This window comes from Camelus dromedarius, chromosome 28, assembly GCF_036321535.1.
Source record: "Camelus dromedarius isolate mCamDro1 chromosome 28, mCamDro1.pat, whole genome shotgun sequence".
Taxonomy (NCBI): domain Eukaryota; kingdom Metazoa; phylum Chordata; class Mammalia; order Artiodactyla; family Camelidae; genus Camelus; species Camelus dromedarius.
The window spans coordinates 18,572,927-18,630,238 of NC_087463.1; the positions used below are offsets into that span (position 1 = coordinate 18,572,927).

Sequence of the window (57,312 nt, forward strand, 5' to 3'; positions counted from 1 at the left end):
ATTTACTATGATTTCTGGCAATCAACATGAAGTCTTGAAAATTATTTGAAAATTATTTGGAGAGAGAGAATCTAGCACACAATTTCTTCCTCAAATTAAGGAAATTCTTTTAAGCAATTTTATTTACTCTTAAATTGCAGGTGATTAAAAGTGAGGACCCTAGCCACTTGAGTGGACAGTCTGATGTTGTAATATTTGTTTTATTGTAACAGGACTTTTATTCTATTTCAGCTTAGAAATCTGGGGTGACTGGAGAAATAGTAGGCCCCAGGAATGTGTCAGCTTAGGATGTGAAAACAGAATGATCAAAGACCACTAAGGACAGAAATGCCACATCAAGGAGAAGTGGGAATGTGCCCTGGCTGTGAATAGGAGAGCACAGAAACACTGTGCTACAGAGCATCAATGTTAAAAAAAAGAGTGTATCGTAAAATTGTCGCCAGAAGAGATAGTTTTAGACTGTTCGTAACAAGGATGCTGGGCCAAAGGAGCTTTTTATTTTTGTTCTAAGTTATTTGATAGTCACATCCAAGGCTGAAGAAAGGAAGCTTCGAATTTAAAAAAATCAATGAATATAAAAATCATAATATTCACAGAAAATGTACTCGGAACTCACTTTCTTTCCTCGTTCTCCAGGCTGCACTCCGTTTCACAATGGCCTCCCTTGCTGCAGCAAATGGAGAATTTTGCTTCAACCTGTTCCGAGAGATGGGTAACAGTCAAGGAAGCGGCAACGTGTTCTTTTCCTCTCTGAGCCTCTTCACCGCCCTGGCCCTGGTTCGTCTGGGCGCGAGAGGAGACTGTGCTGCTCAGGTCGACAAGGTCAGTCTTGGATGTGCCACCAATCACGGCTTTTGTAATGAATCTTAGGGCAAATTGTTTCTCCCAAGAGAATGTTTTCCTGCAGTGGTCCCTAGTAAAGAAGACGCCTCGGTGAGCCCTCCCGCGATGGGAAACACTGACAGCTCGCGGCATTTCTCTTTAAGCTGGAATATTTCCAGAACTGCAGCTTTGATCCTTTTCCTTAGTCCTGTGGTTCTCAAAGTATGTTTCTGATGCCAGCATCACCTGGAAACCTTGGCAGAAATGCAAACGCTTGGGCCCCACCCCAGATCTACAGGATCAGAAATTGCTGGGGAGGGGACCCAGCAAGCTGAGTTTTAAGGAACTCTCCGGGTGCGCGCTGAGGTTTGAGGACCACTGCCTGAGAAAATGTAGATGGGGAGGAAGAGCTAGAAAGAGTCATCAATGAAGTCACTAGCGACCTGGGCACAAATGACATCACAGCACATTCCAGATAACAGAGCCCACCAGAATGCTCACCGCATTGTCAAAACCACCACCCTTCCCAGCACCTTTACAAAGTGCTTACTAACGCACCCTTGTGTACAGCCCTGAGCTAGGCTGTGCAGGGAAGTTTACGTTCCTTCTCTCCAAAATTTGCCATCGAAATTCGGGAGCTCAGTAGTAGGTGAGATGCCAGGTCCAGGCTATGTCCAACCCTGATGTCATCCCTCTCTGCCCACCGATTCCTCCATTATTTTGGTGCCAGAGGGAGCGAGTCCCCGTTGTAACCTTTCACACTTAAGTACTTGCTGAAGATTATTGTGCAGATAGTTTAGGCTAGAGGAGTTTGTTTCGCTCCCTGGGTAGCTCAGTGAGTCTTTGTTGCTAGGAAACAAGGACAGAGCTGAAGAATGCCATTTTCCAACAGCTGGAGTGGTTTACAACCCAGCCCACTGAACACCTCCCTCTAATGAAATGATAACAGCCAACTGCTGAGAACTTCACCAGTGTCAGGCTCTGGGATAAACGCTACCAATATCTTGTCTGATGCTCACAGTAACACTGGAGTAGGCATCATTCTCCTGATTTGATAGAGGGGTTGCCACACCATCTCTGTGCTAGTAAATGGCAGAGCTGACATGCAAACTCAGGATGACATGATTCTAAGGCAGGCTTTCTCAACCTCAACCCTCCTGACATTTTGGGTCAGATAATTCTTTGCTGTGAGGGGCTGTTCTGTACATTGTAGGAGGTTTAGCAGCGTCCCTGGCCTCACCCCACCGGACAGCATTACACACCTCTTCCCAGTCAAGGAAATAAAAAAATCTCCAGACACTGCCAGATAGCCCCCAAGAGGAAGGCCCATTTGCCCTAAAGCCACCAAAATGAAAGCCAGCTCAAAGCACACTATTGTAAAGCTTCAATTATTTTAAAGTTAATGTTCTGATAAATATATGTAAAGCCTTTGGAAAAGATAATCTAGCAACTAATAAAAATATTTCCATTCATTAATAAAAATACATAATGTTGTAGAACCAAACGAGACAACTTGGCATCAGTGCTATAGAAGTGAGTAGATTCGGATTTGGACCTTGGGAAAATTAGTTCACCTCTGTGGACCCCTCAGGGTCCTTGTCTGTAAACTACAGAGGTTGATTTGATGGTATCTAATTTTAAAAAAAATAGCTTAACAGTTGTTCCTATTCAGTATGTCAGGCCGTGATGTGTGTGCTCCACACCTGTGATTAAAGCCCAGCTCTTACCCAGCAGAAGACACGGCTCGGGATCTGTGTGCAACTTCAGGTCCCGGCCACTCTCGGTGCTACTCCCTGGTGCGTCCCCTCGGTCTTCCTGCCCATGGATGCCTGGTGGGCCAGGGATCAACAGTTTCTGGGAGGCGGGTCCCAGGGAATTCAAAGCGGTGCTCTTTTATAGTCACTGCCCCAATCAACGACTTTCACGAGTTACTTTTGTAACTCTTGCTATTTATGACCTCCTATAAGACCACGTAGGAGAAAAAAAAATGACAACTATAGTCACAAAAATATTCATGTAATTCATTTGTACAAATATAAGTCCTCTGAAAAATACCTTCTTGGAAATTAATTTTCAGCCTCCGCCCTGCTCCCCACCCCTCACCCCCCATATCCCGGTTAGCTTCTCATCGTGGTACCTGACACTTGACATCATGCATTTGTATTAGGTAAATCCAAACCCATGGTATTTTATGTTTCTGGTGCATCCATATATACTTAAATACCAATCTATCCAATGATGCCCTTGGATATTTTTTAAAAAAGAAAACTACAAGAAACTATTAAAGTTAATCTGACAGAAACTTTGGCCAAAAAGAAGGGAAGATTCCCTTCTGCTTGCTAGGCATCACGCTAATTACTAGGTTGTTTTTATGAGGTAGTGAGTAAAAGGTTTACAACTCAGAGGAGCAGACACCAGTCAAAATGTTTTTTCAACAAAGCTGTTAATATTTTACACACGATAACGTTACGTAACAATCAGTAGGACTTTCAATGTTTTCTCAGCCTTCTCTTGGTTACATCTTTCTCCCTGAATTTTTTCTAAGATTTTAGAACTGGACCCTCTCACCCATAATCCCTCTTTTTAGGAAGGAAAGATACAAAGGCATTGCCCAAATTCAAGGTCAGAGGACAAAAGCTGGCTAGTGCTTCTCTCTCTCCATCTCATGTTGAGGTGATCCACAGTAAGGACTTTCATTTGCAACTTTTCCTTTTTCATTTTGGGGATACCGAGAGGTAAACTTCATCTACTTTCTAACATAAATGTTACAACGCAGTTAAGAATGAAAAAGTGACACTGACACAGTCCAAGTAAAACAGATGCGTGCTATTATTTGCTCCCCTGATAGTAACAAAATAAACACTTTCATGGAAACAGAAGGTCCTTGTTGAACCTTCCTCTCTTAGGGATAAGTTAGCGATGTCGATGTTCACTAACGGAAGAATCATAGTTACGGTGAAATTGGCCACAGAGCCGGGAGGCAGAATCACGGGATTCCAGTTTATACTTTCCCCAAAGGACAGTCTTGTTCTAACCAAGTCAACAGGGCAGCTGGACACGTGACTCCTGCCCTGGGTGCTAACAAGCACACGCACAAACACGACTGCTAATGAAGGCGTCTCGAATCCTTACTTTTCCCATCTGGTCCCTTCTTGCTCAGCACCACCTGCTAACTGCTTCCCTTGTTCTCTGTGTGCAGATGCTTCGTTTTAATACCTTCTCCGGACGTGGGAATTCTTCTAATACTCAGGTAAAGATGATATGTTCTTTTAGGAAAAGAGATCGTGAGACTAGACGTAGAAAAATTACTGCCTTTCTGACATACTTAGTTATGCTCTCCATCCTTTAAAGCAAAGGAACATGTCTCATTCAGATTTGCATCGTGCGACTATTTCAAACACAATTTTTGATAACTTACTTGTAAATTATTAACTTAACCAATATTCTACTCGTGTGTTAGCCAGAGTTTGGGAAGATGGACTGGGAAGTAAACGTTTGTTTTTGTTCTTTGATATTCACAGCCAACTTACAGAGCTAAAATGAATTATTTAGTGTACACATTAGCCAAATTAATTATCTTTTGTTAATAGCTTATTCTAAGATTAATAATTTATTTTAGTAACTTTTTTAATTAACGTCAATCACAGATAATATTTTGAGAAAGGGCAAGAAATTGTAGATGTGTGTGGCATTGTTTGCTGCTTTAATACATCCTTATCTTTCAATTCTTTTATGGTATAAAATACTTGTTTTATTTCATGTGTAAAAAGAGTATGCATACCTTTGCAGTCCGAGAATACATTTTTATGAATCTTTTTAATAATAGCCAGGAATCCGATCCCAACTGAAAAGAGTTCTCTCTGATATAAACTCATCCCACAAGGATTACGAACTCAGCATTGTCAATGGACTTTTTGCAGAAAAGATGTTTGATATTCGAAAGGTAAGTGCAGCCTCCTGTGTTAGAGGGTTATTTCCATTATGAACCTGAGTCTTGTTCAATCCATCATCTGAATAAAGGCTTGCACCTTTCCACTGAGCCATACAAAGGTGATTTTAAGTGTCATCACCTTGTTTCCAAAATACAACTTGGCTTTACCTGAGTGATCCACATATGCAGGGTCACCAGACTGACAGACTCCAAAACAGCAGAAGGGTTGCCCATTGGCAGTGGCGTGGAGCTGGGACTGGGGTGGGAGGAGCAGACAGCTCATTTAGAGTTGTCCACGGGCAGCAGAGAAAAGTCTATCCATTTTCCTTCTGCGTTTTGCATCCCCAGAGCTGAGTTCACCTCCTTTTTCTCAGCCATGCCTTTCCATCTCTCCTTCCAGCGGTTAATTACTTATCTTTTCAGTAAGATCGCTTACAAAAAGAGTTCCTGGTAAGAGACATTACCCAGATAAGGCCAGCCTTTGGTAGAGCTGCCACTGAGACTTGACACAGGAGAGGAATGGGCTCACTTGAGGTCAGCAGATTGATTTTTAGTATTACCATATGGAGTTTGTATTACCAATTCATTCAACATAGTACCTGCTCACTCCAAGACCAGTGAGATGCAGGATGCACTCTGCGTGCTGCTATGCTCAACCCAGCCTCTAGAACCATCACTGCTGTGGCAGCCGGAAGCTGTGGAGCACTATTCAAGCAGACACAGTGGCCACAATTCTCTGGGGAAGTCTGTTCCCCCCTTTAATTCTTCACTCCTCACCTGAATATTAAACTCCACCTCTGTGACATCTCTGGGCTAATCTCCACTTGCATCTTTCCAGCTGTCTGTGTTCCACCCAATCATTGTTTCCTCTGTCTGTCACCCACTCAAATTCTTTGCCCCTTTCCAGCACCACTCCCAAATCCTTTGGCAGCCTGTCAATTATGAAGCATTAGGACACATTGCTTTTTAATCTTCCCAAAAGTATCTTACACAAGCTTTACAGGGGCCACCCTGATGTTCTATCCTTCAGGATAAACGATAATGATGCTCTAACAAGTCCTTCTATCTCTTTCTACGCTGACTGCACCTCTGTGAAATGCACATTCAACTGTATTACCTCCCTGCTTGAATCCCTTCAGTGACTCTCTCTGGAATAAAATGAAAGCTCCGTAGCAAGGGGAACAAGACCCTCATGCTCTTGTCTCATGTCCTTCCATTTGCCCTTTCATCAGTCACTGCAGTCATCACAGATTCCTGTCGGTTTTCTGGATGTGCCCACATCTTCTTACTCCTGTGAAACGAGCTCTGTTTGCAGTGCTCACCTTTCCCCACTTGCCCTGGCCAACTTCCCTTCTTCTTTCAAGACTCATTTTAAGCTCATTCTCCTCTGAGAAGATTCTCTGAAAGTTACGGGCCTCTGGGTGTACTGTGGATTATAATTGACTTTTCCCTTAGACTGTGAACTAGAGGTCACAGACAGGAACAGAACGAGTAAAATGTATTCGAATTGGGAACAAAGTAATAAAGCTATTATTGCTCACAGATAACAATTGTTTATGTAGAAATTCTAAAAGATTTTTATAAATAATCAGACTATAGTGAATTTAGCAAGGTTAACATATAAAACTCATTTACATTTCTATATGTTATCCATAATTAAAAAATAAAATTTAAAAGGATACCATCTACAGTGGCATTATAAAACATCAAATATCTAGGAATAAATCTAATGAAAGACGTTTACAAAACAAAAAAAGTTGCTAAGAGAAATTAAAGAGGACTTTTAAAAACAGATGATTTTAAAAAGTTGTTTATGGAGAGAACATTCAATATTATAAAAATGTCTATTGTTCCCATATTTATTTATAGATTCACAGTATTTGATTTTTGGAGAAATTGACAAGTTGATTTAAAAATTTACATAGAAATGCAAAGAACCAAGAAAAGTCAAGACGATCTTGAAAAAAAGAGAAAAAAATGGAGGACTTACATCACTGGAAATCAGCACTTAAAAACTACAATAATTAAGATTTGTTGGTATTTGTGGAAAGAGATAATAGACCAGTGGAATGCAGCAGACAGTCCTGAAACACGTAGGGACACACGGACACTTGACTTATGATAAAGGTGACTCTACAGAGGAGTAAGGGTCAGTGTTTATAATAAATGGCAGTGGTTCAACTTGCTATCCCTAGAGAAAAATGTATTTTGACGTTCATCTGTATACAATAAAATCAGTTCCGGGTAGATCATAGGTATAAATGCCAATGGCGGAACGATAAAGCTTTTAGAAGAGGAATATAGATTTTTATCCTCATTATCTTGGATAAGCAAATATTTATTAATTTTTGTTTTAGGATACATAAAGCTCTTGTCATCTAGGATAAAGTAGACAGCATTAGGGCATTAGAATTAAGAATTTCTTTTCATTAAAAAATATCATAAAGAGAGTGAAAAGGCGAGCCATGGAGGCAGAACATACTTGCAATAAACCTGAACAATAAAGCACCAATATCCAAAATCAAAAACTCCTGTGAATCAAGAAAAACACAAAAACTGGCACTTTACAAAGGAACATACTTAAATGGCCAATACACATATGAGGAGACAGTCAATATCAATAGCTTTATTCTTTGTCATTTAAGTTTTATGCCTCCTTTTAAGGACTTAAGCAACAGTATTTGAGGGGGATCGGGAAGACACATTAGCTGGACTGAAAAGAAAGGTACATAGATTATACCCCAAGCCTTCTTTGTAGAACTAATCTCATCCTGCAGGCAGATGATGGGTAACTAGCCAATCCTCATGAATATTTTGAAAAATTCTGTAAAATTCACCAGAATACCCTCTGTCAGTATATACAGTTTGTGAGGAATATTTTCCCCCCAATTATGAAAATCTTTCCGTCAAAATGTGCATATGTGTGCTTGCTGTGTTACTGCTACACTGGATTGCTGTAATTACTTTTTATTAAAGACAATAAGTATTTCTTGAGCACCCATGATGTGCAAGGCAATGTGCTAGGTGCGAGGAACGCGATAATCAGCAAGGCATCTATGGTTCTGACTTCACAGAATCTACCGTCTTGTTAAGGGCTCAGAAAATCTCAGATACAAGCAAGATGCACTATGATAACAGCTGGTAAGAAAATGAAGGTAAAGGGACTGTGAGCGGACACAGGAGGGGCCTAAGGAAGACGTCTATCAGGAAGAGGCATCTATACTTGGAAATAGAAAATGAGTAAGACGTTATAGCTCGATGGGAGAGTGTGTGCTTAGCCTGCACAAGGTGCTGGGTTCAATCCTCAGTATCTCCATCAAAAAAAACCCCAAAACCCTAATTACCCCCACACACAAATAAAAGAAGAAATGAAATAAATACATACACAAAGTAATTTTAAAAGATGTAACTATGAGAGCCATGGGACATTCCCAGTAGAAGGGATGCTGTTCAAAGGCCTCGAGAGAGAGAGGACACCTGCACTTCTGCGATGCTTCGAGTGTTTGGATCTGGCTAGAGAGCAGAGTATGAAGGGGAAAGTGGCTAGAAGTGAGGTGAGTGAGGTGCAGACCATCAGAGCCTTGCAGGCCAGGTCCAGGACTTCATCTTAAGCACAAGAAGTAGCCTTGAAGGGTTTTCAGGAGGAAGAGGATGACACAAGCAAGGGAGATGAGTTAGGGGGCTATGGAAGCACGGACGGCGAGAAAGCAGTGGTCAAGTCAAGGGGTGGGCATTAGCCGCAGTCTCTACTGATGCCCCCAGTCCCTCTCAGGTGCCCTTAAGTTAAAGAGTGTGCTTGCTATGCAGATAGAATTTCAAGTTCTCCAGTTCCCCTTCTAGCCATATTTCCTCATCTTTGAGGCAGGAAGTAGTCCTTGAGTAAGGCAGAGGAAATGAGGAGACACATTCGAAAATATATTTCTTAATGTGCTTACTTGGTGATGATTTGAAAATACAAGAACTGCATATTACTTATAGAACTGTGTGTCATTTCTATTTATAGGACTACATTGAGTGTGCTGAGAAACTATATAATGCCAAAGTGGAAAGAGTTGACTTTACAAATGATATAGAAGACACCAGACATAAAATTAATAAATGGATTGAAAACGAGACACACGGTGAGTGCCATGCCCTGTTTTTCAACAAGATCTGTCAGTTATATCTGAATACTGAGAACTCTCAACTTTGAAGTTGGGAGTCTTTTGTATCCATAAAGGAACTGCTCTCTTAATGAAAAGTAATCTTTGCTATTATTTTTAATTGCTTTAGTATTTGCACTGTGGTTTTGAGCAATCTTAATGATGTGAATGCTTTATATATTTTTTAGAAATCTTGTCTATTACATTATCTCATTTTATTAGGAAACAAATTTTATTAGTGAGACAAAGTGATTTTATTATGGCCATTTCATAAATTAGTGACAAGCTGAGTTAATTCATCGTTAACCTCAATGTCTTATACTTGGTTAGTGAACAGAGAGATTGGTTTATAGGATATTATTTTCAATAACCACAACATAATATTTTATTCTAATGACCCATCCAGTATCTTACTGTTCCTTCTTGGACTGAAGAAGCTTATTAAAATAATGATATCCTGCTGTCTAAGAAGTATACTTTCATATCATTGATTTTTTTCCTAAAGAATACATAGCTTACTTTTTATTTTAAAATTCTCTTCATTTAGCAAGATAATATATGTGGCAAAGGTAACGCCTACCAGAAAAAAAGTACATCTTTTTATTGACAAATCTCTTTCCAAGTGAAAATGGAACTCCACCTAATGTTCTTGTGTAGTACAAAACAAAGAAAGAAATCTATTTGTTGTTTTGTTAATCACCTGATTCCAAAGTCATTTCTTTACCTAAGATGTGGCCTTGATTTATACTCTGAACAATGTATGTGTATTTGCTGAGTCTGGCTCTGTCTAAAAAATTTGAGATATGTGGCTTGCACCCTTAAATACAAACATTCAAAAGCATAAGTTAGTCCTGGAAACAACAATACAGTGGCTCAAGTTTCTTTTTGTTCATTTATTCATCATCACATCGGTAGGGGGTTACTTTGACCATTACCTACCACGTGTTTCAAATACACTATTCATAAATCAAGAGAAACCCATATAACTAACTTTTCTAATAACTGAATGGAATTCCATTTAGTGTTTAGTATTTTAGTGTCAGATTAGTAAAACTTTTCTTCATTTGGAGTAGTTATTTATTTCTCTTTCTTCCTTTCTCATGCAAACCTATGTATAATTATTCTCATTGTGATGAGCATATGAACTCAATACTCATTTGGAGGAACACTTCAAAATGATGCCAATATTCCAACAAACCTACCCAGGTCTTATATCCCTCTTACCCTGAATCCTCCACACACTGTCGGAGTCACCCTTCAGAAAGGCAAATCTGAGCCCTCGTGACTCTGCCCTTTCATGTATTTTAATAAATGCTGAAGAATAATTGTCCATCACCTTCAAGATAATCCAGAATTTTCCCCGGACTCCCCAGGCTCTTTATCTTCCGGTCCCTGCCTCTAACCTTTCCTATCTTATTCTTCCTATTCCATCGGAATGAGTTAGGGTTTCCCCACGTACACTCTGCTCTCCCAAGCTTCCGTGTCTTTGAATAAACAGTCCTGTCTTTATGGAAGTTTTCCCTGACCCCAACCTTGCCCTCAGCTCAAGCAGGTGGCCCAGCCAGAGATGGCTGCCCCAGATCTGCGCTCCCGCAGCACACTGAGCACAAGGCTGGGACCCCAGGGTGCTGCGACTGCGTTTGGGAGCTGCCTCTACTGGGCTGGACTGAGCCCAATGATGGCAAGGACTGTGTCTTTCACCATTGTGATTCAAGTATCCAGAATGGTGCCAAGCATTTAGCAAAAGTCTCATTAACGTGGAATGAAGGAATTAGCCTTTTCAATAGAATGGAGTTAAATTATACCAGAAGTGCTGTGGCCTCATCAGTGGAGTAGATAAAGGCTATCTGGTGTCTACCACTAGGGAAGGGCTCTGAGAATTGTCATCTTGGGTCGGAATCCTGTTGTCAGGATTTCTTGTACAAATTACTTAAGCTGTCTATGCCCTACGTTCCTCAACCGAAACGGAAACAATAATAGTGCCTACTGTACACAGGGTTTTGTGACGATTAAACCAAGTATTGCATACAAAGTGTTCAGAAAATGCTAGACTAAGTAATTACTCATAGATTATTACTAATATCATTATAATTATTATGTGATAAGAAAAACATTCATTTCATCATTAAATTTTTTTTTTAATTTACATGAAAAAAATTAACTTTTTTTTTTTCTCTATTTTCAAAAGGCAAAATCAAGAATATCTTTCATCAAGGTACCATAAGCTCAGCCGCTGTAATGGTGCTGGTGAACGCTGTGTACTTCAAAGGCAAGTGGGAATCAGCCTTCACCAAGAGTGAGACCCTAAACTGCCGTTTCAGATCGCCCAAGGTGTGGAATCTGTTTAATTTAGGAAGATTTTTGCCAATAGTGTGCCTTCACAGAAACTGTGGTATTACGTAGACAAGTGCTGGGTTTACCATTTCTTTGCTCATTTTTCCTACTGCCTCACCGGCACCATCCAGTACTACATGCTAATACAGTATGGGTAAGCTGCTTGTAAAACAGACTTTCTATTTGCCCGACAGTGCAGGTTATGGAACGCAGCAAATTGGTATTTCTTAAAACATTCAAAATTGACTAAAGTAATAAAATATGAATTTATTTTAAGATACTCTTTAGAACATTTTAAAAAAATTTTGGCGGGGAGGGGGAGGTAATTAGGTTTATTTGTTTATTAATGGATTGAACCCAGGACCCTGTGCATGCTCAGCAGGCACTCTACCACTGAGCTCTAACCTCCCCCCACCCTTATTTTAAGATATTCTCATTAGGAGGCTTATCAGAAAAAACATCTGACGAAAGCATGCCATTTTTTTTGTGTGTGAGTCTAAGTGTGGGGTGTAAATGTACAGTGAGAGTCATTTAACATCAATGACGTTTTTTTTTCCAGGGTCAAAGCAAAGAGGTGTTTCCTTTTACAAAGGGAAATGTTATGTTAAATAAAGCTGTGCATTTCCCAGAATTGGTCATACCTGGTCTTTCGTCTAATTCTTTTTGATCTAAAACATCTTAACCGACCTTCATAAAACATATATTCTTGTGTACCAATTTGTCCCTTCAGAAGACACATATGCTTGGTTTTATTTTATCAATTTGTGCACAGTAATCTTAGTACAGGAGACACATCACAGACTGGTGTCAGTTTTGGGTCCATCAAAAATTGGTGGCATTATCTCTTCGCTAAGTCTAGTTCCCGTCTCTCCCCAGCACAACCCTGCTGTGTGACTCTTTACCCGCCCGGGCAGGAAGTGAGACTGTGGCTGTGACATCCCAGCCCTCATTTGTTTCAGCCTCCACGAGGCTGGTGGGTCTCATTAAACAGGTGCCCTTTTTTCCTTCATTGCATCCTGTGTGTTCTTTGTGAGGTTTGGACTCTCAGTCAAAAAGAACAAACTTTTCAGAGGAAGAAGGATCTTTGGTTCAAATAATTATCTGACTTCCTCCTTTAGAACCTTCTTTCTTAAGGGGAGGTGTTACAAAAATGTTGAAAAGTTGGCAGAATCACAATATATTTTAGGGGAAAAAATCATTTATTATACCTCTACAGTGTCTCTAAATTTACAAATGGTACCCTCAAGAGAAGAGCTACTGTGTTCCCCCTCAAGTTAATTTGGGGGATAGTATCAAAATTTTTTATCCCCTCAGTATCAAATATTTCACAGGAATTTAAAACATTTTACAAGACTTCATTCTTAAATTGTGATTTTATAGTAGTAGTCTGTCTTTTCCTTCTGATGAGAGGAAAAAAAATTATAGCAATCATTTAAAATTATAATGCTATTTAATAACTATTTCTTACTTATGATACATTTTCAGATAAAACTCAAATGCAAGGCAGTGTTCCAAGTGCTAGACAGATTAACTAACAACATTTTTACAACAATCCTATGCAGTAGAGATTATTTTTACCCCTCTTTATGAGAGGAGGAAATGGAGGCACAGAGAGGTGAAGTAACTTTCCCAAGGTCACATAGCTGGGGAGTTGTAAACTCAAGCAGTTGAAGTCAAAGTCTGTGCTTTTACCACTGAGATGTGAACCTACACGACCACTATTGGCCACAAGTTGGGGAAAATCCACAAGGTCAACTGAACAAAAACTGCAGCATGTTCTTACTGTATTTGGTCAGTAAGTGAAATAAGGTGGGCTTTTAAAATTCTTTTGTGACTTTTGACTTCCAGTGTCCTGGAAAAGCAGTGGCCATGATGCATCAAGAACGGAAGTTCAATTTGTCTGTCATTAAGGACCCATCCATGCAGGTTCTGGAGCTCAGATATCACGGTGGCATAAGCATGTACATAATGCTGCCTGAGAATGACCTATCCCAAGTAAGTCACTGCTGCCACTTCCACTCTTGGGGAATAAGATTTTTAGGATGCTGTTGATTGTGTTTTTATCCATCAACTTTAAGATCTGGAATTATTGACTTACTCATTTATTCATTTACTTGACAAATATTTGAGTACCTACTCCGTGCCAGATACCATTGCAGATGTTGAGACTGACTCATCTCAATTTAGCATCATTTTAGTTGAATAGCTGTAGAGTTGGAACCTGTTAAATTTCAGCCACGGTGAGTGAAGAGCATGAGTTTAGGTCTTTGCATTTGGCCAGGAAAATAGCCTTTTATGTAAAACTGAAATTTTGATAGACTCAGCATCTTAAGCAGGAACAGTATGACGGCATTTTTAAGTCCTGAGCCTTTGAGAATTAAAATGTATGGTCTCACTCTGTGCTGCTGTGTTTCTAGGAAGAGCAGGTTAGAGACTGCCCTGTGACTGATGGAGCAGGGCAGCCGACCAGCACGGCGCAGGCGGCAGGCAGCGGCGGCCCTGCAGAGCCAGACATCATCACTGGGTCTCAGATCTTGCTCTTCAGCCCTTCTTCTCCTTCTCCTTCTCCTTTTTTCCTTCCCCCCTCCTCCTCCTCTTCCCCTTCTTCTTTCTGTGAACTTGGCTTCCTAGGTCTGTGACCTGCAATCTCAGAAGCCCAAATCTCTATACTTCCAATCAAAAGGAATAAGAGACATCATCTATTGAACACCTACTATGTGCCAAGCCATATGCTCGGTGCTTCATTTTTATTATCTCATTTAATCCTTACAGCAGCCATGTGAGATTAGGGAAAAGAGGCTCATAAAATTGTCAATTTGTCTGAGAAGTACATATGGACAAATGTATGTGTGTGTACACACATATCGCTATCCTAAAAAGCTATAACTAAAGTTTAAAATATTTGTTGTGTTTTAATTAGGAAAATAATAAATGTTTCTTGTAAAATAATGGAAAGTAAAAAATATAGAAAGAAATGGAGACTCTTCCTACCCAGAGGCATTATTTCTATCCATCTTTTTCCTATGATTTAAAGACATGATTTTAAAACTATGGAAGTACCAATCCTACATGGACACAGGCAATGAATTATTATAATGATTTGTGTCCAATTTTTATTTTAATCTTCTTTTTTGACATGAACGGCAAGAGGAATGTCATAAAGTTGGCATTGTTAAATTTAAAGCATGACAATATGAATTATTGGTATTCATATTAAATCAATAATTCACTTGATAATCTTTATGACAGTCAGATCTTAGCACACATCAATTATGTTAACTTCAAATAATCTTCAATAACAGAAAAAGTATCTCATATAAAAAAAGTGGTAGATAACTATAAAGATTTGTTCTTGCACTTACTGAGTTTTTCTTTTCTGTAATAGATTTTCCTAATAATGTTTGGATCAGATTAGCATAAATCTACAGACTTCCATAATCCTACAGGACTAAACAGCAGTGTGGAAGTTGCCTCTGCAGAAGACTAAATGAGGAAAAAATTCTAATCCAGTAACAAAAAGTTACTATCCACGAAGTGGATAATTTACACACAAAAAATTTAAAATATAAAATTTATAAAATTATATAAATCCAGGTCCTTGATAAGACTATGAGGAAGGTTTAGCAGCTGTGAAAAGCCATTTAGGATTCCACTGAGCCTAAATTTGAGAACAAATGCCCATATGTGTACAAGATTGGTAAACAATGTGTGTGAAAACTCTTTCCATTATAAGTGTGTAGTAATCTATGATCGATTCTCAGTGTGAAGGGGTTGGAGAGTTCAATCTGCGAGTCACCTGGGGCAGCAGTGATACTGGGGAGAGACAGGGGCTCCTCACTGTGTCGCTGAGGGTCCTGGCTCTGCCCTTACTCTTAATGGACTGGACCAATCCAAGAAAAATGACATCTCCCTACACTGTCTTGAGCTTCAGTTGTCACACACGTTGAGTAGGAGAGTCGATCTGGATCCAGGCCTTCCGGTGGGGGTGTCTGTGCTGGGAGGTGTTGATGACACAAGCCCAAGAGGCTACAGCTCTGGGCTCCTTGCTGTGGGCCACCCGGGGTTCCGTTGGTTTACTCCCACAAGCTGTGCAAGCACTATCACTAAGTCTTTATTGAGGGGAAAATGGTCAGGAAACACTGATTTCTATGGCTGATGAGTTCCTTCCTCCCTTTGGTGATCTCTGATTCTCTAATTCCTTCACCCGTTCATTGTTTCCCCTTGGCTACATACGTTCATATGCGGGCAGAGATCAGAAATGCCCTGAAGCATGGATAAGCCACACCTTGTCACATTAGAGAAGATTAATATGTGATTCATTAAAGAGTACTTGAACCATTTGTTTTAATCATTTCCCCTTTCCAGACACGCCGGGGACCCACACACATACGTATATGCAAATATCCAGGAGAGGATGATTATGGAAAACCCTGTATCTTTGTAGCTGTTGTTTCATGTTTCTTTTTTAAAAATTAAAAAATTGTTTTTGTTTTTTTTTGTTAGTTGTGGGAGGGAGGTAATTAGATTTCTTTCTTTCTTTATTTTTAGAGGCGGTACTGGGGATTGAACCCAGGACCTCATGCAGGCTAAGTGTGAGCTCCACCACTTGAGCTATCCACCACCCCCCCCATCTGTTTCTTAACCATATGATTTTAAATTGTCTTTTAAATATTCTTGCAGATTGAAAAAAAACTGACCTTCCAGAATCTAATGGACTGGACCAATCCAAGAAAAATGAGATATCAATATGTTGAGGTGTTTTTCCCTCAGTTCAAGATAGAGAAGAATTATGAAGCCAAACACTATTTAAAAGCCCTAGGGCTGAGAGATATCTTTGATGAATCCAGAGCTGATCTCTCCGGTATAGCTGCAGGAGGCCGACTATACATGTCAAAACTGATGCACAAGTCTTACATAGAGGTGACCGAGGAAGGCACAGAGGCGACCGCTGCCACGGGAAACGACTTCGTAGAAAAGCAGCTCCCAGACTCCACAGTGTTCCGAGCTGATCACCCATTCCTATTTGTCATCAGGAAGAATGACATCATTTTGTTTAGTGGCAAAGTCTCTTGCCCTTGAAAATCCAACTGGTTTCTATTATAATGGTCCCTGAAACATCAAGGAGCCACCACAAGTGAATAGATTTGAATTTAATTGGAAGCACATGGTGTTTCCCTTGGGTTTATTTCCTTCTAACGTTGGTTGGCAGATGATTTTGGTGACTTGACCCTCCTTAGACACCTGGTTGATTGTCTTGATCTTGCTCTTAGCATTTCTACCACCATCTGCCTACCCCATTTCTAATTTCCTTGTCTCTCTACCCACACTTATTTCTGCCAGTCTTCACACCATAGCCTCTCGCACAAAGATCTGGATATAACATATGGGAATTGTGTAGTGCCCTGCTGGTAATGGTGGAGTAGTAAGATAGAAGCAGCCCTAGGGATCTTTTTTGAAACTGTAGTTATGGCAGATATTCTAGTTTTGCTGTAAATGATCTACATAGTAAGTCCCACTGCGGGAAATAAATGTGAAGGATAATTTTCCCTTGCTGAGCTAAGAAGACATTAGCATTTAATTTAATATAGTTGATTTGAAATTAATATCTATTTTAGATGCTAAAAAAATATGAATTTGGGGTTGGGGACCAACTGAAATGTTTCATTAATCATTTTGGCCTTTCCTTGATAGAGACTTGATATGTACATAGTTTTTCAAATATTAAGTATCTCTTAACAGTTGCCAGTTGTTATTTGCAGTATATTATTTCATATGCTGTAAAGTTTGTAAATTTTTTCTCTATTTATCGAAATAAAAAAATTGAACACAGCTGTACAGCATGATGGCTCTCCTCGGGCCAATCGTGAGACTATCTGCACTATTTTCTACGCCAAGCAATCAAGCCATGAAAAGAAAGAATGCTTTTTTAATATAAATCTGACTTGGTTTAATGTTGCTATTTTAGTACACATGAAAGTTACTTCTCCAGATACTTACATAAACAGATGAGCAAATTTAAATACTAGGATTTAAATTCATAAGGGGAAATGATTTGCATATATTAGTATTTATGATAAGCCGTAAGTAATTTTACAAGACAGACTGAAAAGTAAGAATCACTAGACCATGCCGCACTTACTGAGGATTTTATAAACTGTAACAGCCTGTCGAATTGTGTTTTCATCACAAAAGACTCTTTATCTGAATAGAAACTAGGTTGGTCAGGAGTGGCCTACAGCTTGGCACCGCGGTGCTTAGCACTGGGGTTGGCAGAACTTGACTTTCAACAAATACTGTGGAGCCCCTGAATATGGCATGAACGAGTTAATGTGGTATGATTTGAAAGATGTAGCAAAGCCCCTGACCGAAATAATTTAACCCCTAACCTGAACCCCTGAAGTAACTACTATCTTTCAGATACCTTTACAGGAGTGAATTTAACTGGTATGCAATGGTACGCTTTTTGCAAGGAGCTGATTTTTCTGATTAACCCCACTCCCATCTATTGCCATTCAAAAATAACATCCACCCCCCAACCCCCCGGCTCTGTGTTCGGGCGGTAAAGATACAGGAATGGGATACAGCAGCATGTGTTCTGATGGTGGCCCCGCAGTTCAGTTAAATCCGGCCACTCTCCTCTGCTGATAGGGTTTTCTGGGCAGCATGGTAGGACGCAAAGTCACTGAAGTTTGAGGTAAACAGAGAGAGTGAGAGTCAGGTCTGCAAGGAAATAGTATACAAAACGGAAACTTCACCTTGTGCCTTGGCCATGCCTCCTGGTCGAGCACCTCACATGGTGCACCCCGTCTTTGGGATGCTCACTTATGGACGCCAAGTGTCTCTGATGACCTCAGGCTTTCCTGGAAGACCACCCCTCTTATAAATGTGGGCAAATCCATAATTACATGTCTCCGTGTTCTGATGTTTGAGTCATTTATACTTCCAAGGATTTCCTTTGGCTTGGTATTATTTCTCCTAATAAACTTTCTGAGAGTTTATATAGTAATAATAATATAAATTCTTCTAAAAATAAAGGTTCGTAACTAAAAACTCTCTAAGAGAAAGGACAGTTATCTTCTGTTCCATTGTAATTTCTCTCCAGCACACGCTTCACTGACTGACAGATTCTATTTGTCAACAGAGAAAGGTGGTATTATGTGTTTTTAACCCTCTGGGTATCTCTTAACGCTAGTATTTAGATCCTATCCCAACAGACAAACCTAAAATTTGTGAAGACCCATGACTAGAATAGTGTTCATAAACACAACTGGTAGCACCTTCCAGAAGAGACAGCCACAGTGAGCTTACCTAACAGAGCAGGTAGCCTGCGGACTAGGACGATCAGAACCTAATTGTGTCCTGAGACATTCCTTTGTTCCTCCCTCTTCACCCTGCTCCTTGCCTGTGGCCTTGCTGACCAAAACAGGAACTCCATTGTACTTGAAACATGAGAAGTCTTTAGTGAAACTAGAGTGACTAATCTTTTACAAATATTGGGTGTTATTCTTGGCTTGTAATTTAAACAATGCAAAACAATATACGTCAATATACTCAGAGCTTGGGAGGGAGAGAAATGGGAGCAGAATGGAGAGTAAAGAATGGAGGGAAGAGAAGATGACAGAAATGCTTTCTAGACATTTTTAGAACAACCTACCTTTAAATGTACAATTTCTCTCCAAGTGTGCCTCTTCAGACAAGACCTGTCAGTGCTGCTAAGTTTGACTCTTTGGCCGGAAGGAGCTATTATAATTTTCACAAATTGTAACAGTGTGATTAAGGTCTATGAATGAAGGCAGAGGGGCTTTGGAAGCGCGCAGTGGAGGGTTTTAAACTAGTCCTGGAAAGACAGGAAGGCTTCCTGGAGGAAGGACTGTTTCAGCTCAAACCTGGAGGAATGAGTGGAGTAAGGGGAGCAGCAAGAGAGGGGAAGAAGGTTCCAGTAGAGATAATAGCTTACTCCAAAGCCCACACGTGAGAGACCACCGGCTCCTCTGATGGCCGTAAGTGCAACTGCAGGAAGTCGAGGGCAGGAGGGCAGGAGGGTGGGCTGGGGAGGTGCGGAGAGCACCGTGCACACAACAAGGAGTTCGCCTTTGCTCCAAGCTTGGTGCGATGGCACTGCAGGTCTCTGAGGAAGGGAGTGACACTTTGAAGCTTGCACTTTGTAGGATTGTGTTTGCTGATGTGTGGACAGTGGGCTAGAGTGTTACAAGATTGTTAACAGGGAGCACTGGACGGTGGTCCAGCTGGGAAGTGATGGTGGCTGGGACCAGGGGACAGGTCATGCAGGTAGACAGAAGTGAATAGCACTGACAGATTTAGGAGGTGGCCTGACTGGTTAGGCATTCACGATTGAATGAACGTGGAGATAAAAGAAGAGGATTTCTCAGTATTTGATTTAGAAATCTTTAAATGACAGTAACATCAGCATTTGGGGCAGAGAGGGTGGACGCCAGGAGGAAGGGAAGAGCCCGACTGCAGAGGGGCCCACAGAAGCTTTTCTTGTAATGATCTTTTACTTACTGACCTACATACTCCCTTTGAGAATCCAATTTGAAAGCTGAAACATGCCCCTATAGGAGAATGTATGCAAGTAAATTTAGGAAGTTCAAAGATCTCTTTGATCCCAACCATAGACCCACTAGGTTAAAAAATCCTTGTTATATGGATCTAAATTAGAGCATTGTGGATGGAAGCCATCCACTGTAGCACAAAGCAAACCAGGGTCGAGAGCCGTGGACCACCAGATGGGTGCCGAGTGCTGTGGGATGAGGGCCCCAGGCGTGACCACGTACAATCACCTGTTCCCTTAACCGTCCACAACAACAGGCAGAGACACACACCTTCACTCCGAGCTACTAATCAGAGTCTTTATAGACAGAATGCTTTACAGGCAAGAAAACCCAGCAAATGCTCTTTTGTTAATAGGGTGTTCACACGTAATAAAAGCACAGAAGTCACTGAACAATACCCAGTTATTCCTTTGCCAATAACCCGCTGGTTCTGTGAACAGCCAACTAAAGAATTATTAACTATTTTTTGTTTGTTTTGTTTTGTTTTGCTCTAAAGTATCTGTTCTTTGGCTTTCTGGGCGAACAGCGTCTACAGGTGAATCACAGACGCCGGGAAGTTGATAGGATTCTGTTTTCATTGTTAACCCTTCTTTTTCCCCCTTTTCCCTTCTTGAATCCAAATTCTCCTCAGGACTGTATATGAGAGAAGTGAAGTTCTCTAAATTGGTGGAAATCTGATTCAAAGTATGTTTCTTTGAGACTCTAGAAAAGACTTTTGCGTCATATAGAAGTCCATTTCTTGCCAGAGCATGAAAAATACTGTCCCTTCCCCCTTGCTCAAGGGTCCCCATACTGAATGACCCAGAAGAGAGGACAGCTAGTTGCAGGGCTTCAGGGAGGCAAGCTGGCTCTTTGAGTGGGCAAGGTTTCCTTGAGAAGACAGTCCGTGCATCCAGGATGTCTCTTACTAACATTATATGTAATCAGATTGTTTCATTTCTTCCCCTCCCCTCTGAGAATCTGAGAAGCAAGTGGAACCACGGGACATTTTTCTCCTGACTTGGCAGCCTTTTCCTCTTCACATTAATTAGGGAAAAGCCAAATACTGCCTAATGTCTGGTAAGGGGGGCATTTGCCAATCCTGTTTCATGAAGACCACAATCCATGTCTTTATTCCCATATGTAAAATAATTTTATAAAATTCACTGTCAAGTTATCAAAGGAAAACTATCGAATTCGTTTCCTGTTGTAACCAAATATTGGATGCCTGCTTTTATGTTACCTACACAAGTCAGGGGTCATTTAACGGAAATAAAAAGGGTCTCAATTCTGGCTTTTTCTCCCTTTTTTATTGCCTTGAATCGTTTTCTTCCATTAATTAGCCTCTTCTTCCTCTGCACATACTTGTCGTTTGGACACTGTTTCTAAAAATGAGAACTTCTATCTCTATATATGTATATGCGTGTTTAATTTTATGAAAAGGAGCTAGTACACGTGTCCGGATTTCACTTTAGTTACTCCTAATTAGTGTTAGCTAATAATTTGTTAGAAGGATTCTTTTTTTAAAAAAGCAAAACTATATGCCTTGATTTTTAGAGCAAATACTTTAAAGGCATAGTTGTTTTCTGTATCTAACAGTCTGTTTTCATTTTGTTTTGTTTGTTTTGGTTTTTAGATTCCTCTTATAACTGAGATCTCTCTATTTGTCTTTCTCTGACATTTCACTTAGCATAAGACCCTCTAGCTCCATCCATGTTGTTGCAAGTGGCAAGACTTCATTCTCTAGGGCTGAGGATTATTTCATTGCATACACACACACACACACACACACACACACACACCACATCTTCTTTATCCATTCATCTATCCACGTACACAGGCTGTTTCCGTATCTCGGTTACTACAAATAATACTGTAATCAACACTGGTAAGCACATATCTTTTCAAATTAGCATAAATACCCAGAAGTGAAACTGCTAGATCACAGGCAGTGCTATGTTTATTTTTTGTTTGTGAAACTCTTGTTTCAGTTTTGAATGAATATTCTGGATCACAGTATAAAAAGTATTTGTAGGGGCTGAAAATCTCGGAAGAGATGCGCTCTAAGGCCTCTTCATCTCTGACATCCTGAGATGCTGTCCCGGTCTCTCTCTGAGTTGGAGCTACAGCTGATCTGTAACTTGCTTTTCCTGGGAATCCTGCCTACATTTGCCCTGAGATAGGTTTGAAATCATTACTCAACAAGGGTTACTCCGTGTCCAGCTGCCTCTGCGCCAGAGAGAACAGCATTTCATTCACCATGTCTCATCCGAGCAGCCAGGGGAAGACACCTTTTGCCAATTCACAAGACAGGAGCCTCTTCTCTGGTTTTTAAACTCCAATAATTTGTTGTTATAGATGGAGAGTTTGTGTAACATAGATACACACATTACAGCTCATTTAAAAATACCACATAATTTATGACATAAAATCCATGCCATTAAATGTTTTATTCATTCTTTTCTACATCTCTTCAGTCCACATCCATGTTGAGCCAGGGGAGCAGCATACTTTACAATGCACACGTCAGCTGGCCAACTCTCTACCCCTAGGTATAAATACATCACATCACTTCACAATGCAAGGGAAAATCGCTTGTGCAACCAAATTCTGAGCAGACGGGAGGAGTACACTCTGTGCTGAGTGCTGTGTGTGTCTGCGTGCCGTGGACACAGCTCTGGGCTCGACTCTGACCAATCTGAAAACAAGGTAAAAATGCAGACACTCAATTACATCTATTTGGCCATGATTCTTGCAGGTGGTGATGAGTTCTCGCGAAGTATCGGGGAAAATATTTAGTTGTAATCCAAGGAAGAGGGCTGTGAGAGGTGTCATGGTTTGGGGGATGGTGGTGGGACGCGCAGATTTAAAACAAGGCAGTGTGTGGCTCTCTTTTCAGCTCTTCATAGCCACTGAGGGAGCTTTTTGATGTCACGGTTTCCAGTACTGTAGAGAGCCATTTCTATTCCCGATCTTTATTCTTAGGTTAAGGTGAGGACTTTGATGATGATTGAACAGAGGCTGAATAAGATTTTTCTTTAAAGAGAAGTAAGCTTTTTTTCCCCTTTGTTCCACAAATAAAACTGGCTGAGTTGGCTGTCTGAATAAGAAATTTGTTTGTAAGTATGTACAAACACATAAGGAGAAATTGTGCTATGTGGTACCACAATTCAGCTCCTCTTTTTCTAGGCTGTGTGCCGGAGAGGTCAATGCGCTGGAGAGGAAAACTGAATGTTTATTCTGAATCTGATGTTTTCTAACCGTGTGGACTTGAGCAAGTCATGTGACCCCAAAGGCTCACTTCAGTTTCCCCATTTGTAGAATTAATTTGGGGACCCAATACTTTCCTTCTCAAATTTGTGACTCCTCTTTGAGTTCAATCCATAATCTTCGAAGGAAAAAGGAGGATAATATCATTGAGTAATTTTTCTATTTAGAGACTTTATATTTATTATCACATTTAACGCTTAACAACAACGTTGTCAGGTAGATATCTGCTACCCTCCCTATTTTATAAACACAGGTTCAGGGTAGTCAAGGAAGTTCCTCACATGCATAACAAAAGGCAGAGTTCATGTCAGAACTCACATTTGTCTGATTTAAAGCTCTTCATTATAAAGACCTGTGATTAGTCATTTCAACCAACTGTCTCTTCAGCAAAGCAAACATGTTTCTAGGATTCTGTAAATCCAATTAAAATTATCTAGTGCCACCAAAAGATGTTTTTTGATTGTAGGGTAACCATGTAAGTTACCAGGGGGCAGGACTCCCCACACAGTTGAGCGAGGGGGTGGAAAACAATGGGCCAGCGATCTCACAAACCCCGAGAAACAGGTCCTCGTCTGAACATCTATTTCTATGTTTTTTTGTGAACTTGAACTCCACCTGACCCCCATTTTCTCCCCAGCTCCATTCCCAGTTATATGACAATGAGATAACAGATGTATACTGGTGTCTTAGAGGCTTTTACTTCCATGTTTAGGGGAAGAGGGTGGTAGCTTTTCAAGCAAGTCGTAACATTTCTGATCCCTAGGAAATGTCGGCACCCGGCCCAACCAATGTATTTCAACTTGCTCTCCTCTGTGTAGGAATTCTTCAGGCTGCTTTATTGGAACCACACCCCTAGGCTGGGAAAAGTTGCAGCTGGGCCTCCAGATACTGGCAAGACATTATGTAAGTTAAATCCTTCAGAAGAGAGAAATAAGGCTTTTCTATTTATATTCTCACCCAAAGCCCGGCAACTACAAACTTTCTGTTCCTTGTGCTCTTTTAGGAAACACACCACATTGAATCTCTTTCCCCTTTTAAAACATACAGGATGAGCAAGCATTTGCCTAAGATTTTCTGATTTTTCTAAGACTGAGGTGCACCATTTGTTTCAACAGCAGACAAGGGGGAGAAGTTTACTCTAATTCCAATACCGTAGTCAAAGCCCCTCGGTATCTTTAGTGCAATGTAAGACAGCAGTACAGCCACCAAAAATACAGACTCGCAGCCTCTTGTATCCCAAACCCTGACCAGGGATGCTAAGCGAAGTCAGGAATGGGACCAGTTAAGCAAGGCTCCTCAGGGAGCAAAATTTAAGGAGGCTTGTATGACTGAGCGTCAAGTGCCTCCTTAAATTTTATTCAGTGGGTGGCTCATCTTATTTTACTTTGATTATTTAGTTTTACTGAAGTGCAGTTATTTACACTGTGGGTGGCTCATTCTCCAGGAGGTGCTCACTCCCAGGATGAGGGTCACAAAAGCACAGGATTAACATATTAAAGTGAGTGCTTCCTGAAGTTTTGCCCTGTAGGGTCTTCCCTCCCCTTGGTCCCAGACTCCAAGGCGGTTCTTCAAAATAACCCCCAACAGCAGAAGAGAAGATGCAGAGGGAAGATTCCACAGCCCGCGGGGCTCTGTTACCTGATTCCCCGGAGCACCGGGTAGAAGCAGAAATGCTCAGGTTCCCCATTACCCTCTAACCTCATTCTTCCACACAGTGCCCAGAGCAAGGGGGGATTTAAGGAGGGCAGGAAGGAAGGAGGGAATGAGAGACCGTCCTTCTCCCTGGAACAGCCCTCTTCCGTGACTTTGCGCCCCCCCCCCCCCCCCCCCCCCCCGGCGGAGAGGCTCAGCGCTCCTGAACCCTGGTGTGACAGTGAACAGCCACTTGAAGGCACCAAGCCCAGGGGAGCTCGGCCAGCCCCACAGACCCTAGAACAGGGAGCTCTGCCTTTCTTGAGAAGTATCTGAGGATGGCTTCATAGAAGGAAGTAGGATAATAATTCTGTAGGACTCTTACGTGCTTAGTTACATTTCTCCTCCTCTTAAAAACACCTATAAAAGAACACTCTCCACTGTGTACGTTAACAGTACCACCAACCCACCGTGGGCACATGTGCACTTTGAGATGCTTTTCTAGTGGTGAAAACGGGATTTGGGTGGTGGTCCTTACTCTCTCCCTCAGTCAGTCCCTTTATGCATTTTTGAAAGACTCTGTGAGGTCATGTGTCCATTAGGATCAGTATTAATTATAACGCTGTCCTATTTGTCATCACTCTACCCAAGGGGGCTAACGCAGGTAACAATAACAAGAATGACAATATTCACTGACACATTTGGCCACCTGCTACAGGCAGGCACACTCCCCGGTGCTTTATAAACATTACAGGATTCGATCCTATAAGGAAGCTGTTATTTAACCTCTTTTTCAGAAGAGAAGATAGAAACTTGGAGAACTTAAGTAACTGGCCCAGGGACACAAAGCTAGAATATGGCAGAACTGGAAATGCATTTGACTCCAAAACCTGTGTTCTTTTTGTTTCCATGAAGCCCCTCTTTGAGCATCTAGTGTTTACAAAATAGAAGTAATTTTTACACTCAATTGAAATAAACTGAGATAGTAGCGTTTTGACGTAATGTTTGCTGTTGTTGACAGTTGCCTTTGGATTCCAGACCCCAGGTGAAGCAATGGAATCACTCAGTGCAGCAAACGCACAGTTCTGCTTTGAGGTCTTCAAAGAGATGAGCTATGACCACACGGTTGAGAACATCTTTTTTTCTCCTTTGAGTCTCCTGTCCACCCTGGCTGTGGTGCTCTTTGGGGCCAGAGGCGACAGTGCATCCCAGATGGAAAAGGTATGTCACAAACACACGTTCAGTCGTGTCTAGAGAACAGTCAAGTAGTAATTCCAGATGCTGTTCTGTTATGGAGATGTCACAGATGCCCAGCTCTGCATACACAAGAGAATGTCCACCTGCACTTACGCTTACCTATCAAATTGGCTCTTTTAAAAAGGTGCAAAAGGTAAGAGTTCCCATAGCTCTGTCCTGAGGGGTAGTGGATGAGGGGGCGCAGCAGATGCAGAACCTGGAGAGGCACTCAGTGAGGCCAGCCTGGCCCACGGCAAAAATCAGGATTCCCCACCTCCACCCACATGCATCGTCAGGTCCCCAGGGCCTTCCTGCTGTGGGTCACATGGAGAATATTTTGCAAGGATTTACAAGCTATGCAATTACATTTCCAAGGAGATCACAAGTGCTTTAACTCAACCAGTAATTTTGGGTGAGTGGAAAAAATGCTTCTGAGTAGGCATCTTTCAACACGCTGTAATCATCTCTCTGCTTATTATGGAGGGAATGATGACCTAGTGGAACACAGCTTCACTCCAGTTGAGATTTAAATTGGAAATGAATTTGGAAAGCTGGAGTCAAACTCTAAATTTAATTATATATTTAAACTCAAGAAAAGTTCAATGTCTTGGGTTCAGTTTGATTCTATTTCCATGCATTGGCTGAACAGGCCTTACCCATAATAGGTGCTCAATCAGTGCACGTTGGTGGAGAGGGAGGGCTAGCTGAGAACGAGGAGGCTGTGGGAATTTTCACAAGTCATCCTGGGATGAGCATGTGTAGAGTCACTCCTCTCTCTCGCCCTCCCTTCAAAGTGACAGCGTGCTGGCTGGTGGCTCCACCTATGCTTGTGCAAACTTCAGGTCTTGCCACCAGAGAGACGGCGTGCTCACTGTGCTGAGGGCACAAGTAAGGCAGAGAGAGTCTGGAGTGGAAATAATTCTTTGTTTTTTTTGATACCCAACAAGCCTGAATTAGAAGAGAACCAAATAATTCAGATTTTTCTCTAGCTGCTTTCCATACAAAATGGAGAAAATTCCTCACATTTTCTCCCTGGTAATGATTCTTCTACAACCTTCCAAGGCTGAGCCAAACACTCAGAATTCCAGGTTCAACCATCTTGCTTTCTTTTGATGACGATGATGATGACATTTATGACCACTGAAGCAACATTAGGGGGCGCCAGGCAGGCAGAGTCCATAGATGATGACAGTACGTTCTATGCTGTAGGAGACAACCAGGCAATCTCAGAACTGAAAGAAGTCATAAAATTCCACTCTTCTCTCTAGGCTTTAATCTCCACTGGGACCCTGCAGGCAAGAGGCTGTTCAAAGTCCTCTGAGAAGGCAGAACTTAACAGTGTGAGGTCGCTTTTTAACAAACATTCAGACAACTCTATGTTTTAGAAAGTTCTTCCTGGCCTTCAGCTAAAGTCTGCCTCACCACAGCCATCGCTCCTTTATCATTTTCCTGTTCTTAAAAGACACACATAAAAAAATTATGTCCTCTTCATGTGCATTTTAAGAAAGTTATAATGTCTACTCTGCTGTCTCTTATCCCATGTTCACTCCAGAGAATCACACAAAACATGCTAAACGTACCCACCCTTTCAATATTTACAGAGAGCTGTAGTGTTTTATTCCATCTATTCTCCAGTGAAGGCCTTAGGAAACTATGGTTATACCCCAGTTAATCAATAGGACTAGAGCAAACATTAACTCTCAGTGGAGAGAATGCTCCTAAAATCCCCGAGGGATACTGTGAGCATCAAATCAGACAATGTTTATGAAAATAATTTTTAAACAATTACCTATTATGTGAATTCAGTCATTATCTTTGTTCAGTGAACAACCAATGCTACTGCCTGCCAATAAATTAAGATTTATTCATTTATCCATACAACTATTTATTCTTCATTCAACAAATTAATTAATTAATTCATTCATTCATTCAACAAAATTTATTGGGTTCCTACTGTGTTTCACATCAGGAAGGGTAGGGATGGAGAAATTAAGTGACAAGACAAATGAGTAGGCCTGAGTTGATTTTAAAACACTCTTTTAAAGCTTCCATTTGCATTTTATCATAAAGGTTATAAAGGTAAATACGAGTGTGTGCCTACAGGTCATCCCTCAGTCTCTAATGCTTAGACTTCTGCCTAAGAGCACATGGAAGATTTTGCTTTTCAAACACATCTGTCTGCTTTTTTAAAAAATGAGGAGCAAAACTAATACAGAGTTAAGAGAAAGGTGGGGCTGAATCATAGAAGGCTCATAAAAATGTACGGGCTTAACACTTACAGCAAGAAAGTGATTCGCTGTATCGCTGTCTGGTCTTTTGAAGTAGTATTTGCACAGCCTTTTAAAAATACATATTTTTGTATTGAAGCAGTCAGTTTACAATGTTGTGTCAGTTTCAGGTGTACAGCACTTGTATAGCCTTTGAAAATGGTTCTCTGTTTCTCATTGTAGGTGCTGCACTTGGATGAATTAACGAGAACTGCAAATTCTTCAAACACAAGGGTAGATACAATTCCTACTTTCCTTTTTACTTCTTTTATGGCAGTCAATGAGGACTAAAGGCTTAAGGCAATAAAACGGGGTATTTGTTCCAGAGGTGTTCTGAGCCTAGAATACAGATACATACAGTCAAACTCCTGCATACACTGTTTTAAAATAATCATGTTGAGATTTTGAAGTAAGAGATGACAAAATGGGGACTCTCAAAAATTTGAAGTAGAGACAATTAGCCTTTAAGAAAAAGGGCTATTTCTTCCCTTGGGCAATAAGTACAGAAAGGAGATGATTCTCAAAGAGTTTTCATAATGGAACCCCCACAGGTATATCCAGACAGTAAAAGTGCTTCAGACAGTGGCTGGACCAGAGTGAGTGCTCAATGGCTATGTGTGTATATATATTATATATATGTTGTTTTTTGAAAATGTAACTAAAGATGTCTTCTCTTTATGAGTGTTATTGTTTAATGTTTTTTCCATGTTGCTAATTTCTAGGTAAAATTCATAATGTGTACCTTCATTTGGTGGTCTGTGACTTTTCAGGTGTGACTTTCCCACTATTATCTACAGAGGGGGCTACTAAGACCAAACTCCATTGCCCAGAATTCTAAATTATTTCAAAAATTTAGCGACACATTTTTCCTGATACCAATTATATTAAAATTAATGTGCCAGTATTGATAGGTGTGCTCTGGGCCATCTTGTGGAGGAGACAGGTCAAGCTTTGACCAGGGCAGGGACCTTACCAAGTCGTCCCTCACACCTGTAAGGTGATCATGATACACTGTAATCAGATTGTCAGTCTGGTGAAAAGCAAACATTTCAGTATGTCCAAACAGTAGAATTAGCCTTTGATTCTATTTGTTTTTTGAAATAGCACGTCCTAATGCAAAACCAAGAGCCTCTTTTCTAACCTCAGTTGATACTTAAGTGTGTGATACCACAGCCAGCCTGTTTTCAAGTATTTTTTACCTTCACCTTAGTGTGCACAAGATACAGGGGTCCACTCACACATTCAAGCAGTCCTTTCTGATATCACCAAGTCCAGCCACAGTCAAGTCCATGTGGCAAGTGGAATGTTTGCAGAAGAAGCCCATCCATTCCTCCCGGTGAGTGAAAATAAAACATTTTCCCATAAGTTAGGGAGAAGCCTTTCTTTTCTGTCTCCGTTTAATTTATCCTAGCATTGTTTGTGCTGTCAAAATGGTAGGAAAGTAGAAAAGATTTAATATACACACCCATATATTTAGACAGATGCTATATATAAAATATACAATGTATATTTCATGTAGAAAAATAATAAAGAGTTTAAGATTCTAATTTGCAGATGCTAGTTTGTAACATGTTCAGTTATGTTTCAGATGGGCCCAAGTGAAGTGAAAAGAGCATAAATTTTATGTAGCTTGTGATTAACAACACCACTGCCAGAATTTTTACATCGATAATAAAAGAGAAATTAGTTCTCTGCAACCCCAAGTTGAGGACTCTAATTATGCTAAGTCTAATTATCCTAGTTATGAATATAAGGTGCAATCTCACAGGCTGAAAAGAAAGAGAAATAACCTGGTCATGAAAATAACATCCTGCCGTAACTTGTTCATTTTACTTAACTATCTTCTGAACACATGACAAATGTATATATTTTTACTAATTGGGCCTACTTAGGCCTGCTTTAATGGTATTTTATATATCTCTGCCCCTATTTAGGTATAATTCCTACCACGTAGGATCTAAATGTGTTAAAATCAACATTCATTTGCTGTGTCTCTTCTTTTCTCTATGCTCATTTTATAGGAATATTTAGACTGTATTGAACAATTATATAACCTAAAACCCGAAAATTTGGATTTCAAAAATAATTTAGAAGAAGCTAGAATGCAGATTAACTCACGGATTGAAAATAAGACAAAAGGTAAGAGATCTGAGACTTCCTTTTTCCCTCCATCTTCTTCTTCTTCTTTTAGGCAATTCAATAAAATGCTCTGGTCTTTAAAAAGTATCCTTGGACAATTCTGACAAACGTGTGTCAGGACACAGAGCGTTTCCAGTCACCCTGAGCACTTCCTCCACACCTGCTCCCAAGCAACCACTGATCTGATCCTACTATCAGAGGTTGGTTTTGCCTATTCCAAAATCCCAAATAAATCGGGGGTATTACAGTGTGTACTATTCTGTGTTCTGTTTTTTTTTTTCCCAATCAGGGTATTATTTTTCAGAGCGTTCATGTTTTTGGATTGATCAGTGGTTCATGTCTTTTTACTGCTGGGATGTATTCCACTGTATAAATAGACCAGTCTGTTTATCCATTCTCTTCTTGATGGACATCTGGGTTGTATCTAGTTTTGGGCTATTATGAACAATGTTGCTATGAACATTTTTGTAAAAGGCTTTTCCACTCTTATTTTTTTTTCATTTCCCTTGGGTAAATACTAGGTATAAATGAGGCTAGATAGATGTTTAACTTTTTAAGAAACTGCCAAATAGGTTTCCGAAGTGACTGAACTGTTTTACATCCTCACCAGCACTGTATGATAATTCCAGTTACTCCAAGTCCTCTCCAATTTTTGGTGATGTAAATATTTTTCATTCAACTGTTTCAGTGGATGTGTAGTAGTATCTCACTGTGGTCTTAATTTGCATTTTTCTGATGACTAAAAACATTGAGCATCTTTTTTATGTTTGTCTATTGGCCTTTAATATATCTTTATTTATGAAGTCTCTGTTCAAGTTATTTGCCCATTTTTCAATTGTGTTGTTTACTTTTTGTTATTGAGTTGCAGGAATTCTTTACATGTTGTGGATACAAATATTTGGTCAGATACGTATATTGCTAATGTTTTCTCCTAGTCTGTGTCTTGTGTATTTATTTTCTCAACAGTATTTTTGATGAGCAGAAGTTTCTAATTTTAATGAAATCCAGTTTATCAATGGTTTGTGCCTTCTGTATATTCTCTAAGAAAGTTTTGCTTACCCAAGGTCGCAAAGGTATTCTCTTCAGTTTTCTTGCAGTAGATTTTTTGTTTTAGTGTTTACGTTTAGGTTTATGATCCATCTCAAACTGACTTTTATGTAGGATGTGAAAGAGGGAGGAAAGTTCTTTATTTTTTCCATATGCAAAACCAGTTGCTGTAGCACCAGGGGCTGAACATCTCAAGACTTTTTTCATTTCATAAAATGAAAGCTCATGACATCTTCTGATCAATTTTACTCCTGAGGAGTGAGAAGGCGTAAAAAGCAGAAAGTCTTTCTTTTGCAACTTTCCCAGTGATCTCTCCTGCTTGATGTAGTAGAAAGTCACTGCCAGGTAGCAGTGGTGACCTGAAAAACCATCGACTGGAAACTCATTGTTTTCAGCACAGGGTGGTGCCAGGAGGAATGTCAAAGGAAAGTCAAACTTTAATGGTTAATGTGTTTGTATTATAAACCACCTCTTAACTGGGTAACATAATGTTATACAAAGTAATCAGGCTTGTTAACTTCTACAGCCATAAAATAGGCAGACAGATGAAACACTCACCTTGTTTTCTTCTGCATCCTACGTTCTTTATTTATTAAACAATTATGAGTACTTTAGATACGTTGCTCAAAAATCTTCTTGGTGCATCTGAAGATATCGAGTGGCAATTACTTAAGTAAATTCAAAGATGGGTCAAAATCAAATGCAAACCAATGAAACCAATTCACATTCCATGACTGATCAGGAACGATCTCACTCTGTTACTCTTCCCAAAGGTGAAATCAAGGACCTCTTGCTACCCAATAGCCTCACAGCCTCTGATCAGCTGGTACTGGTAAATGCCATCTCCTACAGAGGGACCTGGAAGTATGCATTTCAGAAAGACCAAACCACGGCAATGGCTTTCAGGCTGGACGAGGTACTCTCATGGCTTAATTATTTTTTTTTCCCTTTAAAGGTAATCCTCAAAAATTTTGCTTTAAATTTTTTAAATTATTCTTGGCCTTAGGGAGGTAAATTAATTTCCAAGTGACTGTCCTAGCTGCATACCCAACAAAGTCCAGGTTTAGATTACAAGACTTTTTTGTTGTTGTTGTTATTGAAACTTTCTTTTAAATTCTCCATAGTATTTTTTAACTTATTTTGATACTTGTAGCCCTACAGTTGCAAAACTGAAAAACTGGTGTAAAACATAGACCTTGGAATGGTTTAAAGCAGGTTTGGGTTTTGGACTAAGCTTAAACCATTATTAAGCAATTGACTTACTGCGAACTGGAAATAAAGTCAGATGCAATGAAATAACTTCAACAGTTGCTTGCAGAAATAACATGCTTGCAGGTCAATTGTAAAATGGGTGTGATCTTGAGAGGCAAAGCAAAACTGGTGAACAAGATTCATAATCAAAATAAAAGGTTTCAGGTATACTGTCCTATTATCCTCAATCTTCTCAACTTCTGTCCTTTGTGCCTCCAAAGTATCCTAAATATCAGGCTGCAACCAAAATAAGACATGTTGTTTAATAAGAAAGAATGGATCTGAATATTAGAATCAAGTTCCTATACTATCAGCTGCATTCTGTAGCCAAACATATTAGTCACATCTGGAATCATCCAGTATTATCCTTCCAAAGAATACTGCCATCAGATATCAAGGTCATAAAACATACAGTGGAATTATGTATTTTTTGCAGCTGTAGCTTTTTTTCTTTTAATGCAGATTCCAGAGCCATATTCCTGGAGATTCTGATTTGTAGGAAGTGCTTGAGTATTTGTGTTTTTAAGTAACCCCTGTAGGTCCTTCCAAGAATCAGCCATATTTGGGGACCACAGTATAGGGAAAATGGAGTGAAGGTGTTAGCAGGATTCACAGAGAGATATTTTAAAGGGGGAAGCATACCCCAAATCGAGCAGACTTTCTACCGGAAACAATAAATTAGAATCTTTATCTTCACAGTAAAATCTGGTCCATGTGGTTTACTTACATGATGCAGACAGCTTTATGTTAAAACTAGCTTTTCAAAGAGGAACACATAAAGTATGATTATGGTCATAACTAAATTTCCTTAAAAGTCACCTTATTATGTGCAATTCACTGAGCACTTTGTTGCATTCTCAGTGGCTTCACAGCTATTTTGTGATCTGTACCCGCATGCCACAGACTCGGCTGTGTTAGTCATACTTTACTTGAGCTGGAGAGATTTCTAAATTATGTTCTTCAGAGGACCTAACTGACTTTTAAAAAAATGCTTATCCTGATGAGATCTTATGATGCGTATTTCTCAGCTCTTTGAAGTGCATTGACTGTTTCTGGGCATCAAAAACATTACTATTGAGTAAATAAAATATATTGAAAGACGTAAACATTTTAAACATTTCGTATTTCAGCAGATACTTTTTTTAAGCGACCCTCCCCGCTTTAAATCCTTACAATAATGACCAATCATTGATATTTCCATGGGAAGATGAATAGATTTTGTTTTGGCCACTCATCGTGGGCAACTTTGGAGGATGAAATGTAAGTTCACCATGCCTTAAATGGAAACATAGAAAGGAATCAGCTTTGTTGTCTCTCCGTGTTCACTCTTCCAGTCCCAGAGCAAGCCTGTTCAGATGATGCGGCTGCAAGGGCTCCTGAAACTGGGCTCCATCAAGGAGCCTCGGGTGCAGGTCCTTGAGATGCCGGATGCAGAGGATCACCTGAGTATGGTCATCGTCCTACCCAGCGAGGACGTCGGCCTGGGACGGGTAAACCACTGAGTCTTTGCAGCCACGGCCATAAGTAAAGGCACCGTGCTTTAGAATGACACATGCAGGAAGCTGGGGCATTTAAACAACCGTTTAAACTACTACTCAGTGCAATGCTACATCCACTTGAAAAATAGCAGAAGCCCCAAATAAAGCACCCACGCACTAGGATATGTTGCTTCTACTTGTTTCAGTTTTAGGTTTTCCAAGCACAGTCATACGCATCCTCTTGCAGTCTTTATAGATCATCATAGTTATTTTGCATGTCTTTTAAAAAATATTTTTGTATAGTGTGCACTGACGCCTCTTTTGGACCTGCCACCGACCAACTACATCTCTTTTGCACCAACATGCGATGCTCAGCCTTTCCCTTTGTTTGCTTCTCTGGTGCCCCACGTGGACCCTCCTGTTCCGCATCCTGACTGCGTGTCTCGCTCTCAGCATTGGTACAAGTCTGTTCCTCAGCAACTTTCTTTAAATCCCTGTCTTTCCTCCCTTTCTTCTGTTTTTTATGCTTCTCCCAATTCTGTGTTGCTCCCACCAACTTCTCAGTGGATAAAGACTAACTTTCTCCTGTTACAATGCTCGACATTAATTCACCACTGTGGATGAGGGCCGATATCCCCAGTTTCTTGAATGAGTATGAGTTGAAGGTGTTATACGGTGAATGACAATTCCATGCAAAATAGTTTTGGTTTTTTTTCTGCTTGAGATCACATTGTTTGGTGTCTAGCCCACCTACCTCCTGATAGATTCCATTTACAACATAGTCCAAATGAGCCATGGAAAGCATGAACCTCCCCAGTAAGGAGAATCAGAATGAGGAAAAGCCAGAAAAAGTCTCATATGGGGAACGGATGAGAAAAAGGGCAGTGATTTAGGGAGAACGTTGATCACATTAAAATATTTAGTTGTCACATGGAAGAAACGGACTAATTTTGTGTGGCTCCCAGAGTGGGACCTAAAACTAATAGGTACAAATGACAGGGAAGCAGATTTATGGTCAAAATGGGAAAGGCCTTTCTTGCAAGCTGAGCTGTGCAACCGCAGAGACAGGCTGTTTATAAAAAGAAGGTTATTGATGGAAGGACGCTTGAAGCAGGTGCTGATGGATGTCACAAACGCACCTCAGAGGGCCTTCTCCACGGTCTCTTTCATGTTTAAGATTCTTCAATTCTAATGACCTAGAAATGTTACTTGCTTTGATATAAATTCAGTCTCTATGGATGCCTGACTAATGAGAATTCTGGCTTGAGCTGAGGCAGAAAGTTACACTGATCAGCTTAGAATTGAGATTTCTGTTGTCAGCATCCACGGATCTCAGGTTCCAAAGATGTCTTTTCATGTGGCCAATTAGATAAATTGTACTATTATAACACATAAATAATGACGCTTATAGAGGGATCATAAGAGAAACAAAAGTAGAAATCCCCTATGATAATCTGTTGCTTTTCCAAGTGGCTCCTGGATGGTGTGCCCAGGCATAGATCCCAGGGCCACGTGCTTCAACTTCAGTTATTGGACATGGTGGCATTTCCCCCACTTGTTTTATTACATAGAATCCGCTTTCCAAAATGACAATGAGAAGTAGCCTTACCTATTTATAACCTGACATTCAGCCCTCAGGGTTTCACATTTTGGCATCATTTTATTTTCTAAATAAAAATGTTTTTCTTTTGCTTCTTGCTCTCTCTCCCATAGGTAACCAGGGAAATCACTTACGAGAAACTAAATAACTGGTTAGGCTCAGCCAACATGAAAGATGCAGCTGTGGTTCTGCACCTGCCCCAGCTCCGACTCGACGGGTACCATGAAGACCTGACTTCCATACTGGCAGCTCTGGGAATGGCTGATGTCTTCGATCTCTCAAGGGCTAACTTGTCTGGCATAACTGCAGGAAGTGGCCTCGTGGTCTCCAAGATAATCCATAAGGCCACGCTGGAGGTTACTGAGAGTGGCTCAGAATCCACGTTTACCAACCAAACAAGCAAAGCGGAAAATCCTGAAATCTTCAAGGTGGATCGTCCTTTCCTCTTGTTTATCCTACACAAGGAAACAAAGATGATTCTCTTCTACGGCAGAGTCTCCACCCCTTAAGGAAGGAAATGAATTTATACTCAAACCACCTTCCGATTCCTCAAATTAGCTGGATTTTATGAGTTTGTAGACAACACTCTGTGTAGGTACAGCTAAAAGAGACACTCCGTGCTTCTTAGCGATGTTTTCCTTTCAGCTATCTCATGTAGAATATCCAGCCCATCCATCTCTTCTGGTTTGGTTTACTTTGGTTAAACAATTTACAATATGCTATTATTTGAGCTTATTAAAAAATTATGATCAATACTACTTTTTTCCTCTCTTAAAAAATGAACAGCTTTAGTGTGAGATAATTCACATACCATAAAATTCACCACTTATTTATGTCTATTTATTTTAATTGAAGTATAGTTGACTGGCAGTATTATATTAGTTTCAGGGGTAAAATACAGTAATTCAGTATTTTTACAGATTATACTCTATATGAAGTTGTTATAAAATATTGGCTATATTCCCTGTGCTGTACATTATATCCTTGTATCTTATTTTTTAATAACTAGTGGTTTGTGCCTCTGAATCCCTTCCTCCTACATTGCCCCTCCCACCCCCCTCCTCACTGGTAACTAGTGGTTTGTTCTTTGTAGCGGTGAGTCTGTTTTGGGTTTGATATTAACTTTCTCAGGTAGACTTCAACTTGCTCCGACCTTCGTTAATACGTCGCCAAAACCCAGAATGCCTTTTTCCAAAGAAGCAGTATTATTCCATGAGATTAGGTCACCAAGTTATTTCTTCAAAACTTGGTCACCTCACCTGCAGCTGAACTAACGCTGCTATAGCAAGAGGCGCTGACCTCCACTGCGTGTATGGTCAAGTGTCAGGCACTCACAGGAATCATCTCATTTAATTCCCACCCAAGCCCCGAGAGGCAGGAATTGCTGTTGTCTCATTTAAAGACGGGAAACTGAGATGTGCGTTAAGTAATTTAACACGCAAAGGGCAAGTGGCAGACTGGATTTTTCAAACCCAGAAAGTTGGGTACCAGACTCCAGCTCTTGACCACCAGCTACCCTGTCCTGCTCACAAGTCTACATTCTGAGACTCAGAACCAGGACCCCTATGGTAGAAAACGGAGCAGAAAGAAAGGGAAGAAAGTTGTTTTCCTTCTTTCCCTCATACAGGGGTGGGCACGGTTGAAATAACACTTGTAGAAGATGTTCGAGTTTACAAAGAAATTGCATACTTGAAATCGTTTAATAGACACGCGTGTTTGTATTTTGTGCTCTTTCTCTCTTCCTGTGTCCCTTTCCATTTATTTCCACTCTGTCATCACCAAGCTCTTCTTCCTCCTGGCTTCCAGGCGCCCCGCATCTCAAGTCCCTCTCCAGAGACACTGAGAACAACATGGAAAGAACCCTGGATTTGGTGTCGAGAGATCTCAGCCAAAATGCTGACTCTGTGCATTTAGTAGCTGCCAGGTTTGGGCGAAGCATTCACCTCTCAGAGGTCAGTCTCATTCTCTGCAAGGGGGACGTTCCAATCCCACCTTGTCCATCAGGCTGCTGGGAGATTCAAAAGCTATCACACACAGCAATGCCTGATAAGCTGTTAACTTTCAATCACATGCTGCCAACATGTGCCGTCCAAGGTCGCTGCACAAGGGGCCCAAAGAATCCCCTTTGGGTCATCCTTTTTTTTCCTGTCTGCTTTCTACCTCTCTAATGGGGAAAATGTTACTCCTTCTTCATGCTGTGTGCAGATCTGATTATCTACTACCGATTACTTGTGCTGTAATTTGCAATCATTCTGCATTTTTAGTTTTATCTGGTGAGAATGAGTCAGGGAAACAGTTTTGAGTATTTGTCCCCAATATTTAAAGTTTGAATTATGCCTCTATTTCTAAGTGTGTTGGGCACAAACTCCAGTTTACAGATAGTTCAATCCCTTTGCTCATGTCAGAACCTAAAAAAAATCGTTTTTACCATTCAACTTTAAATTTACTAACATAATAAATCTAATATTAACCATTAAGTCATTTGACTGCTGACCTGTACCAGGAGAATCATTCCAATGACTCATTGTAATGGGACTGTTTCTAAATCTTCACTACCTCGAAACTTAGATTTTAACAGCTTTAGAGACTGGATATAGCAATTATATTTTGAGAGAACTAAACAAAAATTCTGTAATATGTAACTACCAAGGAAATAGTCGCCATACTGTACTATTACACATTTGCTGGTTGCCTAGAGTAGTTCACACTGAGTCACTCTGCACACCCTGTGCTCTACTACAAGTGACTTGGTACACCCTAATAACACAGCCCCGGAGTTTGTTGTAAATAATTTCCATTGTCTAAGCTGACATCTGAGTCACCACATTTTCCACATGCAGTGTTGCCAGAAGCAGCCAAAGAGGTCCAAGAAGACAACTGATACTGGCTAAACCAGGAAGTACAAACAGGTGGGGGCAAGGACAAAGCATACGCTATTTTGAAACATTTCAACTTTTGGGTTTTTTCATTTCAATGTTGGGCATTTTTCTTCTTTTTAAACTTTTACATCCGTGCCCCCTGGTCATTTCCATGGGGGGAAAAAAAAAGAAGAAAAGAAAAATTTAATCGGGAGACGTGGGACGCATATGGTTTTTGTGAACTATTTTCTATAAAAAAAATTCTAAGAGTCTAATCCTTAGTTCAAACGGAACGCACAGAGGCTGAGTATGAAGCCATTGCACCTCCAATGCGAACGAGACAAACAAGGACCCCTCCGCGGGCCTCTCCTTGCCAGGGACGAGTTTCTGGAGGGAGTGGCAGCTGGCGTGGCCGGCGGGAGCCCTGCTGGTTATGGAACCCAGCCCTTGCTCTTCCCAACAAGTAGAATCATGAAGCTTAACTGGCCGTGAGTTTTTACGCTGTGCCTTTGACTCCTCATGAAAAAAGTGTTATTGATAAAAAGAAGAGGTTCTAAATGATTTTAGCATTTCTTCCACAAATGAATTTACTAAAGGCATGGTTTTGTCCCCAGATGAATCCATTGCTTGTCCTTTCTGAATTCTGCATTGGGTTATGTCATCAGTTACTGACCAGGTGATGTGCTCCTTTAGTATTTTTTCTCTTCTAAAATTTATCATTTTGACTCTTTTTCCTAGATTTGCACTTAAGTGTTGATTGGACAGCATGGGGTTGTAATTTCATCTTCACTGTACACTCATTAGTTAATTTTTCAAATGCCTTTGCCTTCTCCCTCCAAACTACATCACTGCACCCCTCACGGCCACACACATCTCACACTCCTCATCTCATACCAGTCTCCTGCCATGTTCTACTCTTCCGTTTTCATTCTCTTAGCCTTGTTTCTTTTAGCTTCTCCTAAGAGGAAAGAGAAAATTTTCTGGGTCTAGCAGAATGTCACTAAACCCCTTAAAGACTACCACCCCTTGATGACAATATTACTCAGTGATCAGTGAGACTAAATGATGCTAAACATAATGTGAAAATAAGACATTTTTCTTTCCATTATAATGTGTTAGAGATTAATCATAAAATTGCTGAATAAAAAAATGGTTTGAAAAGTTTGATTAATATATATTGTTTTAAAGAGCATAAGATTCTTTTGATAGAAGGAAATGCAATGCAATCAAAACTAGATTGCAATTTTTATTTCCTGCAAACAAGTATAGATAGATAAGGATGTCACATGCAGGCCACGCCGAGAGTCACATAAACTAACCAACACGCATGAATACCCTAAATCTCTTAATATCCAAAGACTCAAATTATACATTGAGTTCTGTGAATTCTACCTGCCTAATGAGCACAAGTCAAAATAAGAGAAGAAACATAACTATCCATTGAGAGAGAGAGAGAGAGAGAGAGAGAAAATGAATCTGTGTAAAAGGGAAAAGAATACACTCAAAAATCAACCATTAAAAAAAAAATTTGTAAATTGAAATATCATTTAGAATTACTCTTAACAAACACTGATTTTTGAAAATAATTTTTTTTAACTAACAATGGTTTCTGGGTGATAGTATGGATTAAAGAAAAATGCCCTTATTATAAGTAAAGAAGGTATGTTTCAAAAGAGTTTGGAACGTATGTGAAATACACACAGACAGGCAAAACTGATGACAGAATTGTATGATAGCATGAATAATAGGCCCAAAAAATTCCTTATTTCATACTTAATAAGATACTTCATTTCTCTTCATCAAAATTGACATCTTTACATGCCTCACCTTGAATATAGCTCACTCACTCCCTTACTGTATAGCTATACTTAGATCTGTACATGAATTGATGAGTATTAATGAGTTTAGTCAATAAGTAAGTCAGTCAACCACCACCTGCTATCTGAGTGTAAGGGAGCAGGACCCTATGGGGCCTTCTGGGGACAGACCCCCTACCCCGTATTCTCTGCTGTAGCCCCTCTCTGAAGCACCCAGATAATAGTATCTCATGCATATGTCCTGAGTTTTTCAGATGCTAAAACCCACCACCAAATGGAAGAAATTAACTACTTGATGATCCTGAGCACTACCAATCCCTTCTGGCACCCAGGGATTGGTAGTGTTGACCATCTGTTACTTCAGCATCAACCAATCAGAGGACTGTGCACAAGCTGATCACGTACCCTGCGACCCCCCTCCCTTACCTGGTCTTTAAATATGCTTTGCTGAAACCCTTGGGGGAGTTCAGGGTTTTCCTGGGCACGAGCCACCCTGTCTTCCTTGCTCTGCCCCACAATAAACTCCGCTCCAAACTCCAATGTTTTGGTTTGTCTGGTCTCACTATGCCTTGGGCATACGAACTTAACGTTTGTGTTGCGTTAGGTAACATGAGCATCCATAGGGAATCACCAGAAGATTTCCCCACCTTCAGCTTAGCAACAAGGAACTCCACTAGACCAGAAAACTGCAGTTCCCCACACAGCTGTCATTCCGGGGCAGGACGCCTGGGGGCTGTTCTGTGTGCAACTCTGTGCTGGCAGACATGTGCTGAGTCATTGTCTCTATTTTAAGAAAATTTTGGCACAAGAAGAAAGATAAAATTTGAAATGAAGTATCTTATGAATTAATCTCCAAGATCTTGACATTGAAAAATTGAGAACAAGGAATGAGGCGGGAAAAATCTGCCAAAATAATAGATAAATCATTAAGCTGAACACTTAGAATAAGCTTCATCCGGCACTCACTTAGACCAAGAAGACACTTAACTGGCTAAAGGATCAAGGGTAGACTCTTGTCATTAATTTTATGGGTGTAATTAAAATTTCAGAGCAGAAAATCATATATTTCCATATGGAGAGTGATACTGTCTAAGAAATAAAATTTAAATGTTTTTCTAAACTGCTGTTTGGAAGTAAATATTCCATTTGGAAACTGTTTCCAAAACAGAGAACCACAAAAGTCATGAGCTGTAACTTGTACAACCTCACATTTTCCTACTGAAACATACAGAGTTTTCTAGAGAAGGAGCATTTCCCTCAGCCCTGCGACTATTCTACAGAATTTTAACAACTCATGCCACAGTACCATTATGGGTTTATGATTTTTAATCCCAAATGGAGTTGTTTCCTGCAAAGATGATCAATGGATGTTAAAACTGCTAGATGAAAGGTTGCTGGGGAAGAGGATGGTAACTGTGCAAGACCACTGCTCTGGACTCTTCAAAAAGGTCAAGGTACGCAAGAGTCCTTCAAAAGCATACGGAGCTGAAGAAGAAGAAATTATCAGTAATGACTGTACTGAAACATGAAACTTGTATTTTTTTTTCTAACTGCCACTGACTGGTGCAAAATCTTCCTTTCTATTTTTATTTTTTGAAAACTGTCAAAACTGTACAATGAATTGCACGTTCTTCATCCACATTCACCAACGTGAACATTTTATTACAGAAGCTTTCTATTTCCCTATCTCCCTATCTATCTATCTATCCATCTATTTCCTAAACAATTTGACCATAAGTTGCAGACACCATGACACTCTTCCCTAAATCCCTAAAACTGCCTGAGAATTAGGACATTTCCCTTCCTACCACAACACCATTATCACACTTGAGAGAATTAGCCTTGATTAAATGTATCATATAATGCAAGGTAATGTTTAAATTTTCTCAAGGTTTTCACATTGCATTTGGTTGAGTGTCATTAATCTCCTTAATCTGGATCTATCTCTGACATTTTTGTTTTGTGTTGTTTTTTGTGACCTTGACTTTTTAAAAGGGTCTAGAGCAGTGTTCCTGAGTAAAGTCCCCTATCCTGGATTTTTAATTGTTTCCTCATGGTAGATTCAGCGTAAACATTCTGGCCAGATTGTTACACGGGTGTTGTGTTGTCTTCAGTGTATAACGTCGGGGGCACGTGGTGCTGAGGGGTCCACTCCTGTGGAGCTAAGATTGATCACCCCGTGCAGGAAGGACTGACATCTGTCTACTGTATTTTATAAATAATCTGTGAGGTGACGCTTGAGACAGTGAATGTACTCTTCCCCAATAACCTTTCATCTAGTGTTTTAACGCCCATTGATCATCCTTGCTGGAAAAAACAACTCCATTTGGGATTCAAAATAATAAAACTGTATTTTAAAATTCTACCCTACCTTCTTCCATAAATAGTATTTTCTCTCTCATGAATTTGTACCCTTTTAAGATTAATTCAAGATATCACATCCATTAGCTTGTTACTCTTTTTTTTTTTCTTATTGTAAGAATTTTTTTTTTAATTGAAGTACCCTCAGTTACAATGTGCCAATTTCTGGTGTACAGCACAATGTCCCAGTCATGTGTGTACATATACATATATTTGTTTTCATATTCTAGCTTGTTATTCTTTATTTTGTGCAAACTGCCCCAAATCTGGCCATTGGCAGTCCCTCAGGCCAGATCCCATGTCACTGTGACGTGGCCTCATCATGCTCTGAGGCCCGACAAGACACCCCAGGCTTATCCTGTAAGTTCCTTGTTCCTTTCCTAGAATCAGCCAGCTCCTCGAGAAGCTCTGGTTCCTCTTAGTAGAGAATGGTATTTAGGAAACAAGATCTGGGTGCCAGCAGTGCTCCTGGCTTTATAGAGACCTTCATTGCTAAGACTTTTTCAGTGGGCAGAGATAGAAAACTAGTACGATACGAAATAAAATGTAATATAACAAGTATAATACGTTCATGTGTTTGCCCTGACATCCACAAATGAAACCCAGCCCTGCAAGTGTTTCCCTCACCCTGCCCCATTTCCTGTTTGTAAATCCCTTCTCCCACAGCGAGAAGACCTGTTTCTCAGAAATGTCGGTACATTTTTTCGCTCCCTAAAACACGTACCAAAAAAAAAAAAAAAAAAAAAAAAAAAAAAAAAAAAGTTGCAGAATCAATTTGGAGCTCTTTTTAACTCAGGAGGTGACATTTCATGGGTCCTTACTGACCCCTAGTGTTTTCGTTGCTTCTGTAGTTTTCAAATGATTATTCATAAAGGAGTTGCCAGCTCTACCTCAGGTTTTTTTTCAGCCTCAGCACTGCTGACACTCTGTGCCAAATGGTTCTTTGTTGCGTGGGCTCTGCTAGATGCTCAAAGACGTAGAGATACATAGCAGCATCCATGGCCTCCACCTGCGAGGTTATGAGTGGCGGCCCTTCCTCACACGACGTGACTGTCAAACACGTCATTGCTAGCGCCCCCTGGCGGCAAATCACTCCTGGCTGAGAACCATCGCTCTGCCTAGACACGCAGTAGAACTTCATCCACGCCACAGTCCCTCGCTGTGTGTTGGGAGTGTGAACTATCCTACGTACGGCATTAAAAAATGTTTGAAACAGCTATTTTAATTTTCAGGGACGAGCCACACTTAATTCTGGTTTGAAGTTAGTGGACAGTGTCTACAGAGAGTTTAATGTAAGTGACTGAATGACACAAAAAGAGGCTCAGAAAAGTGATATTTAAACTGATTAATTAAATTCTTTAATGACTTTTGTCAGTGGGCACCAATGCATCAAAGTAACTCCAGATGTACAGTTGGAGCAGAAAGACTCCCAGAGGCCTCTTGCTGTGAAGCACAGTAAAGTTACAGGGTGACGGAATCACGGGCAATGCCAAAGGAGGGACGGGGGAGCAGCAGGAGGGACTGGAAAAATCGGAGCATCGGCAATTTACTGGTATGGAAGAGCTGCCAGACTATTACTATTATCCGCTGTACTGTGCAGACTAGCTGAATAGCAGCTCTAAGTAGTAACAGGATAAAATAAAGCCTCAGCCCACTCTCCATGGGCGCGTGCACTGAGTTCCAGAGGCGATGGACTTCTGTCAGTTGAGTTGATTAGTCTTTGCTCTATCAACTCCTGAATTTGAAATTCAGTATTTTTTGGTGGGCATTTCCTGGGTGCTTTGGATTTTAAGGGTTATCCCCCAAACTACGTATCAGGCCAGCTGTATGACAATCAGACTCCTTAGGATTTTATTTTTGGCTTTTGTTCCCCTAGTGGAATGCTTCTTTTTTTGTGATGGGGCACAGCGCTATCATACTAAAGCATGCCAGTTTTTTATTTAATGCAAATTAAATACACACACACACACACACACACAGATTCCCTCCTGTACATCTTAAGGCTACTTCCCAGGGTGAAGGTGAGCTATTGACCAGCCTGAATTATTTTTCTGAGACAAGCCTGACCCCTACAGGACAGGTGCTGCAGGTAAACCATGCATCAAGAGCCAATGCCAGCTACTTGGGAGTGATGGAATGTTAAGATGGTACAGGAAGCCAGACAAATGCTGGGCTTGGCATGGGGTGAATGTAAAATCTTAATTCTGCACCAGCTAGCTTGAGCAAAATTCCATATCTCCTTGATTTCAAGTGTATATTTTTTACAACTTTATTGACATGTATAATAAGTGCACATTTAAATTGAACTGGGGAGGGGATGGCTCAGTGGTAGAGGGCCTGCCGAGCATGCACGAGGTCCTGGGTTCAATCCCCAGTACCTCCATTAAAAAATAAATGAATAAATCTAATTATCTCTCCCTGCCAGAAAATAAACAAAAATACCAAAAAAAAAAAAAAAAAAAACCCACCAAAAAAGTATATTTAAAAACAATTTAAAAAGTGAACCATTTTATCAGTTTGTCAGTTGTTCATAAACCAGCACATTCCAGACAGTAAACATTTCCCCATCACCCAATGAATTTCCTCATCTCCTTTTGCAGTCTGCCCTGCCTCTGTCCCCATCAATAGAAAACCATTAACCTGTCACTGTGAGTTTGCATTTTCTAGAATATTTCTATAAGTGGAAAGATACAGTATCTACTACTCTGTGTCTAGCTTCTTTTACTCAATCTAATGATTTTCAGATTCATCTAAAGTTGTGTGTGTCAGTGATTTGTCCCTTTTATTGCTGAGTTGTATTCCATTTTACAGATTTACCACATTTTGATTAACTTGAGGTGAATCATAACCCTACATGTGAAAGTTAAAACTTTTATAGGAAAATATGGGAAGAAATTTTTGTGACCTTAGGGTAGGTGAAGCTTTTTTAGAGTACCAAGTGAACAAATGGTAAATGAAAACAAGATAATTGGATTTAACAGAATTAAAAACGTCTGCTCTTTGAAAGAAGCTATTAAGAAAACAAAAAGGCAAGTCAGAGATGGGGTGAAAATATTTGTATGCATATATTATATAAAATGTTTGCATTCAAAATAATAATGAACTCAAAGACAAACTCTCAATTAAAAAAATAGACACTTCACAAAGGAAAATATTCAAGTGGTCAATAAGTACATGAAAAGATGATAAACATCAACAGTTTTCAGGGGAATGATAAATGTATATTTAATTCTTCTGAAATTGGGTTACATCTTACAATTGATGGACTGGCAGTGGATGTGGTCCTTTGTAATGTAAAGTTAATATTTTTATTTTTAGAAGCTAATGTTTATTGAGTACAAAGGTTTTGCAGCGTTCGAAGCACTTTGCATGCATAATCAAGCCCACCTTCCTGGATGAGTGAACGGAAGCTCAGAGAGTTTAAATTACTTGCCCCAAGTCACATAGCTAGTAAGTGGCAAAGCCAGGCTTGGAATCCACTATCTACCTCTACAGCCCATGGGTTTAACTATTTTACTGTTCTTTTATTATGACATTGATGGTGAATCTTCAACGGAGAACGTCTGAGAAATCAGGACCTTCCCTGAATCCTACTGTTAACTTCATTACATCTTGTGAGTCGTTCAATGAGTTACCATGAGTTAAGCGCCTAATACCCAGGAGGTACACTGCATGAACGTTAGTTTCCTTTCTTCCATCTATTTTGAGGCTTGTTTTAAATTTCCAAAATAAATATTGAAATTTACATCACTCAACTAACTGAAGCCATATTTTACTTATTATACTCCTTTCATTCAACTTTCAAAGGCTGTCTTTTACGTGAAAGCCTTTGAATGCTGACACTTCACCAGTGGAGCTCAGCCAGGAGTGATTTTGCTTCCTAGGTGACACTTGGAAATGTCTGGAGACATTTTTGTCAGATTTGGGGGGAGGGCTGCTAGTGAACAGAAGGCCAGAAACGCGACTTCACATCCTCTAGTGCACAGGACATCCTCACAACAAGGAATTATCCAGCCCTAAATGTCAGTAGTGCGGGGGCTGGGAACTCCTGCTTTGTACAAAGATGCAGGATTTTTCTTTGTTGACATCAGCCAAGAATAGTGAGAGGCCACAGGAAGTTAAAAGAGGAGGAAGACATGGTCCTTGTTATCACATAGAATCCAATCCAATGAGGGAAATAAAATGCCGCCATCAAATCCAACTCTAAGAACAATGTAATAAATGTCACAACAGAAACAATAGAATAGCTTATGGCTTCAGACAAGCGGAGTAGAACCAGATAATCCAGCTGAGAAAACCAAGAAACATTCTGTGAGGATCGAGTATGAAAATATCCCCCTTCCTTAATAAAAATGAAACCTGGCTTTTCTGCGACTGGTGATTAAAGACAATTCTTGGTTGCCAAACATCCTGTACCTTTTAATACTCTGAGACACAGCCAGAGCAAGGTTGAAATTGTTTGAGACTTAACTAAAGATAGTGGAGACAGGCGCACAGCAACACGAAACTAGGTGATGTGTTGCGCAACGTGCTTGCTCTCTGGGCTTGGAGATCCCATGCTGGTCTCCGCCCCTCCTTCCCGGTGGGGGTGTCTCTTAATATCTGTGACCCAAAAGCACAAATCCAGAGACTAGACGTCTTTAACTCTGCACCTGGAGAGAATCTGTGTTCCAGCCTCAATCATGCTGTGAAGCCCTGAGCAAATGCCTTAATATTTTCCAGCTTCAGTTTTCTCCTCTATGAAATGGAGTATAAATAGTACTAATGAATAAGGTTATTGCATACAATAAATCAGATAATACATGTAAATTGCTTTCTACAGTGAGGCACATGGTAGATACTCAACAACTGTTATTCATCACTGTGGCGCGACCATTGTTGTTAACTGGATCAAAGCCTGTGCTCTTTCCTAGGGAAAAATACCGTCTGTATGTAAGTATAAAAATAAGGGAGCGCACATGAGGCGGTTATGCCGGTCCAGCACTGATGGAAGAGGGCTGTGGGGCATGGGGACGAGGAAGGAAGAAAGGAAATGGTCCCTGGAGGTTTCGCAGAGAAGATGCTGGAACGTAGGTGCAAAAGATGTAGAGGATAGCGCTGGGTAGCTGGGGGGCTTGATTCAGCATGCTGAAAAATAAATCAGCTGAATTGGATTCACTCAGCATTCACTGAATGCCTGCTTTCCTCAAAGCAAAGATCAGTTGGATTCACTGTAAAATCATAACCTCAAGATCAAAACAGACATGTAAACCACTGCCTGTTTGAATTTGGGGTGACGGATCCACGTGTGGCGAGGGTTTAGGGGATGCCCTCAACCCAGGAAGTGGTCATATCAAAAACAGAGAGCAAGAAGAGCTAGAAGTCAGACGGGAAGGTCTTCATCCCCCAAAAAAGCACAAAGGGAAATTTAAGAATTGCCAAAACCAAGAAAGGCCAAAATCAGTTATGAAAACTGGGACAGGGAACCAGAAACTGGGAATCTGGGAAGTATCACCATGTTTAAACAAGTCGGGAGTAACTGGGTGGGGTGGGGTAGGGTACAGGGAGAGGAAACTAATTTGCACAGCAGTTTGTGTCTGTGGGAGACGTTTACGACAGTAACATCACACTTTTTAATTAAAGTACTATAAATCTTCATTTAAAATCGAATTTAAAAATTTTTAACAATTTCTATTGAATTTAATAAATAAATTCAATTTAACGAACGAATTCTTCGTGAATGAGTGTTCGCAACCTCCCCCACCCCTGCTTCCCGCTACTCTCTTTGCTTTTGTTCTGTGGGAGGTTTCTTGCTTCACGGATTGGCTTCCGGGCAGGGAGGGCTGAGTAACGTGTATCATAAAGAGGAAATGACTAGAAGCCAGAGGGTAAATGTAGCTGATAAAAAGCAAGGGCTATAAAAGGGCAGGAGGGCAAGAGGCAAGTGAATTGTAGAGCAGGGGGTGCCTGGATGTAGGTTGGGGGGGTGCGGTGAGGGAGGAGGAGCAGAAACACAAGGGCCAGAGAAAGAGGGAGATGCTAGGGGCAGGGCTGGCGTTGAGAGAATTGCAAAGGGATTTAAAAGATGGTGCAAGGGGTTCCCAACTGGAAACCCTTTCATGTTCTTCCATGAGACAGAAGGAAAGGGTGGAATTACTTTTTGCTTTCTCTGGTTGCTGCCTGTCTGGGCAAAAATGCACTGCCAACTACACGTTTCTCTTGCAGAGCTCAGGTGGGCTTTATCTGGGTGGAACCTTGGGGAATGGGCATCAAAGACCCAGAGACAAATATTTAGAAAGGAAAGAAAAACTTAACTTTGGACTTCAGAAGGAAAAAAAAAGAATGCGCAAAATTACGAAGGTTTCCAAATTGACAATAATCCACTTCTGGCAGAAAAACCGCTTTCAGGCACCATTCTCATATTCACGAGGCACACGGCGTAGCTTCAGACAGCAATACGGCAAAAATCAGAAATTTAGTAGTTTCTATCAGGGGGTCCAGGTTTACTCAAGCTTTTATTATTTGAAAGGCCATCACCAGATCTGATAATCATACTGTTAATTATCTCAGGATGCATTTTGTTTTCTGCCTACATGTGAAGTGCTTAAACATATTGAGAGCAAAGACAAGTGTTGTTTTTGTCTCCACACAAACGAGGTTCCATAGTCCATTATAAAAGCATAAGGGGTAATTTAAAAAGGAGCTAGAAAGGGCCAATGCTACAATAAACATTAAATAAGAGAAAACTGAAGACTTAGCAGATGCAGACAGCAATGCAAAACGTAAGACAGACTTATCTACCACCCAAGTGTTTTAAACCATTGCCTTCATTCCTTTGAAAGCCAAAATAAGATGCTTCAAACCTCCCCTCAGGGATGCAAATTGTTACCTAAGCCAAACGTTTGCTTTACTTGTTTATGCTTGTGTGTTTCTACTGTCAGTTGCATCTATAATTCGATCGTGTCCACCTGGGCTGTGATACACACATTTTCTCTTGCATTTTTTTTTTTTTTGATTTACTCTTTCATTTCTTGTTAGGCTCTGCAGTAATTGAAAGGACGCATAAACAGCAAGATGGTGTGGACACCTTCAAAATGCCCCGTGTCAATTAGTTTTCCTTAGAAGGATGATGCTGCGCACCACACGCGCATTTGCTGGGCCTGCATTCCAAAGATGCTGTTAAAGCCCACGTGCCCTGCTGGGTTGTGTGATGCGGTGCCATTACAAATCTGCAGGAAACGGCCTTGCGTACAGAGCCGCCTTCCTGTCTTTCCTCATGATTAGAAAGATTTTATTAGGGAGGAGCGCTGCTGGGTCAGCAGCTCTGGGCTGATGTGGCAATTGCTAGATGCTCTGGGATTCTCTCCCGGAGCAGGGGTGGAGGGGGAGGCAGAGGTGCAGGCGCGCCAACAACTAAGACTTCAGTGCAGATCTGTGTTTGAGGAGTGGACACTGGGGACATTTGTTGCTGAATTTCTATACCCTCGAGAGATCCCCAAATAGTATTTGGGGGGTTTAGAGGTGAGGGAGCTACTAATGGGCTGGCCCTGCCTAGGGAGGTATTCCGGGTTTCCTCAGCTGTAAAACAATGGTTTATCCTACTTAAATGGTCACTGAAATTATTAAATAAGATAATGGACACTGAAATAGTCTATGAAGTGTATGCGACTGCTACAATGTGGAAAGGAAAGCCTAAAACAGTAAGTGACCTACCCAAGATCCTACAGCTATGATCAGATGTCAGCAGAACACTCAAGTAGAGATAATCACCAACAGTACTTCCATAAGAATAGTCATAATAATAATATCGAGTGCTTATGATCAGACATTCTCCCCAAGGCTTCACCTGCATTATTTCATTCATAAAAACAATTATTTTAGACTTGAATATAGAACATGACTCTTGTCAAATCTCTCCTACTTTACCATTTTATCCAGAGCTGTTGGAACTCATGAGCATTTTTAAAGGATTGTATCAGACATTTTGGAAGTGCAAGATACATGCTTAACTTCACACACTACTGTGATAAGGAGAAGGATCTTACTTCAAGAGTATGATGCCATATTAGAAAATCATACAACATTCAGGGTGAGTCACAGGTACAGGCTAAGAGGTCATGACTATTGGGAAAGTGTGATGACCAACGCCTCTTCCTTGATGGTGAAGTTCTCCAAAAAAATTATGAGCTCTTGTCCTGGCAAACAGGAATTGGTTATGGAGTAAGAGTTGTTTAACATTTGTAACTCTGAGAGATGGTCACACAGATACACATACCTGAGTGCTGTGGGGAAATCTAGAACTTTCCTAGAGTAAATGGTATGGATTAATTCCCCAGCACTCCAACGTACTTGGGTTTCTTAGCACTACTTGGTGAGATATGAGACTAATACAGTATGCATCTGGTTTTGATGAGTCAAAAGAGCCATTGAACACTAAGAAGTCACTACTATAAAGAAGTTAAATTATTGGACTCAATCACATGTCCTGCTAGAGTATGAAAAGATAAAGTAGCACCTTCATATTAAGGCAACAAACATATGGATGCGAATATTGAAATTACCAAGAAATGTGATTACAACAGGGTTGGAAGAGTGATAAAAGCAAAAATCACTGAGAAATGATACACTTTGGGGGACAGTCATTCTTTTGACTCAGACTTCAGATAAGCAAGAATTCCAAAGGGATTAATTAACTAGAATCAAGTGTTAGGGGGGAAAAAAAGCCATCACAAGTTCAGACCTGATGAAAATCTGAGATGTTCCGATCTTTGCAAGATCTCATTAGCTTATTCATTTAAGTGTCTAATACATAAATCATTTATATTATTCCTTTCCCTGAAGCCAATATTCTTGCCAATCCCATGTAATCTATAACCAGGAACACAGAGTTTAGCAGCATCTTCAAAATAATTTTTTTCACTAAAATTTTTACTTGTTTTTGTTTGGCGTCAAGTGTCCAATACAAAACTTGGAAAATTGAGGCACATGGAGTAGCCTCTTCCCTTATAAGTCCACCTTCTGTGGCCTTGACCCATATCATCTTCTTTTAGCTCTTTTCCTCCTTCCGTAATACTTGATACTTCCTCACTGCTTAGAATTCCTGGGGTGACAACTTGGTGTTCAATGGCTCTTTTGACTCATCAGAACCTGATGCATACTGTATTAGTCTCATATCTCATCAAGTAGTGCTAAGAAACCCAAGTACGTGGAATTAATGGGGAATTAATCCATTCCATTTATTCAAGGAAAGTTCTAGATTTCCCCACAGCACTCAGGTATGTTTATCTGCATGACCATCTCTCAGAGTTACAAATGTTAAACAACTCTTACTCCATAACCAATTCCTGTTTGCCAGGACAAGAGCTCAAAATTTTTGGGGGGAACTTCACCATCAAGGAAGAGCCGTTGGTCATCACACTTTCCCAATAGTCATGACCTCTTAGCCTGTACCTGTGACTCACCCAAATGGTGGAGTAGATCAGATATTTCCCCTCCACTAGCCCGATTCCCTCTGTGTCTATCGCAGCTAGCCAAGGTCTAGGTGTCTGTTCTTTTCCCTGTGGAGTCCTACGCCAGCACCTGACCTTCAAGTTCCCTGACCTCCTAGACCCAGGATCCCAACATTCACTTCATATCCAGTTCATGGGACTCACCCTTAACTGCCCTGTCCTGGAAGATAAAGTTTTCTATCTTCACTGTGAAGGGGAAAGAGAGGGAAACCACACTTTTGAGTAGTCCAGGAGTGCTGGGAAGATCAACACTGGGATATAAAAGTTTGTTTTCAGTTTAGTTCAAAAACATTAAGTAGACATCCCCAATGAGCACCTCTTCTACCAAATTTAAAAAATGAGATGCCCAATTTCTGCTCTTAAGAGCCTTACTGGGGAAACAAATATGTAAAGATAGCACTTTAATACAATTTTGAAGTACATAATAGAGTTAAAGTGATAGTAATCATTAATGGTAACAATTTTGAGTACTTACTATGGGCCAGCTACTATGATAAAGGCTAATCTAGAGTCTTTAATGTAATGTGATTGGAGAGGAAGGCAGGGATCAGATCACGGATGGTCTTGGACTCATGTGAATACAATTAGGACTTTATCCTGTATTTAAAGGGGACTCACTGAAGAATTTTAAGAGTCATGGCTGGGTCAGATTTACATTGTAGATACATCAAGTTATGACTTAAAGGACGTGACACTAGAGACAGTGAGATCAGGCCAGAGATGATGAAGACCAGAGCCAGAGCAATCATTTTAGAGAAAAAAGAGGAGCATATTGACTCAAAAAATATTTCAAAACTAAAATCAGTGGGACTTGTTAAATGATAAATGTGAAAGTGGATAAAAAGAAAAGAGTCAAAGATGTTGCTTTGCTTTTGGCTTGGGTGACTAGCAGAGAGATGGGAAGTAGATAAGGAGACACAGGTCTGGGAGAATGATGGAGGGATGATGGGTCCATTTTGGACGTGCTGAAACTGGAGTGACCATGGTCAGTCAAGAGGAGATGTCCATAGGAGGCTGGATTTGTCTGAAGATCTGGGAGAGGTCAAGGCTGGACACTGAGTTGTAGGAGCCTTTGTTATCTCCTTTCCTCGCCTCCTCCCTGATCACCCACGCATCCCATTTACATTCCCATATTCCTGTCCAATCATTCCATGTATTATGACTAATTAACCAGGAAGAACTGAGCAATAATTTCCTCTCACTCCTTCTCATTTTAACACAAGTCTAAATAAGGTTATCATAATTTGAAGACAATGTAAATTCTCAGGTTCAATCCTGAGATAAAATACATTATTGTCTCACAATTCATCTAATTTTTCTTTGGCATTTCATTCCTAGAAATTAAAGGCCCCCCCCCCGTCATTTTACACAGGAGCAAATCTGAAGTCTGTGAATCATGCATGTATTTTAGTAGTAAGTGTTAATTGGTCTCTGGCCTTTTATCTACTCAATGAAAAAAGATACAGAAATTCATAAAAGGGTAAAACGAAAGTAACTGACATGTGGATTTGGAATGCATTAAATGATTACGTGGTTATTTGTTTATCTTCTATATGAACTTTATAAAAGTTAATATTGAAATGTGTTACTTTTACTAGGCATATGGCATTGGCCGAGACATAGTAGGAACATGCTAGGTAAGAGAGAGTCTAAATTAAGACTTGTTAAGTAACAGAATAATCCATTTATTCGTAAACAATCCCCAAGGATAACAGAGAGTTGAGTGATGCATGCAGTTGTGGTTACCTGAGTCCAATATTATATCATTAGATCCTTGAAGGAAATGTATCATTGTTAAGCACAGAGTCTCATCTGGTGCACATGGTGAATGAAGTCATGATTCACAATGCATTCTGAGGCTGCTCTGAAAATGCGGTCTCTCTTTGCATGCTTTTGTCACGGCAAGTCTCAGGAAGCTTACTGACTTTCTCAAGTAGCTGAATCACAGAACACTGAATATTTGTTCCCACACTCCACCAACCATGGCATCCATGCTGGGGTATCACTAGGCAACAAGAATAAATACTCTGAAGAGGTGTTACACTCCCTAACAAAGCTCGTTTCATGTGCAGACTTTCTCACCCTCATGGCTGGCCCAGGGCAGTATCTTAAAATAGGTGAGGTTTGCTTTCTGTTGTCCTGGATTTGGGGGCTGTCCCTCTCTGTGGCCTAGGTCTACTCTCATTCAAAACCTCCTCGTCCTTTTGCTTATCCTCTTTGCACACCCCAAAATTTCTTCCCTGACCACTTCTCCATCCAAAACCTTCTCTGCAGTAATTTAGAAAGACATATTATTTCTTTCAGAGACGTTAGCATGCTGCATTTTACTGCTAATTGTAACAGGAGATGTTTAGTCTCTGGTAAAGATATTTCAAGAAGTATATGTTGAAGGACATTTTAGTCAAGGTGACCAGAAATTCACACCATGGAGGTGACCTCCTTCACAAACATTTGGTCCTGCTCCTGGCAATAGTTACTTAAATTTCTAGAGTGAACCATGCTATCTACACACCAAGGCTAATTTGTATTAATGATCTGTTATTAAAAACAGCAATGCAACATATTTAACTGAAAGTCATTACCAAAGTAAGATTGTCATATGGAGTTTTATGTGAAAATCGGACTTCCTTGTTGACCTACAATTACATTACGCTTTGGATAACTTCAGTGGTGACATTACTACTGCGGTAGACACGATACGTTTCTCTAATTTCTGTATTCCCCATCTACCAGCAAATCACATGGGAAGGCTAATTATGGAAGTACTAGTGTTTGCTCATTGAAAGTGAAGAGGAGGAAAAAGGAAAGACATTATAGTGTGCTGAGGTAAGTCATTGAGCAGGCACTCAGCGAGAAACTTCATTTGCACCAAGTGTCTATCGCAGTCATGGGGAAAGACCAGCATGACTGTGGGACTCGTGGTGCTTCCCCTCCAGCGGGAGACAGGCTAGCGGAGCTGACTGCACGCTCCTCAGTCCCAGCTGGTACGTGTTTCCAAAAAAAAAAGTACAGTATATGCAATCTCCAAATTAGAATCCTAGCACTTCATTCATCAAGTTGTTTTCTTATTTTGGGTATTATTTTTTCCTTATACATGGTTGACAGTAGTACTACTGGGAAGAAAATGAACACCTCAGTAGATATTTTGATACTGTATTTCTGATTTTAAAATCAACGCATACCTATTATAGTAAGTGTGGAAAAAACTTTAAAGAAAAAAAATGACAAACATAAACTGATGACCCCCAGACATCAATGTTTACATCTGATGTATTTCCTTCAAGTCATATTTCTGCACATATTTGATTTGTATGGTTCACGTCATACTGTATGTATCATTTTATAATCCTTTTTTCCACTTAAGATTGTCTAGATTACCTAGAAGACAAGAAAACGAGAGGGTGAAGGACTTCCTGTTTCATCACTCTTAACTTCCGTACAAGAGGTCTGCCTCGCACCTGCTGCATGTACTACTCCAGGTTAGCAGAGCCCTCACGCTATGTATTTGGTAACAGTAAGGAACACTTTGTGGTAGTTGTGCTTTTCCAACTGGCATCCTAAGAGATGTCTCATATTTGGGGTTCTTTCTCTTCTGGACTTCCCAGATTTTTCTTTTGAAACACCTCTTTTTTCCAAGTCACTTCCCTTCTCCAGGCTGCCTTTAGATTAGCTCTCAACTGGGTCTGGAATCAGAGGCCCCCCCTGTAAGATGCTGTCCTGTTCCCTTTCTCCGCCACCTAGAACACCGACTGCTCTGGGCAAATCTCAGACAGCCGCTCAGTGTGCTTCCCACTTTGTAATTTTAGTGCCTTCCCTTTTCAATCTTCAGTTTTCTCCATTTATCTCAACTCTTTCCTTGAGACTCTAACACACATTTTCAATCTTTTCCCCTCTTCTCTACAACACTGCCTACCTTTGGTGCCACTCAGTTTGGCTCTTAATCATACACTGCCTTTTATAACTTCCTCTGATTGTTTGATGTGTCAATGTCTTTTCTGATGCTGAGCTCATAAAATTGCTCTAATCTAGGCCGGAGGGCAACTCCCACACCTGGCCACCAACCATCACTTTGTTATATCAGCTAACACTGTAGGGCACTTACTATATGAAAGATAATATGCTAAGTACCTGACAGACATTATCTCATCTGTTCTTCACCAAAGTCTGTCTTCCAGGAATGCTTCTGGTTCCAAACGACAGAGGACCCAAGGAGTCTAACAATGACTAAAAAATACAGACTTATCTATTATCTAATGTAACAATAACAAGAAGAAAAACTGGAGGTGGGTGGTTTCCAGCACTGGCTTAGGAACTCTGATGTCAGAGCTCTGTTTTGGCATCTCTGCAAGTCTCTTCACCTTCCTCTATGGTTGCGATATGGCTGTAGCATTTCCTGGCGTCACATCCTCATATAACTGTGCTGAAAGTTGGGGAGGAGGAGATGGTGTAGGAGAGGGGGTGGTCCTTGCATGTCTGTGTCTTATCAGGAAGGAAAAATTTCCCCAAACATTCCCCAACAGAATTCTGCATCTCATTGACCAGAACTGGGTTATAGGTCCATCCCCTAGACCAGCAATGAGGTCCTTCTTCTCCGAGATCAAGAAATCAAGAAATCTCTGAATTCTAAACAAAAATAGATTGCTCCTGCATAGGCAGCAAACAGAACCAGCTCTGTAGCATGTTAGTAAATTAAAGCTCAGAGAAGCTGAGGAATTTGTGTAAGATTACACAGCTAGTAAGTGGCAGAAAGAGATTTCAAATCAGACCTTTCTGAATCTCAGAATCCACACTGTTGCTCACCACACTACAAGACCTTTCTGGAAGGTTTAGCATCTTACTCAATTCATCAAAAAACAATATTTAGTACGTAGCCACATGATGCTCAGCACTGTTCTTGCTGCTGAGGGGGAATTAAGTACATAATCCAGTTAGTGACAGAAGGCCAACTCAGATGAAACAGCTAGAACACACAAGATTAATGATTAACGATGAAGTTGAGAGTTCAGCTCTACGTGGTGCGGGTCTACACAGCAGGAATTCATCGAGGATCGCAGGAGTCAGACAGGATTTCACGGACACTGTGGGGT

General features: G+C 40.4%; 2 protein-coding genes and 1 long non-coding RNA gene across 5 annotated transcripts; 2 read left to right on the plus strand and 1 right to left on the minus strand.

The window, feature by feature from the left end:
- The first annotated feature begins 654 nt into the window (after nt 1-654).
- SERPINB7 (serpin family B member 7) lies at nt 655-17,004 on the plus strand. 2 transcript variants are annotated; one of them, XM_010993447.3, is made up of 7 exons: nt 655-822; nt 4,022-4,072; nt 4,649-4,765; nt 8,757-8,874; nt 11,084-11,226; nt 13,078-13,224; nt 15,910-17,004. In XM_010993447.3, exons 1-7 carry the CDS (start codon nt 655-657, stop codon nt 16,306-16,308), a joined length of 1,143 nt encoding a protein of 380 aa, XP_010991749.2. In that variant the 3' UTR covers nt 16,309-17,004. The 2 variants fall into 2 exon arrangements, with proteins under 2 accessions (XP_010991749.2, XP_064336361.1); XM_064480291.1 differs by lacking the exon at nt 4,022-4,072.
- Nucleotides 17,005-28,157: 11,153 nt separating this feature from the next.
- Nucleotides 28,158-31,639, minus strand: LOC135319513 (uncharacterized). The gene is made up of 3 exons (XR_010378161.1): nt 31,385-31,639; nt 29,425-29,608; nt 28,158-28,525 (listed from the first exon to the last, which is right to left on the minus strand). It is a non-coding gene; the product is annotated as an uncharacterized LOC135319513 (long non-coding RNA).
- Nucleotides 31,640-32,150: 511 nt separating this feature from the next.
- Nucleotides 32,151-36,459, plus strand: LOC105100530 (serpin B12-like). Of its 2 annotated transcripts, none has more exons than XM_031441659.2 (3): nt 32,151-32,288; nt 33,958-34,113; nt 35,815-36,459. In XM_031441659.2, exons 1-3 carry the CDS (start codon nt 32,268-32,270, stop codon nt 36,208-36,210), a joined length of 573 nt encoding a protein of 190 aa, XP_031297519.2. In that variant the 5' UTR covers nt 32,151-32,267; the 3' UTR covers nt 36,211-36,459. The 2 variants fall into 2 exon arrangements, with proteins under 2 accessions (XP_031297519.2, XP_064336362.1); XM_064480292.1 differs by having other exon boundaries at nt 32,188-32,327.
- Nucleotides 36,460-57,312: the final 20,853 nt, after the last annotated feature.

Bases quoted from the DNA above. Each gene is read 5' to 3' on its own strand.
- SERPINB7 (XM_010993447.3), top strand. From the start codon at position 655: ATGGCCTCCCTTGCTGCAGCAAATGGAGAATTTTGCTTCAACCTGTTC. The intron at 823-4,021 runs GTCAGTCTTGGA...CTCTGTGTGCAG, and splicing joins GTGCTGCTCAGGTCGACAAG to ATGCTTCGTTTTAATACCTT. The intron at 8,875-11,083 runs GTGAGTGCCATG...TATTTTCAAAAG, and splicing joins GATTGAAAACGAGACACACG to GCAAAATCAAGAATATCTTT.
- LOC105100530 (XM_064480292.1), top strand. From the start codon at position 32,268: ATGGCTTTCAGGCTGGACGAGGTACTCTCATGGCTTAATTATTTTTTT. The intron at 32,328-33,957 runs GTAATCCTCAAA...TCACTCTTCCAG, and splicing joins ATTTTTTTTTCCCTTTAAAG to TCCCAGAGCAAGCCTGTTCA. The intron at 34,114-35,814 runs GTAAACCACTGA...TCTCTCCCATAG, and splicing joins AGGACGTCGGCCTGGGACGG to GTAACCAGGGAAATCACTTA.